This window comes from Erithacus rubecula (genome assembly GCF_903797595.1).
Source record: "Erithacus rubecula genome assembly, chromosome: 4".
NCBI classification, from domain to species: domain Eukaryota; kingdom Metazoa; phylum Chordata; class Aves; order Passeriformes; family Muscicapidae; genus Erithacus; species Erithacus rubecula.
The window spans coordinates 45700743-45765053 of record NC_136686.1 but is presented as its reverse complement, the minus strand read 5'-3'; the positions used below and the strand labels follow the sequence as shown (position 1 = coordinate 45765053).

At 41.0% G+C, this 64311-nt stretch overlaps 2 protein-coding genes and 1 long non-coding RNA gene across 3 annotated transcripts; 1 reads left to right on the top strand and 2 right to left on the bottom strand.

Moving 5' to 3' along the window:
• The first annotated feature begins 19433 nt into the window (after positions 1 to 19433).
• Positions 19434 to 24281, top strand: LOC306801558. The gene is made up of 2 exons (XR_013774124.1): positions 19434 to 23930; positions 23962 to 24281. It is a non-coding gene; the product is annotated as an uncharacterized lncRNA (long non-coding RNA).
• On the bottom strand, positions 22172 to 40587 carry CAV1 (caveolin 1). The gene is made up of 3 exons (XM_079304726.1): positions 40369 to 40587; positions 39534 to 39698; positions 22172 to 24518 (listed from the first exon to the last, which is right to left on the bottom strand). Exons 1-3 carry the CDS (start codon positions 40396 to 40398, stop codon positions 24177 to 24179), a joined length of 537 nt encoding a protein of 178 aa, XP_079160852.1. The 5' UTR covers positions 40399 to 40587; the 3' UTR covers positions 22172 to 24176.
• Positions 40588 to 46828: 6241 nt separating this feature from the next.
• Positions 46829 to 56345, bottom strand: CAV2 (caveolin 2). The gene is made up of 3 exons (XM_079304727.1): positions 56113 to 56345; positions 55804 to 55991; positions 46829 to 48977 (listed from the first exon to the last, which is right to left on the bottom strand). Exons 1-3 carry the CDS (start codon positions 56263 to 56265, stop codon positions 48827 to 48829), a joined length of 492 nt encoding a protein of 163 aa, XP_079160853.1. The 5' UTR covers positions 56266 to 56345; the 3' UTR covers positions 46829 to 48826.
• Positions 56346 to 64311: the final 7966 nt, after the last annotated feature.

The window sequence follows — 64311 nt, the reverse complement described above, 5'->3', positions numbered from 1 at the left end:
CAAAATGGTGTAACTGCCCTGTGGCTCTGATGTATAGTCAGATTCCAGATGCAATAGATTGGGCAGTGGATTACCTCTAACCCACTCCCATTTAAGCTCAGGTGGCTGTTCTCTTCCACTAATATGTTGTTTTGTGGTTGTTTTTTTTGGTTTTTTTTGTTTTTTTTAATACAAACAACGGAAGATGAAAGATGGGAAGAAATAAGGAGGTAGATGTGGAACTGAATTTTGTTTCTATCACTGGCTAATTCACCTTTTAAAACCTATGTACAATCTACAGTGGCTCTGAATATGGACTTACAGTATTGTGATGCCTGCCTCATATTTTGTCTGCTTGAGTGTATTTATATTTAATCAGAGTACTGTGTATTTTTCCAGGTACTACCTTGTCTGCAGCTATGGCAGCAGCCTTTTAGAAAAGTCTTTTAAATTGTAATTACATAAAATAAATAGAAACAGAAACTGTTAATGGAGGATAAGAGCATTCAGGATGCAAGAGGTGTTATTTTTCTGTGTTAACCTCTAATAATTTGCATAAACCACCTGCCTTAGTTTATCCAACTGTTAAATTGTTATAAGAGCGCATTTCCCCCCCAAGGGTTGTGGACAGAACTCATTAATGTTTCATAAACACTTTCAAATACTTATCTAAGATCATCCTATTCATAGTGGGTCACACTAATGAGATCTAGTAATGAAAGGTAAAAAAGTGTTATTATAATATTATTTACTCACCAAAACAAATATTTTGACAGAGTATAGCCATCATGGCATCTTTACAATAAGAAATGTATCATAGTTTTTAATTCAAGCATTATTTCTAATTAAAACTGCATTAATTCTATAGCAATAACATTATTTTTTTCATTGACAAGCAGGTCAAAATGCTGACACTGATAGAGTTCCTGTAATTAAATTCTTTATAACACAGTTTTGCCTCTGATTTTTATCCATCTCCATGCACAGGGCTGCCAGTAGCTTCCCACAGTGGCTTGATGATTTCTGAGTTTCTATTTCCAGTGACTCCTGAAGTGGATCAGGTGCATCTGTATGAGCCAGGGTTGGCCAGGAGTGTTTGACATCAGGCTTATTCTCCTGTCCCGTGGCCTCTCCAGGCAGGAGGTGGGACCAGGCAGCTGTGTGCCTCTGCTGAAGGTGGAGGGGCAGGGGCAGCAGGGCAGCTGTGCTGAACACACAGCACCTCCTCACCAAGCAGCCAGAAGGCAGAGAGTCACTAATGGACAGGACCTGCACCTGGGCCACTGCAGAATCATGGATATTTAACAGATTTCCTACATTAATTAAGTTCTCCAAAGACCTATCTGCACATTCAAAGGTGAAGTCTCTTCTTGGCAGATGCAAATATTTTTTGCAGAGTACTCTCAGCTTTTCTTGAAAATGATCCCTGAAGGTAGTGCTTAGTGCCTTGTGGAAGAATGCTCAGTCCTCCAAATCTGGGCATGAGGTGCAGGCTGAATATGCTCAGATAAAGTTTAAGGCTGCTCTGGTCAAAATTGGTGGAATTATGGCAACCAGAACTTCATAAATACACGAAAACATTGTCATGTTTTCCAGGGTTTGTTTGTTTGCAGTCCCAGGTCTGCCTGGTAGATGTTAGTGTTATTTACACAAGATTCCCTTACAGACACAGGGATCTGTGCAAAAATCTCCTTTCTATTCTACATATATTTAAAGCCAGCTCTAAAGCAGGCTAGGACAGGGAAGTCCTGCTCTGTAGGAATTAATATATTTTTAGTTGACTGATTCTAGTGAACCATTTGAGAATGAGTGTTACATGAGACAGAAAAGCTGAAATGATAACAGTGAATTGTTTCAGCATTGTAGAAACTAATTTGCAACAAGATTTGTAATTTACAATTCCAGGGAAATTAATAAGTTGCTGCTGAATATTTTGATTTATCTGAAACTCTACTTCCAAAAATACAATAGCAATTAAAATATTGAATCCTACTGTTGGTTTTTGAGGCCATGTGCTTTTAAACCACTCTTCTTAAAAATACCTTTTTCCAGGAGGCTTTTTTGGGTGTAGGTAATGCACACAGCAGTGCAGAAGGACAGTTCACCTTGGGTCCATAGCATTGTCCTCCAGCTGAGCCCTTCTGCCCCTGGCAGGGTGCCTAGGAAAGACAGCCTGTAAATGCAGGCACCCAATTTAGAGGCTGTAAGGCTCCTCTTTGCATGTAAATAAAACACTTCAACATGGACTTTTCTCAACTTCACATAATCAGTTTTTGCAATAGGAGGGAGATGATAAGCAAAGTAACAGAGGATATTGTGTGGCAGAATGAACGCTGTGATTACCCAGTTATGTTTCCTTCATTAATTGCTTGAAAAAAAAACCAACTTGTGTTTACAAAGGTAAACAGGATTTACTGGGCTACCATGTAGCCACAGGGTGTAAATACTTGAAAAACAAAAAAATAAGTTTCAATTGTAAATGCTTGATGTGCACTGAAAGCAAACAAATAAAATCCAGAAAGAAAACTTTACTTGCCAGGAATCTTTATGTGCAGCACTGTTGGAAAGCTATAGTTTATTCAGCTTGATGTACAAATATGTTACCTGTTAACCTGAAATAGCTTTTGAGGGTTCTCAAGGTAATAAGTAACATGGATTTTGCTGTGTTATGAAAATTATTTAGGTCCTAAGGGTCTATGTGCTTTGCTACTAACCTACTGAATTCTATGAAATTTAAAAATGTGGGCCAGAGCTGGCCCTTTTTCATTTTTAAGAGGTTCAAGGCTGTGAATTTCTACTATGCTGACCAGAAGAAAGTAACTCAATATAAGGGGCATCTACAGACTTACAGGCTGTGGAATATTAAAGATCAAACAACCCACTTCTTCCTAGTCAGCTATGGTGATACAGGTGATAAGTAACTTAAAGAGTGGTCCCTCCTTTCTAAACTCCTCTTGTCTTTAAAGCACATATGGTTTTTCCCATCTACATGGATGACTTTCTGAATTATCTTTCAATGAAATGCAGAAGCAAGTCTCATGGAAAGAAGCATTTCCTGCAAGTTTTACATTTTGCCCAACATGTTTTGAAGGTCTGCCAGTTGTATCAACAGCAAAACAGCATTGGACTGTGTTTAACAGAAGATAAAAATACAATGTGTCTGTCCCAGAAAATATGATCACGTTGCTGATCTTTGTGACACAGCCATGGCACAATTGCAATGAAACATATTTCCTTTGGCTGCCGGAGTCCACAGCTCCCACTGACACCAGGAAATGGAAGAACCCCTAAGAGTATGCAGACATTGGTCCAGATGCAGGAAAATATCCACCAGAGCAATTGAAGCCTGCTGTAATGAAGAGATGGGATGAGACAGTGAAGGGCCCTGACTTTGCCCACGGCACCCACAGAGCCTGAGCTCCCCAGTGAGCTGGAAGCTGCTGACCTGACAGAGCACTGTCAACCAAAAGTGACAGCCCCTCCTGTCACATCTCATCTTTGCAGCTCAAGGACCAAAAGTAAAAAGCTCACTGGAGAGAAGATCTGGAGAGGATATCTTCTGAGTGCTAGACAGAGACTGGCCATTGCTATTCTATCAATACATCCATAGAGTGTATTGACACACTTTATGTCATTGAAACAAGAATTTGGAACTCGGTTCTTCAAAAACTTTAAGCCATACAGGCGAGATTTTGGTTTTATTTGACACATTTTACTCTCATTGTACCAGAATAGCACTGATGGGTTTAAGCTGTGTGAGGAATATGGGGCTGTGCAGCTTCCAGCACTGCTCACTGTTGCTGTACTGCTGGCTACAGTGGTGACCATCACCTGAACTGCAGCCTCTGACCCAGCAGGCACACCTGGATGTGCTAGAGGAAGTTTGCCCTACTCCTTCCCTCTTCAACATCCACATATTATGTGAAGTTCCTCTGAGATGATTGTATCTTATTACCCTTAGCTTTCATTTTTGCTTAGTTGAAAAGAGTCATTACACAACTGATGATTTGGAAGCTTCACTGTAACATTTCCAATCCTGCTCGTGATTAATAAAGGAACAAACCCAGCACAGAACTACTTACTATGCCACTATTTGCTGCCAATGAGTCCGAAATGAGTCTTATCTGAAGCTTGCATACATAGCTTTGGACTTAGGACTGGCTTTAAAATTAATCTGAAAAAAAAATATATAAGAAGACACTAAAATTGATGTCTAGCCTCATGTGAGAATACTGATGCTAATTCACACATAGCTAGAAATGTGTGGGCTGAGTGTACAGTGTTTGCACAGAATGCATGCCTGGTTGTGTAACTGTATTTGATGAATAGAACAGAAAGTGTTTACTCTCTGTGGCACCCATTTTGCAGATCTTTTTAGAATCACCAGGCTCTTAAAGCACCTGCAGAGTCTTCATGGCCCCAGGCTGCTGGTGTTTCAAGCAGACCTCTTACAGACAATATCATTGAAAAACCCCTAAGCATGAGCCCATCCTGAAAACTACAATTTGCATTGAACTGTTCCAGTTCTGATATTGCAGAACATCTTATGCCTCCTTGGGAAGGTGAGGACATTATGAGCAGAAGGACTGGTCACGAGCTGCAGGCTGCATCATGAATCAGTGCTGATGACAACTATTTGTCAGATGTGTTTTACACTTAGCAACAACATAACATCCAAAACTGTCTGTTCATAGCTCACTGATCTGAATTTATTTAGCTGAATGTTTCCTATGATTTCTTTCAACATGGGAATCATGGCCTTTAGTGCAGTTCTTATCAAAGGAATCAGGCTCTTGTTTCTCCCTCACAGACTGACTTCTCTGCTGTGTCAACTAGCAGGTCCTTCCATTACCTCCAAAATCCTGTCCATGTGGTTACCTAAATCCAGTAAATGTGTACTAAATAGCAATGCTAACAATTTAACAATCTAGTTACAAGCAGTAAGTTACAAAAGAAGTCATCTCCACCTTTCATTAATTTTCCCCTTAATGGTCTCATTAGTTTTTGTAGTTGGGCACAGCAGTTAATGGCCTCAACAATAAACTCTGCAAAGTGAGATTTTAAAACTTCAAGGTAGATTTGTGCTACTGGTTTGTCTTGTTATTTTCTATGTTGACCTCTGCTACCTTTTTTCAGGTAATTCTCCCTTAACTTTTAAGTATTTCAGAGTCTTAACAAGTGATATCTAATTCTGAAATATTAAATCTGGACCACACATATGCCAAATGAGTGCTCTAGGCTCTACAAAATATAGCAAGACATTCCAGGATTACAGCAGCTTAAAATCAGAAGTATTTGAAGACACTGATAGTGAAAACATAGTTACTTTTTATTTGTGTCTTGAACTTCTGAACTTATCATTCAGGTCCTTTCAGCAGCCCAGTGAGGGCCAGAAAGCCCCTTTTAAAAAAATAACAACACAAAGTCAACAATTTTTATTTAATCATATGACTTGAGCACCTGGGAGCTTAAGGAAGAGCAACAGGGAAAACAAAAGTCTCAATCAGAGCTCAAGGCTGGTAGCAATGTGCCTGACACAAAGACCCTTCTTGTGACTTTGGGATCAGTGTACCACGATAATAACCAGATTAGTGATAAAGATCATTGCATTCTGTATTTCCTTCCTCTTGACAGCCTTCATATCTGGTCTACTAGGGTGCTTGCTGAGTCCAGGGGTGTTCAGCCAGTGTACAACTGGAATAAAACAGCCATGAATCATGCCCTCAAAGTGCTCTTTACCACAGCCACTAACACTTTATAATGTTGTCTAGAAATCCAAAAGAATGATTTAGTCAAACCACGGCTTCTATTTCATTTTTATTAAACCTGGCTCTCTGCCTAAACTCTTGGCATTTTGAGCAGTGAATATATTGCTTTATCCATAACATTTGTAACCTTCATTGATCGGCTCAGGTAAAAGCACAAAGTAAAAGTCCTTTATTATTGATGTGGAAAATATTACTTCTCCATTGCTTTTTGTCCACAAACATCTGTCATTTTCCCTGACAAATCTCCTTAGGTCTTCTTTGTTCTGGACCTAGAAATCCCATCCATGGTTATTTTGTGGGATGCAGTTGTTTTTTCATATAAATCACAGCATACTTTGGTTTGAAAGGGACTGTCCAAGGTCATCTGGTCTAACCCTGAGCAGAGACATCTCCAGATTCAATCTGACCTTGAATGTTTCCCAGAATGTGACACCTGTCACCTCTTTGGGCAACATGTGCCAGTGTTAATTGAACTTCAAATAGTTGAATTAGCACTGGTTCACAGCACTTTATCCACATATACAATAATTTTGCACTAACACAGCTTACTCATGTGGTTACTCATCTTCTCAGAACAAAGTGCTCTTTTCCTACAGCTTTGGGGACACCTTGCCAGGGACCCCATTGCATTCACTGCAGTAGCACTACCCCAGGGCAAGCATCCTTCTTGAGAGCACAGCAGGTCTGCAGCCTGCTCCTCCCAGTGTGTGCATATTTTCCACAGGAAAGTAAATTGTCAGCTTGTTGAGCACAGCTTTGTTTTCTAATTTTATCACCCCTGTTTTCACTGCCCCTGCCCCTCCTCTCCTGGTGCCACAGGAGCTGAGCTGTCCCCAGCAGTGGGGAGCCTAACACTCACACCCACCCCAGAAGCTGCGGGTGTAATATCATAGCTAATGATTTTTTTATTTTTCTTTTTCCTGCATAATGTCTCTGGTCCCTGTATCTGATGGTTCCAGCAGTGTAAGCAATAATTTTCCTACCTGTGACAAGCCCTGTGACCCAGCTGCAGCCTGGGGAAGGTTGCTCTGTCCCCCTGCCCTGCCAGGGCTGCTATTCCAGCACCCTTCTTGCTCTTATGGCTTCTGAGGCAGAAGAAGCCTCCCAAGGTTTTCGGTCAGTGCATGGCTGTCATATTTCATTTTGCCTAATACACATCAAAGTGATACATTTGACAAGTGCATTTTCCTATGCCATTTGTTGATTCTTCCTCTAGAATTCCACCTGCTGGGACCCAAAGTGTTGCTGCATCAGTTACCAGGGCACAGAAAATTTCACTGGCTATTTTCTGTGCCTGTGTACTGTTTACTTATTAGCATTTAAAATTATGATAACTTATTATTTGTGCCTTTGGTGTGTATGAGTATGCAGTTGCCATTTTTATTACTTGTTCATTCTCATCTGGCCCACAGGTTGACTTTGTTGGTTTGCATATTGAGTGTGATATAATTCCCCCCCTGAAAAGCATGGTGTGTGGGTCTGTGTGCATGCAAGCAGCTTATTGTATTCATCTCTTCATGTATGTGCAGCATGCTCCTGTCTGTGTTACACAAAGAAGAGCCAATGTTGTGGTTTGTTCTGCTTGCAGCACACCTCTGTCTGCATGTTAATATTTCTCTGCACCTTGATGGTTTATCATGTATTAGGTGAGGAAGTCAGCACTGCTTCCCAGTGGAGAACATTTATTTTAGGTTTCCATTTTCAGAAACTATTTCAGGATGATGTTCCACCATTATAAAAGGAGAAAAAAAAATTCATCCACTTGAGCTATTTACTCATATTGGGAGCAGTATTATGCTCCTGCTGTACTAAAGAACATCTCTGGATCCAGTAGGGGTGGATCCACCTCACCTGTTGATGGCCATTGCAAAGTCAGGCTAGTCCAAGCTCATCATCATGGCTCCTTCTGTAGTCAGTGAAAAAACCATATAGATATATAGACTCACTCTGTAGACAGCTCATCCTATGGCAGAAGGCTAAAGCAATGAGAAGACCACTGCCTAGGGACAGGTGTTTGTAGCAGCCCATCAAAACTTGAAGGGGTTTGCATTGCTTATGCAGGAGGAGAGCTTTACTCACATCTTTGCCTGGTGAGGTGAATCCTGGGACTCCAGAAAAGCAAGGCAGACTGAGCTGAATGTGTCAGTTTTTCTCTTTATATGTTAGATGACCACAGTTTTTCTTGCAAGCAAGTTTTTCAAGTCTAGACATGTCCCACACTGGATGAAAGGCATTAAAGGGAGTGGACTAGAATATGTAACCTATAAACAGCAAAGACATTTAATAGCAAAAATCCTGGAGGGAAGTTTCAGCAGAGGCACTGTGGGTGCAAGAATAACTCCAAAGCCAATGGAAACCAAAACCCTTGAATTTATGAGCTGATGTGTCATCCCATTGGTGAATGATGATTATCTTGCAAATGTAGAAATCATCTGAATTCTAGGGCAAGACCAGCAGCTAATGTTTGTATTACAGTGTAACTGCTGATCAAAATAAGCCATCAGTACTACAGCACTGGTGAGCTTGACATGGAATGTATAGTAGCTATCCCCAAAGAAGCTTGAAGATGCTCTGCAATAACAGTACCATCCAGGCAATGACCAATTAATACCCCATTTTGGATGACTTCTCCCAGAGGACTGGGGAAAGATAAAAATCCAAGGTGAAACCTGCTGCATTTTGTAGCTATAAAAACATAAAACAGACATAAAATCTACAAGACATCTGTTATGCAGTAGAACTGAAACATTAAAAAGGTCTTGGAAGTCTAGTAACATACTCAAATTTAAACAAAAGGGAAAAATATGGGCTTTCTCTTTTTGTTGTTTGATACTCAGGGCAATTAGTAATTTGATGGATCTAGGGAAGCACACTTATTTATAGAACTGAAAGGGGTTTTATGAGTATCAGGTTGCTGATATACACAAAAATTTACAGAAGTGAGCTTCTATGTTTCAAACCTCTCCTTTTAAGTGGGTTTTTAAAATCTGTAATCAGTTTACAGCTTATCGTTGGGCAAGGTCCCAGAATGATACAATTTGAGGAAAAATAACTGCCAACACCTAATTTAAGGGGCTGAGGATTTATTAATCTTTTTCTTTTTTAGAATGTCACTGGACTTGAGTGGAGCTGAATCTGACTGTTTTAATAAGACTATATTGGATTTCAGTGGTTTTACTATCGTAAATGTAGAAATGCTTCAGATTATTACTTTTTTCCAGAGCAGTAACAGTTGATTGGTGTTAGGCATGCCTTATAGCTGCAGCTTTTCATCATGTTCTTTGTTCCTCCCCTCCTCCAACATCCCATGACCTATGATTCCACCATGTCCCTGTCTTCAGAGAGCTACAGCACTGTATTTCCTTCCTACCAAGCAGCATGTTCTTTTTCTCTTAGATTTGGACCTGAGAGTGTAAAACAAAGTGAAGAAACATAACGTAACAATTCTCTCTCTTCTGTTCTTTGGTGTCAGCAGTACCTCTGCTCTCTCTTCTATATCTTATCTTTAAAGCTGTCATGCCTCACTAAGAGGGCTTGACTCATGGGTTGGACACTACTGCTTTTGGTGATGACTTGTTACTTTTTTTTCTTCTGTTTATCACGTCTGAGTGAGTGCGACAGCATTCAGCCACTGCCAGATTGTCAACACTGGACCCAGACATTCTCTGTGTTCAGAACAAATGTGGTCATATCTTTCCAAGTACAGCATCAAAAAGCCTACTTCTCTCTGCTTCTGTCCCCTCCACACACCAAATATGCCTCAGTTTTTTCCTGGAGAGATGACATTGGCACTGGGGAGGGGGGATTTGGCTTCTTCACTCGCTGCTCTGCCTTTCAGCTGAGATGCCAGCCGGGGAGTTTGCAGTGATGCTGGTGTTGGGATGTGGCTTACAGCAGAACTGGAGTGGCTGTTTCCCATCTGGTTCAGAGCAGCTGTCAGAGACAATGAATGCCAGTATCCGACAGCAGGAGCCTGTTTTTGTTGTGTGTATGTGTTTGTGTCGTGCACGTGTAATTTCTGAGCTGTCTCTGTGCTGGGAAGCAGCTCTTCTCTTTGTTAATGGATCCTTGTGTAAAGTACATGTAACCCTGTGCTGTGATCTGCAAACCACAGTTTGCATTGCCGTGGCTCACAAGCTAAAAGACCAAGTTAATGTATAAGTCTCAAATTAATTTAATGAACTATTAACTGGAAATACACATTATTTCTCTTTTGCAAAGAGATCTGGGGGAGAAGACAACTTGACATCTTATCTAAGAATCAAAAAGGACTGTGATAAGTCCTTGGTTTAACATATAACATGACCCAATGGCCAAAACATAATGTCAATAGATGGTGTTTACATGGGAAACATGCAAAGGAAGCAGGATACCTGCAGGCTAGTCTTTCTGCAAGGATACCATGTTTTCAAGCATTGTAGAAACAATCTAAGGCCTGCAGCAAACCCACAAAATGGAAACAGTTTAAAACTTTCCCTAACAAAACATTTTCAAATAAAAGTGTATGTATTCTGTGCAGCAGGTCAGTTTGGATCCCTGGCTAAGGAAAAGTGAGGACTATTTCAAAACTGATTATAGGGGAGCAAAACACCTAAATAGGTGAGTCACATCAAAAACTAGTGTTGCTTGTCTGGAATTCTGGACAAGTCTTCTGTGAAGTTTTATTTACCTCAAGTATTGACTGCATAACAGGACCAGCTTTCCAGCAGTTGCTCTTGCCCATCTGGCTGAGGAACTCTGTTCTTGGCCAGAACCTGAAAGCTTGCAGGACTGCTGGTGTGTGGCATTTAACCAAGGGGAGCAGCTGTTCCTTGTTGGAGAGCCAAGATCTTGCCCTGTCCCCAAGTGAGAGCTTGTCATATAACATAGCCCCATAATGGAGATAATAATGCTTGCCCTTCTTTAGAAATTACTTTGAGATGTGCCAAAGAAAAGGGCCTATTCAAATGCAAAGCCTGATGCTTTTATTTATTAATAGATAGTGTGCCAGAGTCACCAATCTGCTCCTGGTGCCTAGTGTGGCTTTGAAAACAGAGGATCTGCTTGCTTGATTGAACCCAGCTGGTGAGTTGAGGCCTAGGGCTGTTTTGTGATATTGGAAGGAGAAGGAAACAGCCAGATGTTAACCAGCAACTACAAGCTTAGTGTTTTCCTGCCTGTTATTCCTCTAAAACTAGAGCAAACCTGGGAGTGCCTAAGCTCACCCACCTGCTTCTGGTGCAGAGGACCAGGCTTCTCAGAACACTGTTGATTCCTTAAAGATCTCATATGCTTGCAAAAAATATCAGTTACAGGTAAAACTATTATCTCCCCATATTTTATCTACTCTACAGGATACCCTGATATCATGTGCTGTAGCAGGCTCCTGGCAGGACCTGTGGAGAGAGGAGAAGGGGAAGAGTGTGAGGAGTCCTCTCAGCAGAGGAGGAAGGAGTGGCAGGGACAACCTGACCACAGCTCTCATTGCCCATTAGCCTGTGCTGCTTGGGGATGGGAGGCAGAGAATTCAGGAATTAAGTAGTGCCCCAGAATAGGAAGGAGTGGGAGGAATGTGTTATAAAAATGAGTTTTATTTCTTATATTCCTGCTCTGATTTGACTGGTAAGAAATTAAGTTGATTTCCCCAAGCTGAGTTTGTTTTGCCTGTGTCAGTAATGGGTGGTCTCTCTCTGTCTTTATCCTGACCCATGAGCCTTTTGTTGTGTTTGTTCAGGAGAGGGGAGTGGTAGAGAGGCTTTGGTGGGTACCTGGCATCCAGTTGGGGTTAAACCCCTGTAGACTCAGAAGCACAGCACAGTGTTAAAAGGTTCACCTGAGGCATTATCTTTACTATAGCATTACCTGGCATCTCCAGCGCCTCTAGCTCAGTTCAATCACAGCAAAGATTTTCAGGAAAGACAGGCAGAAAAGAAAAAAAAATAAGCTCTTTCAGTCTTGCTCTAGCTTTATCTCTCTGCTGTGAATGATTAAAAGATGGGAGGCCTGCTTGTCTAAATTTGTGCCTTCCCTATTTTGTTTTTGGCTGCACTTTCCTGGTGTGGAAAGCCTGGTGCTGATTTCAGTCAATCCATGGTTCACACTGCTCAATTCATTTTTGCTGTCCTCAAGGGAGTCTTTCCCATAGTGAATAGAATATCTTGAATCAGAGGAGATGTTAAAGATAATATAGTTCCAACTCCCTGCCATGAGTAGGGACAACTTCCATTAGACAAGGTTGCTCAAAGCCTCATCCAATGGACACTGCCAGGGATGGGACATCTACAACCTCTCTGGGCACCCTGTTTCAGTGTCTTCAGAATTTCTTCCTAATGTCTAATCTAAACATCCCCTCTTTCACTTTAAAGCCGGTCCCATTTGTCTTGTCACTACAGACCTTGTAAAAAGTCCCTCTCCAGCTCTTTTGTAGGCCCCTTTCATGTATGGGAAGGCTGCTCTAAGCTCTCCATGCTCTAAGGTCTTCTCAGGGCAGAACATCTGTCAATCTTTTGGCTTGTCTTATAGGAGAGGAACTCCAGCCCTTTGATTATCTTCATGGCCCTCCTCAGGACTTGCATCAAAAAATCCATGTGTTTCTTATGTTGGGGATTTTTTCAATCACTTTCCCTTTTACACTTTTACCTCTACACCTGCAGTGACAGATGATTTTTTGAAACAGTCCTATTAAAATGAGAGCAGAGGTTGTGTTTCTACCCACAAAGTGGTTGACAAACATTATTGTATCGGATGAAATATAAATGGAAGTAACTTCGCTAATGTGCTTTTACCAAGCTGATACGTTATAGTCCGTTTATTTTGATTTCTCATATCTAGAACGGATTTCTCACATTAGGATTTTTCCTGTAGCCACCGAAGCATCCTTATCCCAGTGTGTTGTAAGGTGATGGGTGATTCTGAGCGGCTCCTTGCTGCCTGTGGAGGGGCGCAGCAGGGCGCTGGTAACTGCAGCGCGGTCCGTGTGCGCGGCGGGCGGAGCCGGGAGAGGGCAGCCTCGGCTCGGCGGAGCAACCCCTGCGCAAAAATAGAACAGCGCCTTGCCGCGGCTTTGAGGGCACACCGAAGGGGTATTGCCAGGGAAAGGCTTTGCCCTGCTGCCCGGGCAGGGCGGGCCCTCGGCCGCTTCTCGGGGCCGTGCGGGCGGCGCGGTGGCAGCGCGGTGACAGCGCGCCAGAGCTGACACTCCAGGGCTCGTTTCGTCTGTGCAGGTCACTGCCATTCACAAATGCAAGGGGAAAAGGGTCACTGGAGCAAATCGGGGGAGGAAGAGAGCAAGATTTACAACCAGTCCTGTTTGCATTCTCTCTGGTTGCTAACACCTTTTAATGATGCTCTCTCTCGCTATGGGGTGGATTTTCATTGGCTTACTTCATTTTCCATTGAAGTAACTTGGTAAACTCCAACGGCTTTGGTGGAAACAAATTCCCATAATCTGGGATTCTCTGAAGTGTCCTTCCTTTCCAAGAAACAAAATCCTTCTGAGATAGAGAGACTCTGTCATCTGCAGAACCTTAGTGCATGACTTTTAATGCTGAAAATGTACTGCATCAAAATAATGCCCAGTGTAAATGTGGTTATACACCGAGCTCCCTACTCAGATTAAACTGCACAACATTTTAAATATCTTGCATTATTTTTATTTGGTCCCTAATTCCATTTCTTTGCCTGATATTTCATGTGTCTTGAACAGTCCAAGTTACACTCAATTTAATTCACTGTCTTCAATGAGTTCGCTTATATAGTGATTTTGATTGGCTGTCTTTAAACAGAGATTTACACTTCTTATTAGCAAATCCTGGAGCTGTAAATTCTTTCCTTGATTTTCATACGTCCACGGTGCTGCTGTGAATTGACAGAATCACTCAGAAAGCAAAGTTATTTTCGGATGTCTCCCTTGTCCACAAGGAAAAATGTTCCCCTTGCAAAAGAAAACTGTTTCTCTTCTGCATGAGTCATGACTCTGCTTGTATGCACAGAGCAAAAGATTTCCAGCTTCTCAGGCCTCACTGGCATTCAGGGTAGGATTCAGCCAGCCAAGATTCACATGTGGAAACTAAATATGGTCATAGGGTTACACTCCCATTTTTTGCCCATTACTCAGGCTTCTGCATGGTGTATTTCAGTGCCTACTCCCTTTCTGCTGCTGTGTATCTCCCTCTGCAGTGATAGTTTACTCTGTGGATACTGCTAGTAAGATCTTACACAGCACCAGTTACAAATAAGTAGGATATTTCATCTGCTTGAAGTACTGCATAAAGAGAACCTGTAGTAATCCTGGGAGGAGAGCTAAAAGCTCAATACCTTTATAAAAATTCAGGCTAGGGGGTCTAATCTTAAGCCTTACTTGAGCTTTCAGCTGTAATAGTCACCACAGTTTTCATGGTAGAAAATGCCAAAAATAGACAAACAAGAGGGAAAGAACATGTTGTTTTTTGAAAACAAAACAGCCCATTTATTTTCAGCAGCAAGAAGTCAGAGAGACATTTTTATAATTATATACAACATCAGAACGGTTCTGATGTCATGGAAGTCAGGAAAATACATCCTAGATTATACCACTTTCCACTATGGAGGTTAATCAGCATGACAATGGCATTTTTAGGCTCCAGAAAGGATGTTCAGGCCCTGCTTGGGGCTGGTCAGCAAGCGTGGCTGCAGAGGTGCAGTGAGCACCAGTTCCTGGGGTCAGTCAGCTGTGCACAGCTCTGACCACAGACACAGCTCTCAGCAAAGCACTGCCTCCCTCCCACCAGCCCTCTCTGGAGCCCTCATCCCCACCCCAGGTGCTTTATGGATTCGTGTGGGAATAGCAAGGGGTTTGATCTTGAACTCTGGGCTCAATTTTGACTTCCTTAAGAGCTCTATTTCTCCTTTCATCTTCTGAGCTATTCTGTGCTGCCTGGAGATACAAATGGCAATGCATCCACAGTGGAGAGCTGATGTCTGTGTAGGTCTCACTTTCCACCCTCAACATCCATTCAGAATTCAGTACAGAATAGTGATAGCACCATGACCAAAGATTTCTATGAAATCTGTTTTCAGCAAAGCTATTACACAGTGTCAAATTTATAAATTCTCCCAGGATATGAGATCAGACTTGATTAAAACAGAATTATGGTCAGGCAGGATTGTCATTTGGCCAGGAGATATTTTGTTACCTGATGAATTGCACATACCCTGTATAGCCTCTATGGGACTTTGTGGCTTGCTGCAGTATTTCTGCTAGAAACAAAACCCAATAATGTTTTACAATAGCTGTGGTGACTACATTGATTAGAACCATTGAATTAGGATATCTTACACATTTTTTTTCAGCCAAACATTTTAAATTACACATACTCTTTTCTGCATTTTTTGTGTTTAACTATACAATAGTCACCAGTAGAGGAAATGAAAAATAATTTATTATAACTTCAATTAGATAAATAGAGCTCACTTCCACAAGAAATATCAAACACTAGAGAACCACAAAGTTTAAATTCATGCAAAAAAAAAAAATCCTGCCTCTTACTTCTTTACCATGAGAACCAGGCCTTTGAAGAGACATAGGATAGACAATGCTGCAGGGCAGTATAAAAGTGTTTCTACTTCTGTTATGTGTACCAATATTTGTTCTGGAAACAGACAACTTCTTTTGTGAGAACTATTTCATTTCATGCCCCTTTCCAAGATTATTGAACTGGCTTTAGAAATATTCAGACATGCTTTATGCCAAGTATTTGCACCTGTTACATTCTTTATGCAAAATTAAGTCACTGACTGTAAAAGTCCCAAGGGACTTATGTTCTGCCTCAGAAAATCATTTGGCATTCATACATAGGAAATTTGATACTGTGTGCAATGAAAATCAATCAGCATGACTGCTCATCTGGGCCTCAACTACCCACCTATCCTTGGTTGGCATGTGTTTCTATATATTAATGTAAGAAAAAAGTGTTATTTTTTTAACAAATTTTCATGAATCCCATTGTTTATTAACCCAGGACAGCTTAGTTTTCAGAAGCAATTTAAAATTTGCATTGGGTGTGACGCTTGGAGCCATGGCAAGTAGCACCATATACTGAATAAACTGGATCCAATACATCCTTATCTGATCACATAGCCATTACTGGATTGGAATTTAGAAAAATAGTCCCAGAAGTCAACAAAGAGCAACAGAATGGTTATCTGTTAACTTTTTTAGTCACATTTTATCTGGCTTCCTTAAAGAAATAAAGGCTTTTTGTTTCTAGTTGATATTTGTAAATGGAGACAGAATGCAAGCTCCACCTTTGAGAAGCTCATGAAGTATTATTGAACAGGAGAAGAACAGAATGCTTTTATTACCCCTGTCCTTGGCACTGGTGAGGTCACAGCACCTTCAGCTCTGGGCCCCTCATCACAAGAAGGATATTGAGTTGCTGGAAAAGAAGGTCAATGGAGCTGGTGAAGGGTCTAGAGAGTGAGTCATATGAGGAACAGCTGAAGGAGCTGGGGTTGTTTATCCTGGAGAAGAGAAGGCTCAGGGGAGACCCTATTGCTCCCTACAATCACCTGAAAGGAAATAGTAGCCAGGTGGGATCACTCTTCTCCCATGCAACCAGAGACAGGACAAAAGGAAATGGTCTCAAACTGGGCCAGGGGAGCTTCAGGTTTGACATCAGGAGGACTTTCTTCCCTAAAAGGGTGGTCAAGCATCGGAACAGGCTGCCCAGAAAGGTGGGCTCACCGTCCCTAGAAGTGTTATGCTTAGTGCTCTGGTTTGGTTCATATGGTGATGTGTAGCCAAAGGTTGGACTCAATGATCCTTGAGGCTGTTTCCAGCCTCATTGATTCTGTGATTTTATTTGCATCTGCTTTCTATCCAGAACCCCCCACATAACTGCTGGAAGCTCATGCTGAAATGGAGGCAGATTACAACAGAAATGGAGCAAGGACATGTTTAAGACTCCTGCAAATTGTAGACCTCCTTCAAGATTGTGATGAGCAGTTGTGGAGGTGACTTTAGAGGCAAAGAAAGACCTTGAGCTGAAGCTGCTGAAGAGAGCAGCATGGGTCTGTGAATTTTCTCCAAGTGTCATGAAACAAGTGGGGTAAGGCTGAGAATTCCTATCAGCTAGTGATATGTCTGTGTCAATGAAGGAATTCCCAGATGCTGGGGTGGTGTAACACTGATGGTGAAATAGGGAGAAGGGCTAGCTGGAATGACAGCAGTGACCAGAAAATGGCAATAGCTGAAACAAGTACCATGGTTGTGATGGCTGTGAAACTAAGTAAAATGCTCAGTGCAAAGCAGTAAAGATAGAGCCTTTAATTGTTGTTGATTCAAATATATGATTAATTAATCTTTGTTAATTCTTCCCCAAGTTTGGTTTGCTTTTCCTTGTGTCTACACAGGCTTAGTGTTCTAAATGAGAAATTTTGCTTCTCAAGAGAGTCAGGGTTTAGTGTCCCTACAATTCAAGCTGAGGATTCAAACTCAAGGTTTTTGCTATCACTAAGAGGAATCCCTCTACATTTTAGCCTAGTTTTTATTGCTATCAGCAGCAGGGTTTCTTTGAGTTTCAGTTCTCAATAATCCAAAATGCAACAGGTCCTTGACAGTGAATTTTGGTGTTTGTTGTGTTTTGTTTTGGGTTTTTTTGGTTTTTTTTGGGGTTTTTTTTTGGTTTTTTTTAAATTCATTTTGGATAAGTATTTACCAGCAAGTTTCAACTATGAATTTTTTAGTCTCTCAGCCATGGAGAAGTCCAGGTTTTTTTGAGAACTCTGCAACAGAAAGGCTATACTATATACACTATATATATATATATATATATATATATATATATACCCACTATACTGAATAGCTGGGCAGTGCTGGCTTTAACCTCTCTCTGCTGAATATTGGTATTTGCTAGGACAACTCTGCAACCTAGAGGAGTAAATCTGTATTTTCAGTGGCCTCCTTCAAAGTGTATTTGTTAGACACATAAAAAGGAATTTTTATGACTATAGAGGTGATGGCCTAAAGACACTCAAGTTCTGACCAAAATCCTGCTAAAATATGACGAAAACTGTTCCAGTTTTTAATCTCTAAACATCTTTATTTCTTGGGTTTCTTTGGACTGTTTCAGTACAAGTGAAATGAAACTGGCAGAATTCTAGCTGCTTCCAAATCTAGTTAAATCATTAATCATTGTCTCTCAGAGAGTAAGAACACCTGCTTTTGTTATACAGCTGAATTGACAAATAAATGTCTGTACCATTTGAATGGGAGTATACACATCATGAAACCAGAAGATAAAATACTGCACAAGCCAGAATATTAAAAGTCAGGAGTTGGCAAATTATGAACAAAAGTCAAACGCACTTGTCTAAACCTTCAAGAACTCATATACCCTATTCAGTTACCAGTTCCTATTACTGGGATATTTATTGTCCTGCAAAGAATCTAGACTATAATAGAAGATGGCTGTTTCAGTGAGTAGTCTGGAAAAGCAGCAAATGCTTATCACAGGAAACACACAGTAAGCATTGCCACCAACACATTTGGAGTGTGCTTTGGGATTGCATGCAGAAGTTTTCATACATGAGCCTGCTGCTGACAGGGTCCCTAGCTTGCTTCCCAGCTGATCCCTTCTCAAGGATGGAAAGCAGCCACCAGGCCTGATCATACATACTGCATGTAAGGTAAATTCTGATCTTATTTATCAGGGCATTAAACATAAATCTACCTGGCCACACCTATTGTGATTCCCCCTCAAGGCACTCACACTTAAGTGGGAGTTTGCACATCCTAATGATACATTAATGCTTTAGTTATTGTATCTCTTGGTGCCTGCTACTGCACTGTCCATATTATTGTTCTATTTTGGTTTAGAATTTATCTGCAAAAAGTTAGAGATAGGAACTGAAAAAAGGTATGAAAAGTCATTGCACTCCTTTTGTTCCTTTCAGAAATCTCCATCCATTCCTTTCAGATGGAAGTGTGCAGCTTTGCGTCATTCCTGGAATATGAAAGGCAGATCTGAGATCTCTCATCCACTTGTTCTTTTTACAGAATATACCAGCTCCTTTTGATGAGATCTTTTTTTTTTTTTTTTTTTTTTTTTTTTTTCATTGCACCTACTAGTTTGTTTCCATGTCAGTTTTTTTCAATAGGGATTTTCTGCCAGTACGGTTTCTGGCAGCATGTACATCTGGGCAAGCTACATCTGGAGCTTTGGTTGCTGGGGATCAGAAGTCTGAATGTTTTGATGACTAATAATCACAGATGAATGCCTATATTCTGATAGTTGCCAAAAAGTTATACAACTCTGGAGTTCTTCATCCTTCAAGGTTACTCTGAGTGTAAAGCATCTCCTAGCTGTGGAATTAATAGCCAGGAAAAGACTGTCAGTGCCCAGATGCACTGCAGGGGTACTCCACATCCTGGATAAAGGTTCAGAGATATGATCAACCAAGAAGGGCACAATTATGATAGGCTTATATCTAAGTTAGTCTCTGGGTGCCAACAAAACTCTTGAGAGTTTCTGTCAGACTGCAGAACAGCCTTCAGCCTAGATTGCTAGTGTTTCAAGCTGGAAAACAGAATTATCTCTAGAAGTGTTAAAACTGGAGGCTATAATGCCTTTATTCACCTCTGATAACCACTGATAACCACTTGATGGAAGGGAAAATCTGAAGACTTTAGATCAACAATGATCAACACCAAAAATAGTGTGAACAGCTCAGGCAGTGCCTCTAAGGTTAACTGGCTCCTGTTGGAAGGATCATGCTGCACCAGTGTCTAGCTCCTGCAGAGCACACCATTGGTCTTATAAAAACTGGATTCACAGTAGTCAGCAAACTGAGTGGTGAACAGCTGAAGTTTACACCCAGGAGTGCAGTGAGGGGAGTTTAAATCTCCCGTCTCAAGGAGTGAGATGTGAGGCTACAGGCCTTTAAGAGAGTCATTTTCCAGCACTTGCTAGGGATTCCTGAGAGCATTTATCATCTCCAGCTCCTATAGGAGAAGGTCACATAGAGTAACACCTCATTAATACCTCTCCACAGTATGTATTTGTAACCTGAGCATCTCTTCAGTGAATTTTATTGACAATAATGGGCCAAGAAAATTCAGGTTCTCAGAACAAAAGTAAACCACCTACTAGAATTCAGCCTGGGCACTATGGATTGTGTCTTGAATCAACACTAAAATTTGCTTTGACTTTGAGAGAAGGCACAGGTTTGTAATGAGTCTAATCAGACTTCCTGCTTGTGATGTCCTTAGAATCACAGAATCATTAAAGTTGGAAAAGACTTCAAGAATCATTGAGTCCAACCACTGACCAGACTCCACCACATCAACCAAACCACTGACAGCCACGTGGTCATTTCTTGAACACTTCCAAGGATGGTGATTCCACTAACTACTTGGGCAGCCTGTTCCAATGCTTGACTACCCTTTCAGTGGAGAAATTCTTCCTGATGTCCAACCTGAACTTTCCCTGGTGCACCTTGAGGCCATTTCCTCTTGTCCTCTCTCTGGCTGCCTAGGAGAGGAGGCCAAAGGCTACAGCCTCCTTTCTGATGATGCAGAGAGAGGTAAGGTCTCCCCTGAGCCTCCTTTTCTCCAGGATGAACAAACTCAGGTCCCTCAGCCATTCCTCAGAGGATTAACTCTCTAGGTGCTTCACCAGCTTCACTGGTGTTCTCTGGACACACTCCAGCCCCTCAATGTCCTTCATGCAATGAGCCCAGAACTGGGCACAGCACTTGAGATGCTCCTCTCCAGTGTTGAGCACAGAGGGACAATCACTTCCCTAGTACTACTGGCCACACTATTTTTTATATATAGACTGCTTGGTAATAGCAGTTAAAAATATACTGACAATACTGTGCATTTATATTTTCAGTTATCAAATGCACATTTTACCACTGTGCCTTCAGAAGCCCCTAACAGAGAAAAGCATCTTGGAGACAGGATGTGCTAGTTGTACTATACGACTAAAATTTTAATCAAAAGTTCTACAGAAAAGAGCAAGATAAGAATTAAAAAAACCCCGTGTCACACAGTGTCCCAGTGTCAGATAACATCAAATGAAGGAGTCAAAGTTTGTAAGACATAAATGAGGATAACAAAGGTGCTTTATCTTAGCAAAGACTTTTATTCTGTGCTTCTTTCCTCCTCCTCAGGACATGAGGAAAAATAAGGATGCAGCAGACACAAGGCAATGAAAGCAAACAAGTGAACATAGAACAGCTCCAGTTAGACCTAAGAGAGGGCTAAAAGATAGCTTGGGTGCAGATATGAAAATTCTCCATCATTATTAAAAGCCTAAGGTTTGTCTTTATATTTTGCTGCAACTTCATTTCAGTAAGTATAACTAAAAAAAATTCTGTATTTAGTTCTCAGTGAAATTTAGATGGATCAACCACACAGCCAGACAGTTCACACGCTCTGGGTACTTGGGTACTCCCCCTCGTTTGATGTGCCCAGCTCTCTCATACTTTGTCTCAGGAACACAGTTCAAACTACATGGCTAAATCGAAGAACTGGTGACTCAGGGGATGAGAAGAGTGACCAATGACAGCCACAAAAATTTCCTGGTAAGAGGAAGACCTATATGGACCCCACCTGAATGCACAGGTCTTGAGGCAGTTTATGGCAATGACTTGTATCTAGCAGAGTGGGGCTGTCTACACCACATTTACAGACAAGCCAAGAAATGGCCTGGTGCCACTGTCCAACACCTAATGTCCAATCCTCTTGACCAACCTGGATCTTGCCATGGGGTGTATCTTGGCTATGGTCCTGTGTTATGGCAGGAGCATGGATCCAAGATCGAGCCACAGCACAGCCCCATGACTGCGGCTCAGCGAAGTGCCAGGGACAGAGCAATCACAGTGTGAATCTGCACATCTCTCCCATGACAGGAGTCATGATATTATAAACAGTTAAGCCTGAATATATAGGGCTCTTTGCAAAAGCAAGATAATTTTGGATACTGAAGGTGTATCTGCTTTTCTTTCACTTGACAACCTCCCTTTTACTTTCAAAATATTACATTTTCTCACATAGTCCAATTCAACATATTATTGGCTACCACTGGCCTATTTAGTGCTCTAAATACACCATTCTGCTATGAGAAAACAAATGATGGACGACACTTATTTGGTATCTGCCATTTGAACATTAAAATACCGTTAATAGATTTGTGGACCATTCATAATAGCAAGTTTTGTTGGGCTTTTGTGTAACAGTGTGACAGGTATTGTGCAACAAACCCATAGAAATGAACTGTCCTGTCACAAGTTACGTCTATACACAGTTGAATAAAAGCTGTCATTCCCCTATTTCCATAGATTACATGCTAAGGCTAATGAGCTTTTAGTGGGAAAAATCTTGTTTCTACTGGACTGACAAATAAAGCTTTAAACAATTTTTGTCCACGTGACTTTCAAGGAAAAAGAAGTCAGACAGGATCTACCATTAAGCATCTTTTTATTGTAATCTTTAATGTACATGCAGAATTTTAAAAAAAGGTGTCAGTTATATCTGTAAGCTTATAACAATAATGTAAATGTTTGGATCAGCAATGTATTTTGATTAGGGACTAAGAACTCTAAGTGAACAGACATCTTTCAGGATATACAATTTATATGGTAAATCAAGGTTTTCTCTGGAGTGATTTTCCTCATAAAAGATAAAATATTTCTTGTTTACAATCTTGGTTGTTTTTAATACTGAAAAAATCTATAATAGTACACTCTTCATTATGTACATAGAAAAACATAAAACTATATCCATACCAGTGTCTGTTTTAAATGCAAATAGTAGTTAATAGCTTTGTAAATTTTTGTGCACCCTCTCCCCTTTTCCCTCCCCACCCCCATTTAAAAATGCAGCATTTCCTAAAGTTTTCAATGCTTTGGCAGAAACAGAATGGAAGGCACTTCCATGTTAGGTAAAGCAATATGTGAAATGTCAGCACTAAATAAAAAAGCTGTAGGTGTACCAGACAGCTCCATGTTCATCCCAAGGGACAAATCTTGCAGTTCTGCAGGTCAAGAACTGGTTTTCTAGGGATTCCAGCTGGAGCAGGCTCAGACCCCAGCTTGGTGTACAGATTAGCCTCACAACTATTTTTACAAATGCTTCACACAAACCAATGAGGATGCAGAGAGCATCTCTGAACACAGTACTATCGTGAGGGCAAAAAGCTCTTGCAGGTCACAGCATCAGAACATGTCGCAAAGGCCCTTCCACTTTGCAACACGGTATTTCACACAACACCCTCTGTTCAAGACTTCCTGATGTGGCAGCTCAGCTAAAAATGGACAAAGCAACACACAAATGTGAAGATTCTAAAGCATCTCTTGTGATGGATAAATTTAGACTCAGCAAAGCATCCTGAAAACAATCCGTGTGCTAGCGGCAGGCTGACCTCTGCTGATAGGGAAATTTTGAAAGCTGTAAAAAAGTTTCTCCCAAATTTGCCCTAAACCAGGACACAGGGGCAGCTCCTTCCTGGCCTCCTGTGGCTTGTTTGACACTCCTTCATTTTCCTTTTAACTCAAGATTATCTCTGGCATACCTGCAATATGCATTTATATTAATACTTTGCAAAAATATCCCAGATGCCAATGAGATAAGAACCTAAATGCTTGCTAAGGGATGTTCATATGTCACAGTCAGGAAAACATTTCTGTAATGACCAAGTTTTAGCTCTCAACTGCAGTTTGTTTCTGCAATCCTAGCAAAGGCTGAGAAATGCAAACTTCCAAGACAGAATGAGACAGAAAGGCACCGACCAAAGCTTTTATACGTCAATGTCTCCAGCCTGACAAAATGCTAAATTTTCAGGACAGACGCTGGTTCAGTAATATGTTTACTTAACTAATTTATTCATACTGCACAATATCTGACCATGACTGTAAATAGCTGCAGTCAACTGACAATCCAATTGAAAAAGAACATTCTGCTAAAACCTGCCAGCTGGTCACGTTCATTCTGCTGTGATAGCTCTGCGCTCTTTAGCCACAATAAAATGAATGGCTTTATAGTGTTGGAAAGCATTTTTGTCATTCTTCAGTATCACTGTGGATTTATCTCACAAGGAATGAAGGGTAAGATAAAAAGGCATCCAACAACACTTCAATCTCTGAATTGAACAGCCAGCAAAATAATATGCAGCTGGCATGGAAGAATAGCCCTTTAAAGTTAGTTTAAAATGCAGACCAAAGGTGGGAGGTGGGGGAGGGAAAAGGGCAAAAGAAAGCAAAAAAAAAAAAAAAAAAAAAAAGGCAAGTTGTCCAGTAAGAATGAACAGTAGAAAAAGAAACTGAGCAAGTGATTCTTTGTTTTGGGCCAGTCCACCACCAGTTGCTGTATGTTGCTTTGGGAAACACAAAACTGGCACCAGAACACTCCAAAAAAACACAAAACCCTTCACCCCCTTCCTAGGCTGATGGCTGTCCTGGAATTGTCCCTCAGATCTCCTTGCGCACGGTGGCTCGGATGCTGCTGAAGACTTTGCCGGTGGCCTCGAAGAGCGGGTCGCAGAACGTGTGGATGCAGATGGAGTAGACGCGGCTGATGCACTGGATCTCGATCAGGTAGCTCCTAATGCACGGCACCACCGCCCAGATGTGCAGGAAGGACAGAATGGCAAAGTAGATGCCCCAGATGAGAGCCATAGGGATTCCAAAGATTGCTGAGAGCAAGCGGTAAAACCAGTATTTGGTTACAGTGAAGGTGGTAAAGCTGGCCTTCCAAATGCCATCAAAGCTGTGTGTTCCCTCCGGCTCAGCAATCACATCTTCAAAATCGATCTGCAGCAAAGAGCACAAAGGCAGGTCACTCAGACATTCACATTAAGGGTGTATTCCAGAAACACCTTTCCTGGAGAGCTATGGTCCCCTGCAAGGGAACACCAAGCACGCACTTCCTACATCCCTACATCATCCAACCTATTATAACCTTTTAATGATTTAGGTCATGAATCCTCAGTAACCTTTACCCAGTGACTACCAGGGAGCCTCAGTGATTAGCTCAAAACTAATCATCTAATTTCTAGATGGAGTTTTCCACAAAACTGAACATATTTTCCTCATCTAAGGTATGCAGTGCCCTTATGGTCTACTTAAGGTACAAAACAGGTGAATAAAATCATATTTCATAGTTTTGACTACTCATAATCATTCAAAAAGTCACCTAAGGAAGCAGTGCATTCCAACAGGCATATTTTAGCACTCTCTGTTGAAATACTGAGCTGTTCAGGAAGTTTAATTGTCATAATATTTCTATAAAAAAATTAACAGAATTGCAGAATTGCAATGATTTTTCAGTTCCATGTCACACAGACATGTTTGATATAACCCACAATACAGGATATTTAATTTAGTCAGCACAACCAATTGTATAGGCACTGCAAAAAACAGGAAAGAGAACATCACAACACTATTCCTCTGCAAGGAAATAAATGGTAGTCTAAGTCAGATGAAAGGAAAAAAAATTGCATTCCTGGGATTGGATCCCAAAGTGAGATAATAATGCTGCCAAAAATGAAGATTTACAGGAGCAAGGTAAGTAAGACATGGGCCAGCAGCCTCAGAAACTGAGGCAGTTGTACCTTGGCATGCTGGAAGAAGGTGAATATACATATACTCAGTGTAAATACTGCTTATACTGTAAGATAAGGCTCAGACTCTTTTAATCTAAAATATACATAACAATTGAAAAGCACTCATTCTTCTCTCCTGCTGAAACTTTTATCATCTCCAGACATAAGTTACTAAGAAAGGGAAAAATATTATAAAACCACTGGACTTTCCAGCTTCTCAAACAAAAAAGATAATTACAAACAAAAGTGTACAGTCTATGTGCAATCTATGTGAATGACTGGAAAGTCCTTGAGAGGAAATTTCTGAATTATCTGTGGTGTCCAACACCTTGAATACCTAACACCAAGCTGGCTTAATTGAACATATTCACATTACTCTCTCTGCTACTGCTTCTCTCTAGACATACTGTCATGCAAATTATAAATCTCTTTTTGTGCTACTCTGAACTAGGTTCTAGTGATCTGAAAGTAATTCTTTGGGATGGCATAACCCTCTTATTCTAAAACTTTTGTCAATTCATTGCATGCTTCCCACCAGCTGATGCTGTAACAAAGCACAGGTAACACGTTCAGAGGTAGAGTTTCAAAGCATCGAGTGCTAGTCAGTGACACATCTACAGTCTTTTTATTCAGTTCAGTTGTAGTGGAGTTCATCTTGTATTATTTCAACTGGCTGATAGGGGAAACATTAGATCTCAGAAGGAAAACAAGTTTGGATTGAGCTTCATCAGCCTCTTCATGGTTGCATCTTTATTTTAGCCAAGTGAGACTTATTTCTATCAGAAATGCGTTTTTTTGGTATGAAAAAAGAAGTCATAGTTTAATGTGCATTTTCTAGAATTTTTAAAATATATAGTAAGATTAGCCTATAATTTGATTACTTTAAAAATAATTAATTGTGATGAAATGGAAAATTGAAGCCAATAAACTCACTGGATTTCAAATCAAATAGTAAACTTTCTGTAATTGTGATTCTCAATAACTCCTATTTTTAGCCGGTTGTGCTCAACAAAATGTCCACGGAGAGCTGGGGACCTGACAGAAGAATCGTGCCATATAACATTTCCAGATGGACAGCCCTGTCCCCATTCCAGGAGACTATGCTAATTTTAGAACATTTATGATATATCTTTGGTCAGGGTTTCCCAGCTCAAGTCATACACGACTGTCCTAGAAGTACTCAGGAATAAATCTGTCTGTGAGATAATAGCAATGTATTCATGACACCAGTAATTATCAAGAGGTTAGTTTCTTGGAGCAATTTCAACAGCTCTCAGAATGTTTCTACCAATGCAGAGAAGTAGAAGAGAAGAAGTATCATTCCCTGTAGGAATGATAGCTGATGTCACATTACTGTGTCTTTGCCCATTTCATTATTCCTCAAATTCCATTTCACATTACTCCAGTTTGAATAAGGGAACTTGTGAGTGAAAAGACAGAAAAACGGCCTGACAACTTAAACTCTTAGCTGAATTAAAATGAAGCTGTTATCTCCCCAAAAGCTGTAAGAACATTATTAAACATAAGAACATCATGTACATGCCAAGAAAGTCCAGCTACACCTGGCACATGAACCTCTGTGGTGGTGTAAAAACCAAACCCACCTGCAGCAGTGTCTAAATAAAGACAGGCAAGGAGTTAAGGTAATCTGGGCTTTTCTGCTCATGTGCTAACAGACCACTGCCTGGGAAACTATTTATTTCACTCTTCAAGCAGTACAGATAAGTCCTTCTGCTGCAGGAACTGAGATATCACTTAGATTCTTCCGCACCGCACCACTCCCATGAAGGATCCTGATTTTAGCTTGTAGTGATCAGCCCTTCACAGGCCACAGGAGGAACAGGTGACTGGATGCATTTTGCCTTGCTATGGATTACATTTACATCACCCAGATTACTCACTCCCTCTCAGTCCCTCCTACTACTCTCCTCTGGCTTTTAGTTCAGTAGCACTCACTGACAGTATCATCAGACTGATAAAGGGTGTCCAACTGAAATAAGTAAAGTAAAAATAGCACTGACAGGGTAAAGAGAAGTGCCCAGAAATATAATCCTACCGAAGAAAGACGCTGTCATTTCTGGTTGTGAATCTGTCTTGCAAGTATAAGACAACATTTTTAAGGTATTGCTCTCAAGGCCACTTTTGTCAAAGCATCACATGCATGAGGATCTGTGAACTCTCATTTTATCTACATAAAGACTTTCTCAGGCTGTGCACAGGTCTTGTTTAGCAGACTGCATGTTCCTTGTGTAGTTTGTTCCTCCAGAGCTGTCAGGATGTGCTGTGTAATCACAGGGAGGCAATGCCAAGCTAGTGAAGATACGTGCACGCTCACTTGTGACAGGACAGAAGTACAGGAAACTTGGTTCAACCCTCTAAAGGATGCTAATAACTTGCTCCAGCCTTCTGTTTCAGACTCAACTATTAAACACTATCAACTCCTGTTCATGCCTACAATGCACTTCCTGACTTCAGCTATTTTTTGTTTCCTACTATTCAGTTTGGTAAAGCCAGTTTTTACATTGCTTGAAGCTTTTGTTTGATTCTGCTATGAGAATTATTGCAGTTTCTTTTTCTCTTCACATGTTTATTAAACTTCTATCAGGAAACTGAGGGACCCGCTTTGATTCTAAAATAGATTTATTTACAAGAGAGGGAAATGGTATGGGGTTCATTTACAAGATTTATTTACAAGACAGGAAAAATGTCTATTTAAGGATAAGAACTATTAATTAAAAAGCTTACCAGTGTGAAATTATCATCTGACTCAATAATATGTGCTGCATGTATGAAATCAGTTGAACTGCTGGTCCTGTCACTTCAAGACCCTATGTATCAAAAGCTGGCTGGCTGGAAAGGTATGTTAAATGCCAGGCTCAAATCACCTGCTTGCCAGTTATGCTTCTCAGAAGTTTGTTCACTGAGGTTTGTAGTATTCATTACATAGAAAAAATTACTGGGCATGGTCTGTCAGATAAAAAATAAAAAATTAAGACCACCACCATTAGGCTTTGACCTACATTTCTGTGACAGTGTTATGATTAATATCTTTGTGTGTGGCATCTGCATGCTGCCACTGTGCTCACAGCATACAGTTCAATCCAGGCACCACCCCTACTCCACTCCACAGGAGCCCAAACAAGTGCTGAGAATTCCTACATTTTTGTGTGCTTTCAGTATCTCTTGGAGACAGTAAAAGGAGGCTAGGATCCTCACTGTATCCCTATCAATTGATCACTAATATGTCCAGTCAGGCAGAACACTGAAATACACACACAACATCAAAAATGTGAACTGTCCCACTGATGCTTACATGCTCTGCCAGACCAGGGCTAAAGTCCAGGCTTAGGGCATACAGGAAAGAGTCATAAGCTAGTTTTCTTTACACTTTTATACCCAGAGTGTGGAAACTGTCTTTACTACTTACTCTGGGCTGTTTTAAAACAGGTTTTCTTGATTCCAAGACTGTAAGTATAATATTGTTTCACTGTATTAAATCATGCCCTTGCAAGGCATGAGACAGATACGGATTTTTTTTTTTTTGGCTGTAATAAATGCAATTTGTAAATTCCCAAATATGTTCAATGTCCTTTAAAGAAACATTTAACATAAGAAAATGTATAAAATATCACAAAATGACAAGCCTTTCTATGGCATGGGTCACATTTGGGAGGTGATGTTAAGGACAGATGCAACACTGTTCTTATGTTGGAGAAGGCTGTGATGGTCTACTTCCTCACTAACCAGGTTTCAACAGCAAACATTAGGTGATCTCTGGTATTTAATAAAGCAAAATAAATTCTGTTCCACAGTATTTACACAAACCTAGAGCTAAAGGATGGGTGACTACAAAATGTGAACATCCAGCAGTGTTCTGTTTCCTCACAAGACAAGAAACCACCTTGAATCTTGGTATTGGTGGTGAGCATCTAACAATGGGACCCCAAGAGTCCCTCCAGGCTGGGCTGCAGCATGATTAGGCTTTGCCTGTCAACCCCAAACCCTGTCTTCAGAGCACACTGATCTTCTGGGGACTGGCCAGATCACAAGGCACAACAGTTGGACCTTTGCAAAAAAAAAAAAAACAAAGATGCCATGACTGCAGATGGCAAGGACCAGAGCTGTTGCATAAGGCTTGCTGAGTGCAGAAAAATTACAAACAAATATTCCAAAGTGAAGGGAAGCCTAAACAAGCAAGCAGAACTGCTGCACCCCAGTTACTTACACAAACTGACCAATGAATTTGCTTTACCTTTCCTGTCTCTCTGTGTCTGCTTTCCACAATACGGCAAGAAAAGCGTTCTGCTGGCAGATGTCTTAATGGAAACAGTGAATCTTTCCTGAGTGCTACAGAGTATGCCAGAGAAGCAAACAATGCTTTAACAAACAAGGATATTCATGTTGGAAAGTAGAACTGAAGGACTGCACTCTTCTAGCCAGAGAAGAAAACCAGTCTGGTCCAGAGTGACTCCTACTGCACACAAAACAAACACTCAAATGCATTATGAAAATGTGTAAATGGTGCCATGACTTAGAAAAGGGGGTGACTGCAGATCACCATTTCACAAACTGAAAATCATATAAAAAACCAAAAATAACTCATCTGTTTCTAATTGCAGAAAGAACAACCTCCTGCTCCCTCCCCATGCTGATTCCACACCAGCAAAGCCCTGCTGATGGTATTTGTTCCACCAGATGGGCAGGCTCACCAAAATCTGCAGAAGTACTTGTGAGAAAAACCTGACTGATGCCAATGGGTCAGCACTGTAGCAACCAGCTGCTCTCCAGAGATGTCTTCCTGAAGCACTTGCCTGTCCTGTTCCAACACAGGCTGGCAGAAGGAAAGACACGCAGTTTCAAGGAAAGATCTGCACTCTGCAGCACAGCAAAACTTCCTGTGCAGGTGGGGATCCCATGTCAGCTAGTTCCTTGACAAATGGCTTGATGGAGTTGTTGGAGTAAGCAGTCAGAAAATAAAAGTAGCGTTTTCCTCCCTGGAAAATGGGCTGCTGGGAGGTTATTGCAGCTTTCCCAAAGAGAAACTCTTAAGAAGCTTTCTTTGTTTTTATAATTTGGTTCATGTTCCACAGTTCCTTGTTTGATACAGCTATTTTAGCAAAGAACTCTAATACACTTATGTATACCCACATATGTCTGTCTGTATGTTTAAAGAGGTATATTTATGAACATGAACACCAGTGTGAAGCTTTGACTGCACTAAACATAGCAGGAATTTCTTTTATTTCAGTGGTACCTGGAGTTTATCTGAATCCAAAAACCTTAATAAAGACATCATGTAAATTGATTCTATATTTTAAATTATATTTAATAAATATAAATACAACAAAGTCTATTTTACTATTGTATGCTTATATGCTATTAAGGTAATAAACTGCTATTAAGTATAACTTTTTAGAACTTGGTCTAGCTTTATCACTTCTAAATTTAGGCACTAATGGGAAGTGGAAATGTAGTGACCTCAGACTCTTTAGTAGTGCATGGAGAGACAGTGATGTTTTCAGGTTGCTTAGATCTGGATATTACTTTTTTCTCTTTATAGTTTTTAAAGGGAGCTTAAGGAGAGGAGACTCTTGATTTTGCATACTATCGATAAACACACTCCTGTTAGCTGCTGCAATTCTTTCCTGCAAATCTGTATAACTTTTTTTCACCCTTTCCCCTCATTTCTACCTGAACCATGCTTATTGCTGACAGTGAGTATGCAGTGATGCCCAGCTGCCTCCCTCTTCCTTTAAAAAAACAACTTACCCCTGCACTTGTACTGTTAGAAGGTTGCCTTTCTTATGGAAGAGCTTAAGTTACTTATCTTTAAATATAAAGTATTTCTTTAGTATTTCATAAAATACTCTCTTGTCATAAACTGCATGAGAACAGCAATGAGACTGAGTGCAAGTTTGCTGGTGGCACCAAGCTGTGTGGTGAAGCTGACATGCTGGAGGAAAGGGATGCCTTGACAGGCTTGAGAGCTGGGCACCTGCAAACCTCATGAAATTCAACAAGGACAAGTGAAAGTCCTACACCTGGGGCAGAGCAGTCCCAAGCACAAATACAGGCTGGGTGTAACTAGATTGAGAACAGCCCTGCAGAAAAAGGGGATGTTGGCTGATGAGCAGCTCGATATGATCTGGCTTGCAGCCCACAAGCTGACAGCAGCCTGGGCTGCATCAGAAGAAACAGGCTGAGGAAGGTGGGTCTCCCACCCTGCTCTCATGAGACCCCACCTGGAGCACTGTGTCCAGCCCTGGGACCTCCAAGATAAGAACATGGGCCTGCTGGAGAACGTCCAGAGGAGAGCCAGAAAGATTAGAGGGTTGGAGCACACCCTCTGTGAAGACAGGCTGCAAAACTTGTGGTTGTTCAGACTGGAGAAGAGAAGGCTCTTAGAGCAGTAAACAGTGGGCTAAAGAGGGACTTTTTACAAGGGCATGTAGTGACAGGGCAAGGGGGAATGATTTAAACTGAGAGTAGGTTTAGATTAGGTATCAGGAAGAAATCCCTAAGAGAGGCACTGGAATGGGTTTCCCAGATAAACTGCAAATGCCCCATCCCTGGAAATGCTCAAGGCCATGCTGAGGAGGATTGGAGAAATCTGATCTAATGAGTGGAATCCCAGCCCATGGTGGGGGGCTGGAACTAGATAATCTTTAAGGTCCCTTCCAACCTAAACCTTTCATTGATACATGAACTTGGACTTCATAAAACAGTTGATGATTTTATGGCTGAGCTCTACAGGAGAAAATCACTGATCTTGAGAAAAAACTGATTATTGTTTTTAGCATCTGTTAGAATCCCAAGAAGGGATTTCAAAGTTGAAAGACCAAATGTTGCAATCCATCTTTGAGACTCCCTTATGCTTTTTTTGGAATTCAGAATATAAATTCAGCACAGCAGGAGTTTGGACAGAGAATGTGATGCTGTAACCTTCAGCTGTGAGAATTTCTTCTCACTTCTTATCTATGAAGTTGAATTTATCAGTTCCTATTTTTTTAACTACAAACAAACTCCACCCTTGTACAGCCCCACTAACATCTAGAGCACAGCACCTACATCTTGAATAAAATCATATCTTATCAATTCATGAGTTCATTAAAATGGGGACAGTAGCACTGAAATTATTTAGTTTCTTGATTGCTGATCTGATAACAATTTCTCATAGGAATGATGTTGCATAAAGGTCATTTTTTAAACTATCAGAAGGTATTTTCCTAAAAAATCTTTCAGGAAAATTTTATAAAAAGACTAATGGGGTTAAACCTGCCTCCCCAATAAATCAAATAAAATTAAATGGCATAATTCCTCTTCCATGTTCAAGATAATGAACACTTTTGAAGTCCAAGATGGGTTTTATTACTGTCATTTGTCTAGAAAAATATGGTAGTTCTGGATCAAAAAGCTCAGAAAATCAATTACTGATGTAGAATTTATCCTACTGTCTATGAGAAGGGCATTTGAGAGCTGTGGGAAATACAAACTTATCTTAGTTTAGAACTATAGCTGTCATCAGTTTTCCAGAGATCACAAGTGTTACAGAATCACCCAAGCTCATTTGTATTTTTTTCTTTCTGTTGTCTAAAATACAACCAAGATCAAATTTTCTCACTGAGGACCTCACTGGCAGACCATTCTACTGTACACAATTATATCTTTTCCTCTGGAGAATTTTGCATTTCCATTTTTTTTTGTTTGTATGTTTTAGAAATCCATACTCTATGCAACAGAAGAAGATGGTGTTTCTATCCACATAGTGGGCTAAAAATTCTACAATCAATTCAAATTGCTCTTAATATTTTCTAACATATGATCTAAATTCTGTTGAAGTTATCAGAATTGAAAAGTATTTGCCTCTTTTCGATCTGAGATAGTGTCCAATAAATTCTAACAAAAGAGACAGCCATGCTGAATCATTTTCTCTGTTCACATGGCCATTAAATGAACATTTTTCTATGGAGCTATGAGTCATCTTCATCATGCCAAACAAGAAGGCTGTGCATAAGGCTTTAATAATACCATGAGTTTAAAGGCAAACACATTTTTTTGAGAAAGAAGCTTTCCTTAGAACAGATGTCATTATTAGCTGTAATCTTACAGACATTCAGAAATCCCATGTCTGAGAACTCCTAATTAAGAAAGAAAGAACAGCAAGAAAACTATTTTTCAGAACTCTTAAAACCTTGCTCAGACCTTGTATAAACTGGCATTCATAATGACTCAAGTTTTTAATCTCATACTCCTAGACTAGCCTTGGAAGAAATATTTGAAACAGAATTGGATCATGTGCGTAGCCAAAGTCAAACATTTGAATTTTCTTGCATTTTCAATCTAATCTCCATAGCTTGTTAGTAGGACACAGCATTACAGAACCATTTAATTTAATTAGCTGTTATGCACAAGTAAGGTGTCATGTCTAAGCTACAAGTACCACAATTGAGACAAACATGAGAGCACTGCTGCTCCTGGCCTGTGGTTGGGGTTAAACATTGTGATGTGAGTCTGCCTCCAGAGGAATCCCACTCTGGTCACTGCCAGTAGCAGGAGCCCAGGTGACAAGCTTGGATTAGAACACATACACACACATATATTTGTGTATCTAGATATTTATAGGGATGTTTTTAAACTTAAACATTTATCTGTGTTCTCATGACTTTTAACCATTTCCGAAAACAAAGAAAAAGGGTCTGCATTAAATTTTACTTAATTTCTTATTTCAGCAATAGCACCTGACTGAGCTCTACTTTTCTCTAATTTTACTTTGTACAATGTACTGCATTCCTCTCAGGTTGACACTTGTCACATTTGAGTGACAGCCCACCTTAGGTCTCCCATTCAAAAAGAGCATGGGTGACACCTGCTTTCCTTCCAGGAGGTTCTCAGGTGTGGGGATGGGAAGTGCTCTGTCCAGTCATCTCTCTGTGCATCTTACACTGTGCTCAGTGAAAGGTTACATAAAATGTGAACTGCTTTTGAAAAACTCTCTCTTTTCATTATGAGGCAGAAATTGTAAATAGCTTTAAAAACATGCCTGAGTAATACTTTCCTCCCTAATGAGTATGTAAGGGTATTACAGTATTTGTCAACATCTGACTAAAAATTCCAGACTTTTCCTTGCAGGAAGCTGGATTCCCTTAACTGCATTAGTTTTAAGTGGAAGGCATGAATACGTAACTTTTTGAAACTTGGTACAAAAGCTTTGCATCCTCACATCTGTAGCCAAGTACTGGAATTTTTTTTTTTCCAGAACAAAAAGGACTCCTACACAACAAACAGCAGATAGACATCACTTGCTTAAAACAAAATAATAATTCTCTTCTTCAGGCCTTTCTTCCTGGCACATCACTGTAGGAAAAAACTGTAAGCTGGCTGCAGAGGTGATTGCAGAGTTGGTCCTCACTAGTCTCAAAGGATTCACTTTGTAGGGCTGGCTGCAAGGTCCATCCCCATTCTCAGCAAGGAAGTTAGTGAGAAGAGCAATCTGTAGGAGAACTGGCTCCCTCCTCTGTGTTTTCCAAATTGAGTAAACTCTGTGCAGACTTGACCACAGATATGTTGAGAAAGTCTGAACTCTAGAACTTGAAGGCTGCAATTTAGCCGTACTCATAAAAACAAAAATACTGTGTTGGGAAACAAGAAGAGCAAAGCCTGAGCTTCAGGCACCTTCATGTGAGTTCCTGGGTCACTAGGGAATGAATGAGAGAAAACAGCAATAAGCTTTCCATGCTGTTTGTTGTGCTTCACCACAAATAAAACCTGCAGGACACAAGTCCAAGAGCAGAACCGTCTGGTGAAGGACATATGAAACAGATAAAACCATGGCAAACCACCTGTATAATCACCAGCATGACTCCTGGAGAGCTCCCACATGCACAGAGGCTGTTTCCCCTTACCAAATTCCCTCCTCATCTCCTGCCTGACCAGCCACCTTCACAAGCCAGTCCTGAAAGAATGGAACCACTAGTGCACATTCTCCAGCTTCCTAGGTGATGTATGAGGACGGTTGTGTGAGGAAGAAAATCCTTCCTTTCTAGCCTCCACTGAAAAAATTGGGGACAAAATGGAAATTCTGATTTTTACTGGATTGTGCTTCTCTGGTTCAGAGCTGTTAGATCCACTGCCTGCACACCTCAGGTTCCACAAGGCCTTGTTCACATCCCTCCCTGAACAGAAATCCAGCCTTTGCCCCATTTTTCTGGAATCCTCCCAGCACTAAGCTTTCACTTGGCAGTTAATTCAAAGACAAACCACAAGCAGTGTCACCAAGAGCTTTGATAAAAAGCTGCTCCATGTATCTAGTTTTTATAAAGGATCTTGACTGGGTTTTGCCCCTTGCCTGGATCCCAGCCCCACTGCTGCCTGCACCACACACTGCTGCAGGGAAGCTGGGCAGATGCTCTGTGCTGCAAATCAAGGGAACATGTCTCTTGCTTCTCACAAGAGAAGGTTATTTTTAAAATGTGCTATGGGAAGTATTTGAATACAGACAACACTGAGGCCTTTTAGAGAGCTGCTTACAGAGCAGATTCCTCATTCTCTGTCTAATCATTTCTATTTCATGGCTGACTGATTTGTCCCCAGTTTCCATGCTGCTGTGCCTCATAGTCAAGTGGCAAGAAATGCATAAAATAGTAGGTAAAAAGCAGAAAGTTCTGAATCTAGAAAAATGCAATGGCTCTAAACAAAACTGAGCTCAGCCTGAGCCATACTTCTGGCATTACAGGACTCCCACACATTTTTTTTTCTCTGACTTTCAGTACCTAAGGCTGCAGTCTCCTTCAGTTAGTTTTGCACTCTGCCTGGATGTTTTACAGCCAAAGAAAGAATGGCAGATGTATGTCAGAAGGGACTACAGACTGATGGCTAAGGCAGGAACTGAATCTGTGTATTTTCACCCAAATCCAAGCCTGTCCCCTTAGGTGCTGTGTGTGAATTTTATTACTGCATCTAATAGACTGAATCTGAACTCAGGGTCCATACAAATGCAAATTGTGGCAAAATTCCTCTCTCTACTCCGTAGGTTGGACTATCTATGAAACAGTTAAAACAAAATTTATTCTTATTTATCCTTGTAACAAAATAGAAAATGTTCATTTACAATGCCATTTTGTACAAATACTTCTGTTTTTATGATGTAAAATGGATCCTGTCTGGTTAACATCAAATTAATTACATCATTTTGGTGTATTCCTATGTCTTGATGTGACTATGTTCACTACCATGACCTCACTTGCTGACATAGAGGCAGTACTGTTATTCTGGCTGTTTGCTGTTTTTCAGTGGATATGTTGGTCCACAATTATTTCAAAAGGATGAACCGAAAAGCTTGTTTTTTTCCATTCCTATAGTTACTATTCTCTAAGTTTATTTTAGAAGACCAAATGTAACAATTTTCCTCAATCCTTGTCTCTGTGGGAGGCAGAGAGGGCAGGATGGGCTTGTAGGTTTCAGCTTCTTTTAAGTCCATTATGTTTCTTTTCAGTCAGTGGTCTCGCTCTTTTCCCATTAGGGTGTTTCTTTCATTAGGTTAGGTTTGTGGACACCAGCATTTTGCCTTGCTTAGGGGCTATGATTCATCCTCAGAAGGTTTGGTTGCTTTGGGGACTTCTCCTGTTGACATATGCAATAAACTGTGATGCAGTCCTGTTCGTGAGCTCTGGCATTCCCTATCTACTCAGTTGCTCCTCCATGTGTAGGAGAAAAAAGAATTGCTCTCTCCTTTTTAAAATCATCATTTTATAGGCAGTTTTGTACCATTAGGGACACACATTATTTTGTGTTTTGTGCTAAAGAAATAATTTTATGCCTTTTCATTTTCATACAGCTCTTTAAAGATACAGGCTGCTGTGAGGGATAATTCTTAGAACAGATCCAGCAATATGACCATGGCTTGTCTTACTCAGCACCTTCAAATTGTGCTGAAGTCTGGAATTTGAATTTACTCACAACCTTGTTAAATTGTCTGCACATAGCATGACTTATTTGACAGATACACATTCAGGAACCAGAGTTCACCCTCTTGATTCTCTGGAAACAATACAGTATTTTTATTTTTCAATAATGGGTCTTCGTTACAGCAAACATGGTGAATGTCACACACTTTGACACTGCTGGCCACTAAGCAAGCCAGTTGGTGGCTTAGTCACCCATTACAACTGGGCAGCTCCCATTTTTCCTAGGGTCTGACAAACCCAGATGACAGCATCCTCAATTTTCACATTGCAGTGGTATATTCCTCTCTCCTTTCCAGGCTGCAGTGTGATCTGAGAAATTCTTATTAGGCCTTGGCTTTGAAAACACCACCTGGGCTCAGCTCTTTTGAAGCTTATCAGAAATACTGTCAGATCCCAGGAACTGCTAAAAAGCTGCTGTTTTCCTTTTGACTAGCCTTGGAAAATATTACTCCTGCCTGAATGGCATAGCATTCCTGTTCTCACTCTTTCAGAGAAAGTGCCGACCCAAACTGCGGCCAGGATAAAGCATTGTAATGACTAAACCTGCTCTCTTGCAACCCTATAAACAGCAGTCCAAAATGGGCCCCTTTGGGCTCTCCTGGACTGCAGCAAGCTACAACCAGCAACCTCCCTTTGAGTGGGATGCCTCTCAGAGCATCATTATGGAGGATCACTGAGACAAGTTGTATCCTGGGCCAATACCCAGACTCCTCAAGACCCAATCCTGTGCCCACTTGGGGATGTAAAAACATCTGAAGTGATTATTTCACTGACCTCTGGGGGGGAATTTTTCACAGGTACCTTGCATGCATTGAGAGTTCCTATCTGTGTCCATACCTCTCTGCATATGCTAGAGCAAATCTGACAGAAATACTGCTTTCTTAGATGTTTAAGTACCTTGGATATCTAAGTAAGTTAAGCTCATGATAAGGTCAAGTTATAAACTTACTTAAATGCTGCTAAGGATTGTTCTTTCACTAAGTTGTTAAACATAAGTTATAAGGTAAGTGTTGCTAAGTGTTGTTCTTCTGCTGAGTTGCTACTTATAACTTCCAATTTATAAGTTAGGTTAAATACTCTTCAATGTTATTCTCTGTGAATTGTTAAGGTTAAGGTATAAATTAAGTTTAATCTATGAGTTAAGTTTTTGCCTATGTTTAATTGTTAGGCTTAAGGTATAAGTTAAGTACTATTCAGTTGGAGTGTTTTGGGCCCTGTTCCTTTTTCTATCCTTGCCTGCACTGTCTTTTGTCACACACACACCTAAGCGCACACATCCACCCCTAGACAGTTCTCAGCTCATTTCTGTTTTGATTGCCTGGATTTTATTTGGTTTTGTTTGTTTTCCCTCATTGTGCCTTGGCTGTCCTGTAAGTAGTAGAGTGAATATTGCCAATGAACTTGTCATGTTTTGCCACTTAATATTGAATCTGAATTTTGTTCATACTCTTGGCGATAATTTTTCAAGCGATCTCAAACACTCTTGTTCGTAACACACATGGATTGTGTAAATTTGTCTGTATACATTTTTTTCCATGAGAAAAATGTATCTCTGTTATATTTCTGACCAAAGTGATTTCAAGCAAAAATAAAAATCTCCATCGACCCTGACTTGTCAACAGTCAAACTGATTTATAAACCTAAATTAAAAAATGTAGGCAAAGGCACAGTTAGATTTTGCTTAGCTTGCTTATCATCTCTTAAAGGAAGGAAAAACACTAAAGAGAACAAAACAGAACAAGGACACAAATCCAACCACCATCAGAATCTCTGATTTTGCACCCGCCGGGCTGAGGGAGGGCGATCTGGTTTGTGACATCTCCCCGCCCTGCCTCTGTGCGTGCCTCGGGGAAGGAAAACCCATCCGACGGTGTTACACAAGGTCACGCCACTCCTGGCCCCGCTGCCCCGGGGGATGTCCCCGCTGCAGAGCCGGCTGCCGGCGCACAGCCGGCGGGACCCCTGCGGGAACGCAGCCCGGAGCGCCCGGGGACAGCGCGGCCAGCCCGGGACAGGGACAGAGCCAGAGCCCGGGACAGGGACAGAGCCAGAGCCAGCCAGGAGCTCCGCAGGGCTGCCCCGGCCGCTGCCCGCCTCTCTCCTGCCCACTCTTCCTTTTCTTTAAAAAACCCCTGGCCCGTTCCCTCCCGTAGCAGGTGGAGGGATGAGGTTCGCGGGTTCCAGCCGCCCCGACAGTGCCCGCGCATCCTGCCCCGGCAGGACTCGGCATCACTCCCGCCACACCCGCCTCGCCCCCTCACCTTAACCACGTCGTCGTTGAGGTGCTTGGGGTCTCGGTTGACCAGGTCGATCTCTTTGGTGTGCACGTCGTGCACCGCCTTTTCGCTCAGCTCGTCTGCCATCATCTTGTTGTTGGGCTTGTAGATGTTGCCCTGCTCCCGGACGGGCGCCGTGTACAGAAAGCCCTGCGGGGAGCAGAGGGAGCGCGGGCGGGAGGGGAGAGCCCGGCTAGGCGGGGAGGGCAGGGCCGGGCCGGGCCGGGCCGGCAGGAGGGCGGGCTGGGGAGGGGAGGCGGCCCCGGTCCCGCGGGCAGGGGCTGCAGGCGGCCCCCGCCCGGCTATTTAACGCGGCCGCGGGCGCTCACCACACCCCGCCGTGCCAGGCGGCTCCCGCTCCCGCCGCCAGGCGGCCCCGGCCCCGCCGCGCTGCCCAGGGCGGGGCGAGCGGCCCCTCGGCGGGTGGGCGCTGCCGTGACCCCGCGGGGCTCCCGCACAGCGCCTCCCCGTACCGCACACTGCCCTGGTGACCTGAGCACGGCTCCTCACCGCGCTGTCCTCACCATACTGCCCCGCTATACTGCCCCTCGGGCAGCGCCATCACCGTGCCCCCTCCATCCCGGTGCTCCCGCTGTAGATCCCTCCATGTACGGCTCTTCCCGCACGGCCGCCGCTCTCCCCGCGCCCCGGCCCCCTCTCCCCGCTATCCTGCTGCCCGCAGGTGTCCCCGGCTCTCGGCGCTCCTGCCCCGAGGCGCGCTCCGCTCCGCTCCTCCGACAGTCGGGGAGCAGGGCACCCGAGCCGCTGCAGGTACTCGGCGGCGGGGCAGCATCCCGGCCCCGCGCCGCGGTGCTCCTACCTCCGAGTCCACGTATTTGGTGCCGGACATGCTGCCGTGGGCTGCTGAGGGCTCTGCTCGAGTTCTCTGCCCTGTGACTCGCACCGCGGAGGCAGGAGCAGTCCGCTCTGCCGAGGGAGGTAGCTGCGAGGAGAGGGCTGGCCGCTGGCCAGGGCGGCTCCCTGCCTCCGCTGGGGTGGGGGACAGCGGCGGGACGGCCCCGCACACGGCAGCGCGGCCGGGAGCCGCCGGGTGGGAGGGGAAAAGAGCCCTGCCCCGGCAACCTGGCTTCTGGCGGAGCCGGTCCCGGGTGATAGGGCAGGGCAGGGACAGGGTCCGCTCCGCGCCGTCCGCCCTGTCCCGGCCGCCCACGACCCCCGACGGTGGGTCCCCGCCGCTGGGTACGGGGCGACCGTGGCTGCGTGCGGCAGAGCCACCTGGGCAAGTTGGGGGAGGGTGGCAAGGAAGCAATGAGGAGATGGAAAACTTTAATTGTATTCAGCTCCAGAGCGAGCGAGGCGTTTGCCGGGCTTCCCCCCCCCCCCCTCCTCGCTCCCCGGCATTGACTATAGTTTACACAGAAGCATCGCTGCTCCAGGAACAATTGTGGAAACTTGGATATCCTCGGAATGAAGAAAAAGAGATTTTTCTCAACTGGCTCATTTCAAAGCTATGCAAATATTTAGCAGTTCTGCATTTTTATACTGCTATATTTTTTTTCCCGAGAGGAGATTGATCCATGCATATCTGCCATGGATATTAACCACTGGGATTAACTTTTAAAGGGGAATGGTGTGACACCATCTTGCCATGCTCTGCTCTCAAGGCTCAGGGGCATATGTGGGTGTAAATGCCATACATATAAACATTCTTCACCGTATTTAAGATGGCTCAGGTTAGGGTTGCAACATCACTGTACATCTTAAAAATAAATTATATTTCATTTTTTTATGTGTGTGTGTTTGCAGTCATTAGTTTTGTGTTAGGAAATCAGACTATGGTGAAAGATTTATTACATTAACAGAAAAATTGTGACCTTAGTGTTATGCCATTTAGCACAGAATTGCAGCAGCAGAAGTAGAAAATTCCTAACTGCAGTATATTTGGCTTTGGCACGTCAACAGAGAAATGACCTCGAAGAAGCTCCTGGCTAAGATGGATGTGAGCACCACAGATGTAAATAACTCCACCTGTTGAAAATATAGTCTACACGGACATGTGTTGCTGATACTGGTTAGCAGTCAACTTTCTTTAGTTTATATTGCTCATAAACTTTAAAACAAATGCCTTGGATGAAAGATTTCCAACTTTCCAAGCTGTAATTTTTAAAAGTAAAAAAGATGTAATAATTCACTTAAGCTATCATCAGACTATTTCGGTCTGTCCAAGCTTTTGAGTGTGAATATGGAGTCAAATGAGTGTATTGAAGGGCATAGGCTCTGCAATTTTTCTATCCATTTGAAAAAACCTTCAAGACAGTTCTTTGTTTTCATATCTAGGAGAATTTTTCAATTAGTCATTGTCCTGCACATGAATCAGAACATTTTGATCCATCATTCAGTATGACTATGTATCTCAAGGATGAGTGAAAAAAAAAAGAGAAGAAAGAGAGATACTTGTTAATTTGAAATGCTTGAATTGATCCTGGAATAGTTTTTCAGAACCACAAACCCTTTAAAAAATATTTCTGATTCAATCCACACTACTGCAGCTAGAAGAATATCGTAAACTAGTGGAATTTATAAGTTTTATGAGATGAATTCCAGAATAGGCTGCATACAAAATGAAATGAAACATCACATTAGTGGTGCTTTCTTGAGCTGGAATACCAAGAAGACAGCTTACTCAGAGAAAAGGTGTGGGTACTACCAAGCAGTAAGAGTGAGCAAGTTACATCTGCAGAGATGGAGAAGGATGGAGCCATGCCCATTGCCTCTAACACTGCTGTATGAAAAATGCACACAAGCTCAACAGCCAGGGGCTGGCGTGGATACACACAGGAGTTCTGTAAGGATCTTCTGCTACACTCAGAGGAAGAATAACAGCTCAGTAGGAAAGGACCTGGTAAAGGCCTGCAGAAAGCTTCTGAAAATGCAAAGGCTCCATTCCCCTTCTCAGTTATGAATGGATTATCCAGGGGTGGCCAGAAATTAACAGAAATTGCAGATGCTGAAGCTGGCCTTGGAAATGCCACCAGTCTTCTCATGGAGCTGTGGTAGTCTCATGGTAGTTCTCATGGTCTTTATTAGTCCAGGTCAGTTGCTAAACAGGACTAAATGCCACCTTGGTTGGACACCTCAGTACCTTTCCTCATCACACCAGCCTTAGGCATTTCATACCTAGTTTTAGAAAGTTTTTATTTCTCCAAAATCTTGCTTTAACTGAAATTTCAAAGCTCAGTATTACCTTAGTTGAAAACTTTCTCTAAACCTGGAACAAAGCATGTGCAATTTGTGATTTATCTTTTCCATTCTGAGAGGAGGAAAAGTTTTGCTATGTATGGGTAGGCTTCCCAGAAACCAGTGGGGGGGGGGGGGGTGGCAGGAGGGGAAATATAATAGGATAGGCCAAAATCCCTCATAAACTGTCAGAAAATGAATCATGAAACTGAGCTGAATGTGGATGACTGCTCACTGAGTGTCTTTGTCTGGTATCAAACACTCCTTCTTCTTCCACCCCTCACCCCCTTCTTGTTTTAAGCTTGTGTAGTTATTCCAGTTATAGTGTTAGCAATACTCCTGATATATTCCAATGTCAGCATGATCAAAATCAGCCCTGGGAAACTGTTTTATTTCTGTATAGTTTCAACAGCAACAAGGCTGTCAGGTAACTGGGGCTGTCCATGAGCAGTCTGCCTTATGCAGAGCATTTAAAAACCTGAGGCTTAGGAGTGAAAGATGATTGGGTTTCTGTTCAACTGCTTAACCACATCATTTTGTGTGCAGTTTTGTATCTTTTGCTGGATGAAAGCCTTAGCTGCCAGAACTGTTGGTATTGAGCTTTTAGCAGTCATACTACTGTTCTCACCCTGTTGCATGATAACAAGCATTAGGATAGGTTTAAAATACAGGCCAATGTTTTCCTCATTCCATTTCTTAAAGACTTGTAGTGCTGGAGGATTCATGGTGGTCGTCCTGTCCCCACTCTCTGGAGAGTTTCTTAAACTCTGTATTTTAAAATGTAAGTCACTGGATCAGAACTTTTCCATAGAGATGAGTTCTCCTTGCCCCCTGCATACAGGGCTGCAGGTTCATGTACACATTTGGTATTTGGCCTGCTTGTGCCTTGAATCCAAGGATTAGCTACACCAGGAGAGACGGGTAGCTCTTCTCACATTCCTTCCTTCTCACAACCTCTAGACAGGAGTGATTTCAGTTTATGTGAAAGTGATGCTGCCACAAAACATTTCATAATAGCCTAAGGGCTGGAAGACTCAAACCAACACCTGAGAAACCTGAAATCAATTTTTGCCTGAGGTGTGCCACTGCATTTGGACTCACTGCTGGGAAAGTCTGTTTTGGAAGTGCCTTATTCTGCTGATGTGCAGTTAAATACATTTTAAGGAGTCTAAGGCCTCCCTTCTTGTGGGGTTCTGACTGGGCTTAGATATGAGTAAGATGCCAAGTTGCTCAAATAAGGACAGTTCTGGGCATGACAAAAGTAAAACTGCAGGTATTGTGAGGGGTTATGAGAAAGGGAGGCGCCTTCTGAGTTCAGACATGTTCCTGGTTGGGTGGCAGCTAGGCAGGGATTACAGTTTTGGATCAAAATGCATGGCTTTTTCTTATCTCAGTCCTGTAGTAGGTGTGTACATCTTTTATTAGAGCTAAACCCTGTAGGTCTTTAGCAAGGTGGCTTGCAACTGCTTTGACTGGAGTGGCAAATAGATTGAAAACTTTAGTTCTGCAGGATCTTGTGCAAACCAAGCCCCTCTTTTCTCAACTCTTTGTGGTATGAAAACTGCTGAGCTGGACCATGGACAGTGGTCTATGTCAACACTGTTCTGTACTATTCTTTCAGTTCTACTGCATTATTAAATGTTCATGTGTTTTATAGAAAATGTCAGACTATGAGAACTAGTCCCATTAACTGAACTTAAATACCCACTCCTTAAGGCTTATGTAGCCTTAAGGCTTTTTGTCACTCTGCTCCTCTACCTAAGCATTTTCTGATAAACTCTAGCTGATAAATGTATCATTGTGATAGCTCTAATAGTGTAACAATACAAAAGCAAGATCAGGTACATGGGGTGAAAAGACAGCTCTTATTGAGCTGAGGCAGTTGGAAAAATAGACAAGGTTTCCTCAAAGTTTGAAATAAAAGTGATTATCTGTATTTTATCCCATCTGAGTGCCCTAAGTAGGATCTGATTCAGTGCTATGTGAAGGAGTCCCTTTCTCCCACTTGCAGTTGGAAGGGAACATCTAATACAGGTGACAATCAAGCTGGCATCAAGATGTGAGAGAAAGGTGTAGAAAAGAAACTCCTCATTACTTTTATGAAATGCTAATTGCTTCCATCAACCTTCCCATTTTCTACAGCAAATACATTTTATGTAGCAAAGAAGCCAAGCCAAGCCCAATATTTTGCATTAATCAGTACAGTCTCTTTTCTCTGGAGGACGATTCAAAGCAGGAACCTATCTTAGCTCCTCTGAAGTGCCTCTCAGAAAACATTTTCTTTTTGTTGCAATAAACTTAGGAAGATCAGTGTCACCAAGCTACAATTAGCCTTTATTAATTAGCCTAATTTGTAAATCCCTGCATGAAGAAAGATCTTCCAATTTTAATGTCTAACTTCTGGTTCAGTACCTGTGGAGGCCTTCAATTCTAATTTTCACGAGCACAGACAACAGACAACACTGGTAAAGTGTCTGGTGTTTGACCTTGTTCCATTTGCATTTTTATTAAAAAAAAAAAAAAAACAAACAGATGTATTTTTCCATGTTTTTTTAGAAGAGTTAATAACAGCAATAGTTTTATCTCTGCAGGTGGGGGAATGATCACACCCTGTAAAAATAAAGGACTTACCATTCTTTGGCTCCCACTTAATACAAGTGTGTGGTCTGAGGTCCCAGAGCTGCAGGGATGTTCTGAACTTTTTAGTCAATGATTGCCTAAGTGAACTTTTTGGATAGGTGGGAACAGGCTCTTCATTTACTAATACATGAAAGTTTCTGTTAAGAATTTATTTCACTTTAATAGGATGGTGAAAGATAAGATACAAATATAAACGTTCCAGAATCAGATTAGGAGCATTTTAGGAGAGGAGACATCTCTCAAAAGGAGTTAGGTCAAACTTCTCTGTGAATTAAAACTAAGAGGCCCATAAATACAAATCCAGGGTTAGTTCTGTATGTTAGTTGTGATCTTCATGAAAAACAAGATGCTGAAATATTTTGCAAGTCAGAACTGAGTTTCCAGCTCATGGTTGTAGTCCTAAGGTCTGCAGTAACAAGAGACAGGCTGGAACTGGAACACCTCATTTGTAATAGCTCTACCATGATGATGGAAATTCTACCCTTGTTATGAGCAATAACATTTTCCCCATTCCACAGACATGAAGGTGCATTAAAGTAGTCTGAATTGAGTGTAAATTTTTCTACTTTTGTTGCAGACAATGGGACTCAGTTTCTGAACTCTCTTGCCTAAATTCTCATTTTTAAGTTGCTTTTAAGAGATCATCTAGGACAATTTGTCCAAATTTCACACAAATTTGAGACAGACCTGCTCCTACATTTAAGAGCACAGTTCAGTGCCAGTTCTCATTCAGCCCCTGCTGTCCAACAGTGCTGTGAGGCATTCACAGTATAAGCTGTGCCAGACCTTCAGGATATATATCAGAACCATAAAATCCAGAGAATACTTGCCAGCCAGAGTTGCCTGGGGCAGATTCACACCTGAGTATTGGACAATCTGTAAATATTTCTACTTCCTTCCACTCCTTTTATGGACAAAGTAAGAGTATTTGCCAAGTATATTAGCCAAAGTCTAAGAGTGCACTTTGTATTTTCTTAAAGGCACACCTGTTCCAGAGAAAAATATTGTTATAAATATCTAAGAAACTAAGAGCTTTAATTACAAGCTTGCTTGAGTCTTGTAGCAGCTACAGAAATGGGGAAAAGAACTAATGACAAGCCTAAATCAAAGTAAGAACAAACCAAACCACTCTAATTAATTGTCTGTGGTAGCTAGAGCCAGTTGACTTCAGTATTCTATTTAAGAATGCATATATCCAGGAATGCAAATGATAAAATTATAGATCTTTCTCTGGGGAATGGCCTCATCTCATTCTCTTAAAATCCAAACTTGGGTTTCTTCAAAGCTTAGGCTTTTATAGGGCTCCTTTTAGATCCAAGAATTAATACTGATTGATTTATTTTCTTTTTCTATTTTAAATGAATTCATCAAGGGCATATTTTTCAGTGGAACATATCTTTGTAAAAGTCCTTGGACGCTGTAAAAGAAAATAACTCTCCAAAGAGTTCAAGCCTAGCCTGGCCAATTTTTATTTTCAAAAGAATTATTTCCATTTTTAACGCAAGGAAGGTATTTTGAAAAACTAACATCTGAAAAACTAACTTCTTGCAGAATAAAAAGGAACAAGAGAAGTTTCCATGGGCACTAATCATTAAGATCCAGTTTTGTAAAGCCATATGAATCCCTCTCTAAATGGTGCAAATACTAAAAATACTTTTAATATACAAAGATGTTCTTAATATACAAAGAATATACAGTGTAAGGTAGCTTGAATAGACCAAGAGACAAGAAAAGGAAAATTTTGCAGCTCATCTATAAAAAAGCATGTGCCTGTTAAAAGAATTAAGCATTTTTAGTTTTTTATCTTTTTTATTTTGAATGTTGCCAAAATTCTGCAGAGAGACCTACTTTCAGAGAAAGCAATCATTCTGTATGGGCTTAATTACACACAGAGATATGTAATTTTCTACTATAAATATGTTAAATATAGTTGATAATAGTGGAACTATATTGATACTCATCCATTTCTTTACCTCTCATATTTTGCAATAACTGCATAGTATTCTATGCTGTTTGGCATTTTAAGAGTTTGTTGGAAAGCAGACAAATCTGAAAGGGAAACAGCTGACATATTATTATTTTATTAGATACCTCTTGTTTGATGAGAAATTTGAAACAACACTTTAGAAAAGGACATTCTAAATCATACAAACATTTTACAATTGCAACTTACCATCTATATTTAAATTAAACAGCAGCACAAGCCCACCAGAAGGCTAATGTAATTTTAATGTACCTCTGCACACATTCTGTTATTCTGGTTTAAAAATTCATATTAGGTGCAGAAGAAAGATGAGTCTTTTTTAGGGGTTAGGCTTTGAAATAGTAAACAAGCAACAGAGAGAGTCAAGTCAATAGGAGAATTAGACAAGGATACTGAATACACTTGCCTTCTATAAGAGCTTGCTACCTAGTTAAAGTGCTAGCATAGTGTCTATTTAAATATAAAAATCTTCACACCAATAATATACAGAAATAGGCAGGGTATTATTACACCCAATTTTTAATAAAATTCATTTCTCATAAACAGATATTTCCAAGTCTTTGACATAATTTGGTATGAAAACTCTTATATCTTTGCTTTTACATAGAATCATATAATTAATATATTAGAATTGCACAGCAACACTCAAAATCTACTTAATTTAGAAAAGGAAATTTTACTTATCTAAAGTAATTTTTGCAGCCTCACTCTTGCTGCTTATTGACTTGGTTAGAATTCAAATACTAGAGAAACTACGCTTCATAAAAACCTGATCAACTGTCATTTACAAAGATACAAAATATACAGCAAAGTTAACTTCTCATTAAATAAAATATACAGATTAGCTAATGTTATAGATCATTAGTTAACACCTTATTTTAAGGGATAAACTTCTAGGGAGCTTCCCCACCCCCCAATATAGGAGAATTGCACAACAGTTCCTTTCCCTGTATGTTTATGCAATGAGTCACTTTCCCTTTAACTGCTGGTAACAGAGGACTGGGTTTATCATTCTGCATAGTGAGGCCAACAATGATCCCTGGTGGAACTGCAGTAAAGTCAATGTGAAACCATAGAGATCAGTTTTGTCTAAGGTATCACAGCCTATTCATTAATTTTTTAATAGTAATAACACAGATCATTATCACTGTGATGGCTTTTAATCCTCCGTGAGAATTCTCCTGTACTCTCCTGAATTCAACCTACCATTAAAATAAAGTGTTGCCAATATACTCTAGGATCACTCTGTTGTTAAAATAGTGAGCTCTGAAAACTGCCTACTAATTCTTAAATGGATCTCCCTGATAATAAATGAGTTTTAATAAAAACAGCATGTTCCCACTTAAACCAGCCATCGTAATTTAACAGTTTGGAATGAATGCTAAGTGCTTGTATGTTAGGTTAGCAAAGAAGTTTAACACCAGCTACACCTACAGCAGTGTCACATCTCTGATGGTTACTCCTGGTCCAGGCGTATATTAACCATGGCAAAGCACCGGCCTAGGCTCTGAAAGAATGGCACCACGAAAACATCTGTCAGGCTCTTCCACACAGTTTGCACTGAAGGCAGGACCATGAGACAGGTTTTCACAAAAGGCACCACAACCCTGGAAAAGAGAAAGTAAAAGAATTGAAGATTGGTGCTGGTACAGCATGGGGAAATCAAGATAATGAAACACAAGTGTGATATCTTATGGAAGAAAAGTGGTTCTTTAACTTTTATAACTTTATAATATAAATATAAATATTTAAGCAAGTTGACTCTACTCTCTTGCAGTCATTCTCCACCCATTTTGTTTGCTCAAGGCCTCACACCTACATATGCCTGTGGTCCTCTGGCCAGAATCATTTGCATGCAACATGAGAGTGTAGACACCAGCTTTCTTTTCATTGTGTCTCTGTTTACTACCTGGCAGTTTCTTTACACGCCATTTAGAATGATGAACGTTTGCTGTCTCTCCGTGCTTCTGGCAGGGCTGGTACATGATCTGCCATAGCCCTGCTGCTACCCACCATGGCTGAAGAGCAGTCACCTCCCAAGCATTAATTTGTGCTGTGGTCATACCATGTTCCCCAGTTTGATTTACTGGAAACAGCACCCATTACAATCTGTTCTTGCTCTGCTGCCTCTTCTGGTTTTTCTCTTATCTGTCTCTCAGGCACACACACAGTGCACAGGCACTCATGCACCTCACACCATTGACATCTCATTCCTACCCATCCCTGTTACAAGATGCTACAGTAAAACAAACAGGAAAGCAATATCCAGTTACATCAGACTATTACCATACAGGTATATGCCACATCTTAGTAAAATGGGCAGATCCTGTAAAGTTCTTCATTCGCGAGGAATTAACATTAGAATGTGGTCAGAACTCGTCAGGAGAAAAGATATTTTTATTCATTCAGGGTGCTGGAAATACTAGAAAGTACTGTGCCATTCATCTCCTGAGCATTGGTAAGCATCTGGGGATTGCTCTCCATGTGTACCAATTGCAAAGCAGTGTCATTTCTGGTGGCTTGAGCCAAGCATGCTGACAGTGGAGGAGAGCCAGAAGTGCACGTATGGGCAGCTGAGGAGGGCCAGTGGATACATGGTAACTGACCACACTATTTTAAGTTATTCTCCTTCTTTAATCATTTACTGGCCTAAACCTCTGCTCATTTCACTGAGCTGCTTTTATTTGGCTGCAGACAAACTAAAGGTATACATAAATAATACTGAAGTTCTACTACTGCAAGATTTTAATAAAATCACTCTGCCATACTGAACATGTTTGCTTTCTAAATTAGGTAAAAGAAGCTATAGATTCTTTTGACAAAGATAATAAACTCTGCTCCACTTTACTGTTGCATTCAAAATTTAATTCCAAATCTTGTATTTGCATAACTGCACTTCAGAACTTTCACTGACTTTGATTGGAATGACAGAAAATAATTTAATATTTCATCATAAGTCTGAAAAAAGGTGCTATGTATTTACAATGCATAATCCTTAGATTAACAAAGTAGAAAAAACCTACCATGTTTAAAAAAAGTTGAAGGTTAGAAATGTACAGAATCAAAATTAATTACTTTCAGTGTTTATCTAACAGCTTTTGTTATACAGTGCAAGCCATATACTAGTACATCAATGCTCTACTCAAAGCTAGCCCAGATGGATTTAAACAAGAATAGTTTTTCTAAAACCTTCTCTTTTGTCTCTGCTGAAACACCCCATATAGGACTGTGAGCATTACTGGAATAATGTGCCTCTAGTTTTAAATAGAACCCTGTAAACTATGTGTTTATAACCACCTATAATATCACTGCATATAGAATAGATGATTTATAGAGTAAAAACTTAGCCCTTAACCTGTTAGAATACAGCTGATAAATATCAATATTGCAAAGGAAAAAAAAAATTGCTATTTTTCCAAGTAACACAGGGAAAGCACCAGAAATGGCTATTCTGTTTGTGCTGACTTCACCTCTTTTCCATTTCAGATAGTTTATAAAGACTGTGTAATTGCTTCTTTGTTACCATCTATAATTAATTTGGTTGATTTTTATAAAAATCTAACTGAACTGGAAAGAAGCAGAAAAGACAACATTTCTTTTGTACCCTCTGTTTACAGGATCACATCCCACAAAATACAAACTAAACAAATACCACAGTATGTAGAAGATTCAGAGAAAGATGGAGAAAGCTGGAGAAGCAGAGATCATACTGCTTGAAATTGCTGTAGAGGTCATTCACACAGTACTGAAACTCAACCTATTTTGATAATCTTAAACAAAATAAACATTAAATTGTTTTTGGTAATGTCTTATAATATTTTAGTACTTGTTATTTATTTTTTTTATTTATGGTAAACGCATGCAAAACCCAATGTAGGCTAAATCCATAAAAGAACACATGAGAAATGATAGCAACCAAAGCTAATTCATGTAAATAACTTTCAATTTTAAAATAAAAGTCCATCTACTTATAGAACAATTACTCAAACATCTTCCCTCTGAGAAGAAAAGCCTTCACACCAAGGAGAGTCATAAAAGGCATTTTCTATGTTTTAAATTATGTGTGTGTATATACATGTGTATTTACATGTGTACAAGTCTGCATCCTATCCTGCACAGGTTATTTTATCTGACAGTATGGTATTTCCAGGTTATCAAAGAGTGTGATGTGCTTTCCATGGAGTGACCAGTCACACTTAAAAAAGAATAATCAAATGCCATTAGAAGCCATGAACTTGTTTTTGTGACCTGACAATTATAATGTACCCATCCTTTGCTGTGGATTAACCCTGGTCTGCACTTTTGTTCACAGGCATGGTGACTACCTGCTTGAGTACTGTCTAACAGTAAAATTAAAGTAGCATATCCCAAGGATATCAACATCAATGACATATTGGTACTACCAGTGTTACCATGTAGTACAGCATTGGGAAGAAAATGAAAGGTCTGTTGAATTTGTAAACTAAGCTGAAGACAGCTACCTATATGACTTCTCATTGAGTCTTCTATGTACATATATTATAAAAAAACCCTTCCTTTGATCAAGTGGAATGAATATTTTCTTTTGGGAACTAAAAGGCACAAATTATCCCATTTTCCCCCTCCTATCCCATTTTCCCTTTATTCTATTCAAGACATGACATCTATAAAATTACACCCCTCAACATTTCTCACTTTCATTCATGTTACTTTTTCTTCTTGATAAGCCCTGAATGAACACTGTCAAGAACCAAGCACCTCTTGGATATGGCAGAGCACAGTTTAATTTCCATTGATAATGAGAATCAATTTTTCACAGACTTGGACAACAATGATGGAGTAGTCATGCACCATTAATGTAGATTCCAGCTTCAAAGTGAAGAATGTGAATAATCACACCTTCTTCTATCATGTTTTTCAAAATGTAACCTCAGATATGTCTTAATACTATTTTTCAAATGCTCTAGGTTTCTCTGCTTAAATTATCTAATTCCACTACATCATGACTGTGAATTAAAAGTCTCAAATAGCTCTACAATACAAGTGAGCACTGTGAAAAGATGGCTAAAAATTACCTAGCAGTTGCACAGCTTCTGGTTGCATGCCATTAACCATTGGGAGAAGTAAGGCAAAGAATTCACCAAAGCCTTTCATGACTCATACACAGTATCTGAAGTGCATTAAAAACAAATATTATGTATTCCAGGACCTGGGTAGACTGTAAAAGATAAAACTACTATGAAAGAAGCAAGACAACATCCATGTACTTCCTTTTCTTAAACCAAGGGATATGTACAGGACATCAAAGAAGAGGCATCAAGGCAGCACCACCAGATTATAAGGTAGGCATTCCTAGCTGTAGTGTAATTTATTTCGATTTCAAGCAGTCTGTAGGGACATGGTTTTAGGGTTGAGTATGATAGCAGTTATGTAAATGAAGTTGTGGAATACAAAAAAGGTAAGACATAATGCATGTCCATATCTGCATTTCATGTAAGTACCTGGTTCTAACTTTGCAGTGTGAATGGAAGCTCGAGCAGAGAAGTGCTGTGAATATCAACTGCTTTAGCCAACAATGACTATAGAGCTGAGTGAGCCCATCTCAGATCTAAGACTCAAGTTATGGATCACTGATTCTTGGAGTAAATATGCAACATACCAGAATGCTATTCTGATAAGACTACAAAAAAGCATATATGAAATTCAAGTGTTAATTTCCAAGAGGTGGCAAACATGGGACTTGGAACAAGAATCAGTCACTGATCTACAAGAAATATAATGATTTTGCATGAGCCACCTGAAAAACCAGTGAAGTTCTGTTCATGTTCAAAAACCCAATAATCTTAAGAGCTACAATCTGAGGACATATTTAAAAGCTTGTTAATTTCATAGAAAGATGTTACAACTCAGTGTGGCCTGTATACTCTGTGGTGAGAATGACAGTCATCAATAAAAGAAAAATGTGCAGATTACTTCCTTGAATGTGCTTGTATATAGATCACTAACCTGCTAGCTGGCCCAGTTTCAGCCCATCAGTATCTTTTACTTGGTAGTGTGAAACCAGATTCTGGCTCAACCAGCCAGTTTGGGAACACAATATGCTCCATCTTTATGGTTAAAAATGAAAATTAAGTGTATTACTATGTATTTCTTACTTAGCTTTCTTTTTTCAGGTGAAAGACAACATTTACTATCAAGTGTGATGGGAAAAATTCACAGGGCACCCTTGAGAAATGCTGAGTTAGACTTATGTGGATTTTTAAGATGCTAACGAAACTGCAACAACATGTGTGACATCAACAGAGCTTTCTGCTTGAGCACCTCCAGGAGTTGTTGAAACACTCTTGAATTTAGCTCCAGAAAAAGCTCCCTTATGACATATCAACATCATCACCTCACTGGTTTGGATGATAAAACTGAAGCACAGAGACTGAGTGGCAGAATTCTGGGATGGTTTGCCCCAGGGTCTTCCCATGACATTTATAGCTGAAGACAGGGTTATTATAATGGAATTCCCTTTCTTTCACATACAAAACAAGCAGTTGTTTTGTTGGATTTTTTCAGACCCAATGGGCCTACAAGGGAACTAGTACCCTATGTTTAGGGCCTCTAAATGTGCACTGCTTTTGCACTACCCTCTCAAATGCAGAAATGTTGAACTCCTCACTTGCATGACAACGGGAACACAAAGAGGTGCAGAGATGCCAACTTAACGTGTTCCACCTTTGTGTTGGAACAAATCCAGCTTGAGTTTGTGGGAATATGAGACAGTATTGCCTTTGGATGGTAGCACTGGATGGAGTCCAGGGAGATGCAGATAGCACTACTGAGTTACATGATTCTCTCACATCCATCCTGGGAGCAAGGAAAATCAAAACGAAAGATCAATTCTATGTTGACAGCGAACCTGGGCAAAGAAAATAGCCTGTTGGAGAAGCAAGTGTGTTCACAGAAAGTTGAGAGAAACTTTTCAAATGACATTCAGACAGTCCTATTTCACATGTACTGAGAACCCACAGTTCCTGAGATAGTCACTAGGGACTATGTGCATAAATAGAAACTGACCTCTGAGTCCTTGATCAGTGAAACTCTGTATCCAGTCTGTGAAATCGAGATACAAGATCCTTCAGAAGCACAAAAAAAGCACTACAGTTTTAATAAAGTTGGTATTGATTAATTTTTTCCACAGGTATTTCACGACTGGAAACCTATATATACTCACCATACCCTCTTGCAGTCACATTGCACACTATGGCACAGTGACAACTGACAGATCTAAAAATCTGGGCAACGCTATGCCTATGCACTGTTGGATAGTAACAATTTGGGAACAAGAGATGTAGCAAGTGGGAATCTCTAAACTGCACTGCAACTGCTTTGGATATTATGCTATGCTCCAAAACTCAAGTTAATCAGTTTTCAAAGTTACTTGACAATGTCATAAATGCAGGCTTCCATGGCACTTTCAAAAACTAAAATCTGCACCCATGAGATTGCCATAGCAGGATCAGATGATCAGTGTATTCCTAGGGTTTTGACTTCACTTTCAGTTTCTATATTCTGTTTTCCTTGATAAAAGGAAAATGATTCCAGTGTTACTCAAGTCATATTAGATTTTGTTCAAAACTCATGCATATGGAAAATCCTGGTTTGCAGAAATAATGTCAATAATCAGCATTCATCCCTTCATCTACAGCCTTTTGGATTGTCAGTTCTTTCCTCAACCTCATTATTCTCCTGCCTTTCTTCCTTCTCTACCATCAGATGATGGTGTCAAAGTACTATTCCTGATATTTGGTGATGCTTAAAGTACACAGGTTTGGTGTGACTTGGATGGCCAGTGTATTTGCCTGCGAACTTCTGCCATGGCCAGAAGCAGCTTTCCTGAGCTCAGCAGGGTTTTTTGCTTAAGTGGAAGGGCTTTGGAGCATTGCATCTACACACAGCTATGTACCAGATGCAAGGCACTGGCACTACATTTTATGGCAGTAACATAGAGCCAGCTGGGCCCTCAAAAGCTTTCTTCAGTCTGTGAGAAAAAAAATGAAAGAGGTAACAGTACTAAGAAGTTAGTAATAACTTCAGGTGTTAGTAATACTTCTGCCTAGTTAATTAATTTAAAATACTTATCTGAACAAGTCCTGCACTTCAGTTTAAAAAAAAAAAAAAATTCAGTCACTGTTGTCACTCCAGAAGCCAGCCAAAGTTGGAATGCATTGCTGTGGGTGCTGTCCAAGTGGGAATACAGGCACTCTGCCCCAAGGAGCTTATACAGTCATGACAAGACCGCAGGGAACTGAATCACAGAGAAAACACTGTTTCCTCTTCAGTCTCTTTAGAAACAAAGCAGTTAATATTAGCTGATCTGACTGCCGGTGTAAAATCGGCGATCGGTGGTTTGCAGTGATAAATGCTAGAGGAGAGCCCAGGCACCGACACACAGCACTCGCTTACCAGATGTGAAGGCAGCTGAGCGTGGCGAAGACGATCCCCAAAACCAGGGCCAGCGGTATGGCGAGGACCAGAGTCAGGACCTTGTAGATCACGTACTTGCTGAGCTCAAATAGAGCGTGGCTGCAGATCCAGACCTTGTCGAAGGAGTGGGTGAGCTCGGGCTCCGCGATGACATCCTCGAACCCCAGCTGCAACAAGAGAGGCTCTACCGTCACGGAGAGCCGGGGTGCGGGCAGCCCGCCGGGGACCCCCCTGGCCGAGCCCCGCCCGCCCCCGGCCCGGCCCGGCCCGGCCCGGCCCGGCCCGCACCTGCAGGTGGGAGTTCAGCCCGTGCGGGTCGCGCTCCAGCTCGTCCTCCGCGCCCTTCTCCGCCTCCGACAGCGCGGGGCCGCCGCTCCGCGGGAAGTTGTCGTCGTCGTCCATGAAGATGCGGGTGTCCACCTTCTCCGTCTCCAGCCCCATGGCGCTGCCGCCGCTGCGCGGCTCCGGCCCGGCCCTGCCCCGTGCGCCGCTGCCCCGCCGGGCCGGGCCGGGGCGGAGCGGGGCTGCCCGGGACACGCCCCGCGGGAGAGCCCTGCCGAGCCCCGGAAAACCGGGATCGGGCTTGGGGCGGGCTGTGCTGGCCCTGACAGCCGCTCGGTGGGCGCTCAGCCCTCCCCGTGTCTCTCAGCCCGCCCGGTTCCCGTCCCTCGGCGGTGCCCGGCTGTCACCGCGCCCCGCGCCCGACCCGCCTCCGTCAGCGTTTGTGGCATCGCAACAACAGGCAGCAGGCACAAAAAGCGGAGGGGCCGTGTCTGTGCCCCTTTGCAGCTGTAGGGCAAACAGAAAGAAGGGGGGAGGAGAGGTGAGTCGCCACTGCCCACCGTGCCCGGCCCCCTGGCCCTTCACCCTCCGGCGGGATTTACTTGAGTGCTGCTGCTTAAACTGCCTAACTTTTTGCTGCAATAAAATACTGCATCTGCCATTACAAGTATTTTTATACCTTCTTTGTGTTTTAGCTTCAGTCCACACTAATTATTTCCTCTATTTTATTTGAGAACTTGTTTTAAACCTAAGAGTGATGTGTATAAAGTCACTAAATTATTATAACGATTGCTAAAAGTACCTGATAATATTGATATACAGAGTGATCTCATGAGTTGCTAGGAGTTCATTCTTGCTCCAATAACCACAATCACCTGTCAGTTTCAGAGAAGTGATATTACTAATCAGTCATTCTGGCCTATTAAATTAAAGAGGAACTTGCTTACTTTAACTTCCTTTAATTTTCACTGCTACATTAATGTGAGGAGAGCTCTGTGACAGAATCTATCACTTTAAGATTTAAAAACAACTATGTAAAATTCGGGTAGGAAATCACCTATTACAATGTTCTGGCTCATACTGCATTGTTCTCGTCGGAAACTTCTGCAGAAAAGCTTTGCATCTATGTGTAACTCGTATTGATGTTTTTTTTCTCCCATACTAGTCATCTTAATGATACTGATCTCATGTAAATGTTTTGGACTAGATCTAAAAAGCCTGCAAATACAAGTTTACAATAGGTTCAAAGGCAAGCAAAGAAACAGCATGATGACTCAAGACATACTTATGAGCTCCATTTCTACCCTGCTTCCTCTCACCCCTCCTGCCTTCCTCTATTACTCTTTGCTCCATGAGTGAGAAGAATAAAAAAATAATTGGAGTTGAGGTTCAGCCCTGCCCTTCAGGTGTTTCTGTCCAGCAACTGTTATTTTTTTTGGCCTATTGATACAGGGATCTGAGTGCAGCCCAAAGGCATTAATCAGGTTTCTGGTAGCAGCTTGGGTCAGCCACAGACATTTGGATTTGGTGCTGCTGAAAAGGAAAGTAGGAGACATCAACGCAGGCTCCTAAACTAGGTTGGTAACAGCCAAGGAATTCTGACATGAAATATGTATGTATGTGTGTGTTTCCACACTTTGGCCTAGTAGGCTTAGTAGTTTTATTGCTATTTTCATACACATTATTGGAAAAAGACTTTTAGGAACTGGTTTGGAGAAGGATTATGAAAATGCATCTTGCATGTTTGTGGGAGCCCAGGGAGTACCCCTGGCCTCCTTGGGGGTCTCAAAACCCCCCTGGCAAGGATCTCAAAGACCTCTGAGTGAGACCCTGGTGTCACAGGTGCTGAATTCTAACCCCTGGGGAAAGTTGTCAGCACAAGTAGAATGGAAACAAGCTACCAAAATTAGTAAAGTATAAATTAGACTTTTAGAATGTAGATAAATAGGTTTTTTTGAATGTTTATGATAAGGGACACGTGGCCAAGATGGAGAATTTGGGTGGGTGGACACCTTTTCCTCCTTCTTCTCCATGTCATCCATGTTGGGTGACATGTTGGCACTTTTAGATTGGATGGGGTCAGGGCTGGACCACTTAATAAAATTGTATTGTATTGGGAAAATTTTGTAAACATGTAATACGTAATACAAACTATATAAGATAAGCCCTGCCTTCACCAGAGAGATTCCTCCATGGATGCCAGGCTGAGCAGACCGCTGCTGGCCAGGCAAAAAGTCCCTGAGATATGAAACAATAAACAATCCTCGGAAAAAGAGAAAACCGTCTCCAGCAATCTCTCTTTGGCTGCTTCAGAGAAAACCAGGGTTTGAACCACCTTCGTGTCCCTCTGGGGTGATCTCGGGGCAAAGGAGAAACCCCAGACTGGGACACATGTTCACTGCAATTCCTCTGACATGTGAAGTGCAGCATGAGGGGAAACATCTCAATTCACAAACAGATTTTTGGAGAGCAAAGATTTTTGCAAAATAGTGTTCATATCTGTTTTTGGAAAAAAATGTTACATTTAGACTCTAGCTAATGTGTAATTTTATTGAAAAATGTGGTGTCCATTTAATTCTGTATTTGTTTTATAAGGATGTTCCTGTTTTAGCTTTAGGTATTACTTTGATTACTTTGATTATTGTACTATTTTATACACAGATACAAACTGTTTTTCTTTTCAGGGTAGGCATGTCAGTTATGTACCTTTTGGCAAAAGCTTTCACAATTTAACTTAGCATTTGAGAAAATGCCTCTGTCTTTGCAACAAGACCATAGACAATGGCCAGTTGGACCTCATTCATTCCATTTTGCCTGTCAGGATGAGTTCAGTTCTCAGGGTATCTATTTCCTATTTTCTCTCTTTTCCCTTTAAAAAATATTTGTATCTTAATCTAAAAGTACATATAATGATTATACAACAAATAACACTTCACATTTTCAAAGAGATAAATGACAAGGTGTTCTATTAATTTCTTTTGCAATTTTATTGGGATTTTAGTGGATGTGTAATTCAAATATGTTATTTTCTTTTCACGTTAAATATTGAAAATCCTAATGATTTCAGAGGAGCTGTGAAAAGCATCTTTTATTTTACTCTCATATTTCTATGACATACCTGGGGAATATTTGTTACTACCATTTCACAGATAGGCAGTATACTGGGACATGAGAGGTCAGATGGACTCTCAGTATTTGTTTCCATTAGAAGTGAGGTGTAAAATCAGTGGCTGCAGCTGTCCCCTCACTGTGCAGTATGGGTGAGAGGCAGCTGCACAGCTGAGATTTCAAGAAGTGAGCCAGGCAGTGCTAGTGGACAAGTTACAACTTCTTTTCCCAATTTTCCTTCTGATAAAGTTATGCCTGGATGGAAATCCATTTGAAGGAAACAGTTGTAGAGAATTGAGAAATTTGTGTGGCATTCAGGGATATGTGAGATGTGTTAAATGAAATCAACCCTGAAGGGCCTTACAGATTAAAGATATTGATTAGAAGCTACATTTTCTTTTTTACACAGTGGGCAGTTTAAATATTCAGATTTGACACACAGAGAGGTTTAAATTGCAAATGCTAACTTGTTGCTTTGATATAGCCATGTCTGTATAAGCTTAAAAAAATTCCAATACATTTAATTTTTGAGGAGTTTACAAAGGAAAACCTGATGGAAGACTTTTGGAAAAAGTGTGTATCATATGTATCCTACTTTGTCATCACTGAAGCAGTGACTTTTGACTTGTTCCATTAAAATGAGTAATGTGATGCTATCTCTGTGCGTGGAAACTCCTGTGCTGCATCGCTTTTCTTGCCATTTTTTTGTCCCATGGAGTGTAAAATTGATTGTTTTCAATGGCCAATCAATGCAAATAAATGTAAGTCATGGCTAAACATTTATATTAAATTTGCTGAATTATATTCATTGCTGCTAAATTTTGCCAAATGCTTCTATGAAGATTAGTTTTGTATGTGTTGAAGAGGTGAAAGCTGCTTTGAGAGTCAGAACAAAGATGACATGATAAATATGTTCAGGCCAAAAAACTGGTTGTGGAAATGATTTTAGACTTTCTGGGTTTTTTTTTTAGCCAAGCTAAGTTAGTGGTAATAGAGATGTTTATAGTAGCTTTCAGCATAGCCTCTGATTTCTAATATGAGAAAGGAAGAAAGCAAGTACTCCCATGAGGTCTCCTGAGTTACTATTTTGATGACTTAATAGTGCTCAAATAGTGTCCACTGAGGGATGAGAGAGTTTGCTGTTTAATACCAGCAGTGGGAATATAGTTTCTTGTGAGGAGAAAGAGAGCATGGGGAAGAGCAAAGGGGCTGGGCTCAGACATTTTTAGATACTTATTTTTTCTTTTCTCCCACCAATAGAAGTTTGGAAATGTTTTTAGTGCGTTTTCATAATTCATTCTTGTGAGCTTTTAATTTTTTAAAATTTTTGCTTCTGCTAGCAGTTTATAGGATGTATCATCAGAGCAGTTATTAATACATCAGTTATATGCTACATGGTAAAACTTGCAATGATTCACCGAGACTCGGATTTGAATGCTGAAATAAGTATTGATCTAGTGAAAAGTTCCCCAGTTGGGATTCTGAGGCTGTCTGTATGTATGACATGTATTAAATCATAGAATCATAGAATTGTTAAGGTTGGAAAAGACCTTCAAGATCGAGTCCATCCTGTGATCAAACACCACAGCACTGAGTGCCACATCCAGTCATTTCTTGAGCACTTCCAGGGTTGGTAATTCCACCATCTCTTGGGTAGCCTGTTCCAAAGCTGAACCACATTTTGAGGGAAGAAATTCTTCCTGATGTCCAATGTGAACCTCCCTTGTCATTTGAGGTAATTTCCTCTTGCTCTGTCTCTGGTTGCCTGGGAGAAGGGGCTGACTCCCACCTAGCCACAGCCTCCTTTCTGATGGTTGCAGTGAGTGGGGCTAAACCACCCAAATCCCTCAGCTGCCCCTCGTAGGACTTACTCTCAAGACTTCTCACCAGCTTTGTTTTCCTTCTTTGTGCATCTTCCAGCTCCTCAATGTCCTTCTTGTAATGAGGGGCCCAGAACTGGATACAGAACTGGAGGTGTGACCACACCAGTGCCCAGTACAGGACAATCACTCCCCCAGTCCTGCTGGCCACTTCAGTGTTTACAGCAGTACAGGGGCTGATAAAATTAATGTTTCCTGTGTGTTTAAGCACGTTAAAGATTATGGGACACCCTAATGGGGATCCTGCTCAGTGGGCCAACTGCACATTATAAAAGGTTGAGGAAGGGGTGTAGGGTATGGAAAGCTGCTCAGCACTGAATGGCAATGCCTGAGGCTGTTCATGCCCCAGCCCTGCCAGAGCTGGGGAGCAGAACTCTCTGCTTTAGCCTTGCAGCACAGTGGTCCAACAGCTGCTACTGCTCAGCTGACTGCTGGTAGCTTGTTAAAATGTGTAACCCTGTGCTTATGGCTGTTTACTTACATAAGCAGAGGAAAGAAAGGCATTAAACCAGTGTAGCATGAACCCAGAACCTGAAAGTTCATCAGAGTTTGGCTTCTGCCCACTGAAATGAAAAAGGAATAGGGATATTGCAGAGGAAATATGGAAACAGCTTGGGTGCTCGTGGGATTTGCAGGAAGGACCAGGTAATTTCTCTATGAGCATCCAAGTTAAACCAGATTCTGGTGAAAAATCATTATGAAAGCAGTAACTTTTCTTGGATGGTTTTTGTTGCAAACATTCTGTCATTAATAGTCAGTGATGGAAGATCCTTTGCCTTGGATCACACCATATTTTTTGGAGATTGCTGAATGTTCTGCTTTAATTAGGACTCTGTTAATGGTTGTTTTATTCCTTCTTCTATTGATGAAGTGTTGCTTTGCAGGAAGCTGTGTCTGGTGTGGAGCAGTGTGCTGTCATTGATTGATGGCTTTTAAAAAAATAAAAATCAAACTCTTGAACTCTTCAATAGTTACCACAAGCTTAGGTGCTTTGGATATTAAAAAGAACCAAAACCTGATAATTCTTTTTTCTTTTTCCAAAGATGCAGATTTTAGCAGCTGGATCAAGTACTTCTCAGGTCTGTTTTTAAAAGCCATCCATGTGGAAAAATATGACAGTCACAATTGTTTAGTTTGCATTTCTGAACTACACTTTAGGGTTTTGTTGCTGCTAAGTTTTCCAGATGTTTTCTGCAGCTTGCTATTTAACAACTTTCTATGTGAAAATCCATGATCTTTTCACCTGTTTCTGCTCTTTTCACACTTTGTGTACAGAAGAGGAACATGTTATGCTTGAATTATGTCATTTTTTCTTCGGTAGCTCCTTTACAAAAATACTTAGGTTCCAATAAACTACTTTACTAAGAATGCATTTTTGGTCTGTTTGCAGTATGTTAATGACCCAGAAAATCCTGAGGTGGTTAATACATTCTCATCCATAAAGTAATTTCACCTTAGGAAACAAATTTTTTTATTTCTTATTCCTAAAATATAAAAAAAATATTTTCCATTCTTATTAATCATATAGTTTTCAAATGACTTATTGGAAAGGCAGAAATATGTATAAGTCAGCTGAACACAGAATGATGACTTTTTTTTTTCAAGAAAAAGAAATTCTTATACTTGGGGCCTGTAAGGTTCTTGCACAAGAAGTGCTTCACATATGCTGTTCTTTAGACTTTTTTATCTTAACTTTATTATCTTTTTATAGTCTGATGGTTTGGTTAAATCTTGACTTCTTCAGGTAAATAAAGTAATTTCTGAGGTTAAACCCTTCCTTTATGGAAAAGGATACTCCTTTGAGAAAAGTAGAATTTGCAGAATACTTTTTCAAAGGGAATATGATTTTAAGAATTTCTACTTTGAAAACTCCACGTAGAAGATATGACAGCAGAACACAAATATCCTTGTGAGCCACTGATGTTTTTTCTAATTATTTTGAGTCAAAGAAGTGTAGTTGAAGAATGTACCATTCTGGGAGGAGCCTTGGATTACATTCCTTCTCTCTCTCAGGCTTTTCTAGTGTGACTTGGCCTGCCTCTGTGCTGTCAGTGCAACTGGTCCATGTATTACAACACATATATATATATAATATATATGCACATTATATGTCTATTACAGTGTTTGCTCTGTCCAGGTTATCCAAAGAAAGAAGATTGGAGCAGATAGAATGCTAAATTACTTTCTAGAAAGGAGTTACATTATCAATAGTCCAAGTCTAGCAAATTGTGATTAACCTTCAATTTGCTACTTCTGGGGTTTTTCCCTCCAGGCTGTTCCCTCCCAAGGCTATGTGCTATTCCTCCTTTTGTCTGTCTTTTTATTAAATCCAGGGGGAATAGGGAAACTCTTGTCTAAAGAGTTATCAGCAGACAGTGAGTTTGACATGTGCTGAAAGCAAGTATATGTACAGTATGCTTGCATCTTAAAATTTCCTTCAGTGTTTGTGTTTGTAGTAGCAGTAGTAAGAGATATAACTGAGAACAGGGACAAGGTTAAGGATTGGTTTATTCTCAAAATCTTTTGACCAGGGCTAGATGGTCCTTGAATAAAATGCTAGCTACTACTCTGTTTTAGTAGTAAAGAGCACTGAACTATGCAGATGAATTAATAAGAATGGGAATAATAAACATTTAAGAGGTGGGTCTGGGAGAGGAGAACTTTGTTAGTCCTAGACTAGCAGATCTTTTACACATACCATGCTTGGAAGACTAGTTCAGTCTACTTTGAAAATCCAGAATGCTTTTATTTCCTTCTTATTCAGTTTCCCTCTCTATTTTCCCATAAACTTCCCTTTCTTTTTGTATCCATGCCTTTCAGAGCATAGATTGCTGTATCTCTTTAATTGTCATACAGCCAATATCTTAAAAATTCAGTTCTATTTTAGTCACTCACTAGTCTCTCCAGCTCTCTGATCATTTTTACTGTTTTCTGGACTCTCTGGACTCCTTGCATTTTCTCACTCACTCTTTTTGATAGTTAGACAGCTATAACTGCATGTGGAATGCCTGGCAGACACAGAGGGAATAATCTACGGATAGATTTTAACCTTTTTTGTCTTCTTGTGTTTGTGGAAACAGCTCAAAACTGTTTTATTTGTACTTCAAGCAACACATTTATTTTATTAGCTCGTGCTCTCTCATTCATTACAGCTTTAAGGTACTTCTGTTTCTGCCAGCTGAAGGTCTGCTCCTTTTATTTTGTATAGTCTGCTTCA

Bases quoted from the DNA above. Each gene is read 5' to 3' on its own strand.
- CAV1 (XM_079304726.1), bottom strand. From the start codon at position 40,398: ATGTCCGGCACCAAATACGTGGACTCGGAG. The intron at 39,699-40,368 runs GTAGGAGCACCG...TGCTCCCCGCAG, and splicing joins CCAAATACGTGGACTCGGAG to GGCTTTCTGTACACGGCGCC. The intron at 24,519-39,533 runs GTGAGGGGGCGA...TCTTTGCTGCAG, and splicing joins TCAACGACGACGTGGTTAAG to ATCGATTTTGAAGATGTGAT.
- CAV2 (XM_079304727.1), bottom strand. From the start codon at position 56,265: ATGGGGCTGGAGACGGAGAAGGTGGACACCCGCATCTTCATGGACGAC. The intron at 55,992-56,112 runs GTGCGGGCCGGG...CTCTTGTTGCAG, and splicing joins GGCTGAACTCCCACCTGCAG to CTGGGGTTCGAGGATGTCAT. The intron at 48,978-55,803 runs GTAAGCGAGTGC...TCTCTTTTCCAG, and splicing joins CTCAGCTGCCTTCACATCTG to GGTTGTGGTGCCTTTTGTGA.